Source organism: Athene noctua, chromosome 16, assembly GCF_965140245.1.
Source record: "Athene noctua chromosome 16, bAthNoc1.hap1.1, whole genome shotgun sequence".
Classification (NCBI taxonomy): Eukaryota; Metazoa; Chordata; class Aves; order Strigiformes; family Strigidae; genus Athene; species Athene noctua.
The window spans coordinates 3170380-3241024 of NC_134052.1; the positions used below are offsets into that span (position 1 = coordinate 3170380).

Here is a 70645-nt window from a genome sequence, read left to right on the forward strand (position 1 = left end):
CGGGCAGGCGGCAGTGGCATGCCCTCTGCTGATGAGCTGCCAGCCATGCAGGTCTGCTGTGCCAGGGTCCCCAGTGCCAGCCACGCAGGGTCCCCAGCACCAGGCATGCAGGGTCCTCAGCGCCAGACACGCAGGGTCCCCAGCACCAGGCATGCAGGGTCCCCAGTGCCAGCCACGCAGGGTCCCTAGTGCCAGCCATGCAGGGTCCCCAGTGCCAGCCACGCAGGGTCCCTAGTGCCAGCCATGCAGGGTCCCCAGTTCCAGCCACGTGGGGTCTGTGATGCCGGCATTGCAGGGCCCACAGTGCCAGCAATGCTGGGCACACAGTGCCAGTGATGTGGAGTCCGAGATGGCAGCAATGCAGGTCTGTGGTGGCAGTGGTGCAGTGTCTGAGGTACCAGCAATGCAGGCTGCAAAGTGCCAGTGATGCAGGATCCCAGGCATGAATTCACTGCAGCCAGGTTTCATGGTCTGGCCATGCTGGGTCTCATCCCAGCCATGGGGTCTGGGCACACGTGTCTCCACACTGTCCCCCTGGCACCATCTGCTTCTGCGCTGCCCAGGAGCAGTCAGGAGCTGAGCTGCACCGGGATGATCCTCCAGTACCCAACAGCAAGATAGGCATTATTTGCCTGCACAGGGAGGGCTGAAGCTGTTGCCCAGCCCTGTGCCCTGCTACCTCACTCGGACATGAAACCCAGGCAAGGGGTATGCGGGCACAGGAGCATGTCCCACACTCGGGCAGCTGAGAGCACAGCAGGGCTGCACCAGTGCTCGGTGGGACTGCGAGGGCTGATGACAGCACCCAGCAAAGCGACTCTGCTTTGCTCTTGCTTTGCTTCCTTCTGGCTTGCTCATGTCCTGCCCCACACCGTGTCTGTATGCTGGGAGCAGGATGGAGCCTGCTTTGTGTGTGAAGGATTTGGGGTGTTGCTGGGAGCCAGGCAGACCTGGGAGCCAAGGTACACGGCTGGAGCGGGGCTGGTGTGGAGCTGAGGTCGGTGCTGACACCAGAGGGTGGTGTGGTCTCACGCATCCCCGGCACCAAACCCTCGGAGCTGCTCAGGCTTCGGGCTGCCATTTGGCCCAGGGACTGGCCATTTGCTATAAAAACCTGTTGGACCTCACAGCACCATGGGCAGGGTGAAAGACTGGGAGTTGCCTCCAGATTCAGTGGGGACAGGCAGCAGCTTGTCCCACCCCAGCCATATCTTCACTGGGCTCCAGGCATTGCTCACCCGTGGCCTCAACTGTACCCTGCCCTGTGGCAGGGACACAACTTTTGGGGACCTGAGGGGGCCACTGACAAACACCCCATGCTGCCTCACACCCAGGCTCAGGCTCTGTACAGCCAGGCAGATGCTGAGAGATGGGGGCAGTTCCCTTCATTGCCCAGGACGTTACAAAACCACAGGAGCTGCCTCTTCACTGTAGCTGGTGTCCCCAGAGGCTGTGGCAGGCAGGGGACAGGCAAGGCTGGGAACAGGACAGCCACCACTGGAGACACATCACCACTCTGTCACATTTGTAGGAAGAGGACTTGGAGACAACTTTTATTTATTTTTTCATAGAGATTTTTAATGTTTATTTTTTAACAGACTTGATTTAAATTTTTGTTTTCTACAATAATTCAATGTAAAAATCCCAGTACAATATACAACAGTCTGAACATTTGGAATAAGAAATCCAGCTTGAGGAGACATGTAAATTCAGCTAGTTTCTAACACAGGTAGCAAATTCCCTCTGCCCTCCCCCAGATTTACCAGCCAGGAAGGCATGTGGACAGGAATGCTTTACAAATGTCACCCCACCCTATCCAGACACTGGCTGCTGTCCCTGCCTGTATTGCAGCAGGACGGTCCCTCAGGTACATCACCTTGGAAAGGGCAGGGTCCCCTCCGTGGGATGGCTGGGAGCCTCCAACGTTGCAAGGCAAAGTGCAGCCAAGCGAGGGTGGCTGGCCCTTGTTCGTGAGTGATGTGGGATGCTCTGAATAGACCCTGCACTCGGGTCCCTCAGGGCATGGGGCTCCCTCAGGATGGAGAGGAGACCTGTCCTCCCCTTGGCAGCAGTGCCTTGTGCCCTAGTGCAGCCATGTCATTGAAAGGGGATGGCCATGTCCCTACATGGTCTAGCCTGAGGAAAGGAAAACAAAGATGGTGCAAGGGTCCCTGGCTCTAGGGTCTGAGGGATAGCTCACAGGCAGGCTTTCAGGAAGCCACTTTGGCTTGCCCATGGTACTCAAGCAGCCTGGGGTGGTTCTGCTTGAACAGCCTGGAGTGGTCCTGCTCAAGCTACATGGGGTGGTTCTGCTTGAGCAACATGGGAAGGTTCTGCTCAAGCTACATTGGATGATCCTGCTCAAGCAGCCTGGAGAGGTCCTACTCGAGCAGCATGGGGTGTTGCTTCTCAAGCAGTGTGGGATGGTCCTGCTCAAGCAGCACGGGATGGTTCTGATGGAGCAGCATTAGGGTGGTCCTGCTCAAGCAACCTGGAGTGGTTCTGCTTGAGCAGCATGGAATGGTCCTGCTGGGGTAGCATGGGGTGGTCCTGCTTGAGCAGCATGGAGTGGTCCTGCTCAAGCAGGCTGATGTGATCCTGCTCAACAAGATGCACAGGGTGGCCTGCTTGAGCAGTGTGGGCTGGTCCTGCTCAGGCAGCATGGGATGGTCCTGCTTGAGCAGCATGGGGTGGTCTTGCTTGAGCACCATGAAGCAGCTGTAAGTGGCAGGGATAGTTCCTCATGTCCTGCAGCATCCCAAGCACTGCATTCAAAGCCATGTCTTTTTTGCCCCTTTTGGAAATCTTCTACTGCTCAGAGTTCTCCCAAAGATGTGTGTGCTTGAAGGGATCCCAAAGGCCTCTGGCCAAGCACCATGTTCCAAAATAATTATTGCTAATGCTAAATTAGGACGTTGGTGACTTTATCTAGCTGAGTTTTGAAACCTTCCAAGGGCAGAGATCCAACCACTTCCCCCGTGACCGGTTCCAGCTGCACCAGCTCAAGGGAGAAGTGTTTCCTGATGTCCAGCATGAATCTCCCTGCCTGCAAGCTGTGGCCATTACTATGGCACTGTGGCACTACTAAAGTGCCCCGAGTAGTGGGGATGGGGTGGAGGGCTGCTTCTCCATCTAACTTACCCCCACATCCCATCCCAAACAGTCAGGGCCCTTCCTGCTTGCATGAGGGGTGGCTGTGCTAGTGGCGACTTTCCTGGGCTGGTAAGGGATGCGATGAAAGGCAGGGGAAGGAGGAAGCAAAGGAGAAAATAACATCAGGACTCAGATGTGCTGGGAGTAAAAGATTGCAGGGATGATGGAGGAGAGGACGAATGGGAGAGGTCAGGCTGGGAGATGTGAGCTCAGGATAGAGTTGGAAGGGGAAAGAGAATGGACAGTGAAAGGGGGAGATGTGAGGTAAGGGAGGACGGCTGGAGGTCAGGAAGGGGTAAAGGGGAAATCTGAGGTAGGTGGGACACTTGGAGGATAAGGACAGATGGGGAGAGGTGGAGGAGTACGAGGAGAAACAGGGAGACTGTGGGAGGTGAATGACAAGGGATGGTGAGATAGCCAGAGGTCAAGTATGAGGACAGACAGAGCAAGAGGTGAAAGAGCATGAAAAAGGATGGGGAACAATGGGAGGTGGAGGTTCACAGGAACGATAGAGAGACTGAGGTGGAGAAAGAAGAGGTATGAGATGGAGGATGAGGGACAAGGTATGGGAGATGGTGGAAACAGGAAGGCAATGAGGTATGGGCAATAGTGGAAAGGGGAAGATGATGAAAAGAGAGGTTGGAGGAAGATGAGGAAGACTGGGAAGATGGTAGAAAGTGGAGGATGAGGAAGAACAGGCAAATAGGCAGTGTTAGGGCATGGGGAAGGATGGGGGACAGTGGGAGCTGGAGAATGAAGAAGGGCAAAAGGGAGGAGGACAAGGAGAGATGAGATGGCAGGTGGTGGAGAACAAGATGGGAGAGGGAGATGGAGATGAAGAAGAGGAGGGATGAGGAGACAGTGGGAGGTGGAGGAGGACGACAGGAGGGGTGAAGAGACATTTAGGGGGCAGAGGAAGACAAAGATTGGAGGGCAGTGGAAGAGGATGGATAAGGAGATGGGAAATGGAGAGGCACAAGGGGGATTGGAAATGTGGGGGTGGAGGAGGAGAAGGCAGGATTGGGTGATGTTGGAAGCTGGAGGGACAGGGCAGTAGTGGGAGGTGAGGGTGGGTTTGGGGATGGGGGAAGTGGAGGAGGATGAAGAGGATGAGGATATAGGAGAAGGTAGAAGAGGGTGAAGAAAGATGGGGAGATGAGAAGTGGACGTTGAAATGGTTTGGGGTGATGGTGGGAGCTAACGGAGGATAATCAGGGATAAAAAGATGGTAAGATGTAGAGGCCAGTGATGGTGGGAGCTGATAAGAGGATGAGAAGGAATGTTGAGATGTTGACATAAGGAGGAATATGAAAGGAAAAGAGAAACTGGAGGCAAAGCAGGATGAGGATGGATGGGACAGGGTGGAGGTGAAGGAAGACATGAGTAGATGGTGGGAGGTGGATGAGGATAAGGAGTGAGATGTGGTGGATGAAGGAGGAGCAGGTGAGAGGGGTGGAATGCCAGTGTGACAGGAAGACAGGAAGGTGGGATATGAAGGGCAATGGAGGAGCACATGAAGAAGTGAGAGGTGGTGGGTAATGGAAGAGCATAGGAAGGAGGGATGGGAGGTAGTGGGGGATGAAGGAGAAAAATAAGGAGGGATAGGATGTAATGTAGGGATGCAGGAGCACAGGAGCGCAGGAGAGGACACAGTGGGTAATGGAGGAGCAGGGCATGGCAGGGAGTGATGGGACAGAGTAGATGACAGCACACTCTGGAAGGAGTGTGGAAGGAGGGATGGGATGTGAAGGGGGTGGAGGAGAACAAGGAGGGATGGGAGGTGGTGACAGTGGAGCACAAGAAGGAATAGGACATGGTGGAGGATGCAGGAGCACAGGAAGGAGGGACAGGACATGGTGGCTGATGGAGGAGCACAGATAGGAAAGACGGGACCTGGTGGGTGATGGAGGAGGATGGGAGGGAAGTATGGGACACACTGGGTGACAGGAGCACAGGAAGGAGGGATGGGATGGGTGGACAACAGAGGAGCACCAGAAGAAGGGATGGGACATGAAAGATGGAGGTACACAGGAAAAGGGATGGGATATGGTGGGTGGTGGAGCATGGGAAGGAGGAATGGGGTTGGTGGGTGATGGAGGAGCACAGGAAGGAGGGCTGGGTTGGGTTGGGTGGGTGATGAAAGAGCAGAATAAAGAGGGATGGGACATGGTGGGCAATGAAAGCACATGAAGGAAGAAAGGAATGTGATTGAGGATGAAGGATAACAAGAAGGAAGGATGGGACATGGGGTCAAAGAGCAAGAATGAAAGGGATGGGACATGATGACAGCAGGAGCAAAAGAAGGAGACGTGGGTCATACTGGGTGATGGAGGACCTCAGGGAGGGACAGTTTAATGTAGTGAGTCTGGAGGAGGCTGGGACCTGCAGGTCATAAGGGGCACAAGGGCAAGAAGCCGCAGGCAGTGACGGGAAAGGGGATATGGGGTCCGTGTGCAGGCTGGGGTGAGCTGCTGAGCAGGAGGGGATGGGATGGGGAGGCATGAGAAACACCAGCATCACAGGGACAAGGCAGAGCCGAGAGGAGCCTGGTGTGAGGTGACAGCCCTGACAGCAAGGCCACGGAGGACCCCTGGGAGATGACATGGAGCCCAGTGGAATGACACAGTCAGGGTTGTGGGGGTGGTGTCGGGGGGAGACAGGCGGGTGAGGACAGGATGGGACACTGTGTCTACATTGGGCAGCTGGCAGGACAGCAGGGACAGAGGGTCAGGATCTAGATACATCTCCCCAACCATGGGTGCCCCAGCCACCCCACGCTCCCTCCGCAGCAGCACTGGTTCCCCAGACAGGACAGGCATCACGGTCCCCCCACCGCAGCACGGGAAGGCAGCACCGAGGGCGTGGGTGAGGGGTTGCAGGGCCTTTATTCATCACACAACAAGCAGGTACGGTACAGGGGAGCAGGACGGGGTGGGCAAGGGACCTGTCATCGGGGCAGAAGGTGCCCTTCATGCGACCTTGGCATGGGCTGGCGAGAGGAAGCAGGACAGGACAGGGGCAAGTGTGGCTTCACCCCGGGCCAGGCACTGGCGTGGGGGGAGGACAGGGACAGAGGCTGCGCAGGGGCTGGGGCTGGATCAGCCACCTCCACGCCTCAGGCAGGTTTTCCCCGTTGCCTTTGCAAATCCCTTGCTGGCCTTGGCTCAGCCCCAGCCCCGCAGGAAATGCCCAGCACCACTATTTACAGAGTAAGACAGAAATGACCAATATTACAAATAATTAAAAGGCAGTTGTAAAAATGAGAAACCACATTCCAAAAGTAGAGAGTCTTTTAAAAAAAAACAAACAAAACCAAAACCCCCATTATCAATGAAAATGCTAAAAACCACCCCAAAAGGATCTATGTACAGCAGGAGATTGCCCGTGGCAGCGCTGCGCCTGCCGGGGTGCAGGGACCCGACTTCTCCGTGGCAGGCAGGATGCTGCCAGGCCCCAGCTGCTGGTGAGGGTGGGCAGCGCCTGCCCCGCGCGTCCCACACCCGGGTGACGAGGGTCCCCGTGGGGCCGGACAGGCGCTGCAGGAGCAAAAGGCCATCGGTGCTGGGCCTGCGGGGCCCTGGCTGATGCTGGTGTGTCCGGAGACACAGGCAGTGAGTGGCCGTCGCGGAGATGCTGACGGAGGCTGCGACGTGGCAGTGATGCAGCCTGCTGCGGGCAGCGTGCGGCTGGACGGGAGGGGGCAGCAGCATCGGCAGCAGGAGCATTTTTTAACCGAAGCTGCAAGATGATAGCAATGCGCAGAGCCCCTGGAGCAGTGTACATAGCCCCAGAGCAACGCACAGAGCCCCTGGAGCATTGCATGTGGGACTCAGAGCAATGCAGAGGTCCTGGAGCAGTGTACAGACCCCACAGCAGTGTACAGAGCCCCAGAGCAATGCAAGGAACCCCCAGAGCAAGGTACACAGCCCCTGAGCAATGCACAGAGCCCCGGGAAGTGCGGGCACCTGCAGGCAGCTCCATCTGGGTGATTCCCTGCCTGGCCCCTGGCAGGCAGCTCGAAAATAGGTCAGGCAGCCACCTCAGAAACTGCTGTTCTCTCCTGGGGCTGCACAGAGGCACCAACGCTGCTCTGCGAGGGGCTGGGATGCAGCCCCCCAGCCCCAGGAGCTCTGCATTGCCGTGGGGGCTGTGGCTGCTGCTCCCCTCCCTCCCCAGATAAGGCTTTTTCAGATGGTGACCAAGGGACGTGTGGCACAGACCGCACACGGGCCACGCTGCAGTCTCCCAACCCACAATCTCTTAATCCAATTGGTGCATCTCCAATGTAGCTCATTTCGGTATTTTTAAAATGCACTTGGTTTTACATTGCAGGCTGTCCGGAGTTGGGCAGAGCCAAAAGTGGAAGGAAAAAAAGGAAAGAAAAAAAAAAAGAGAGAAATATGTATATTCAGCACTTGGATGAGCAAATAACTACAAGTGGCCCCAGGCAGGGAGCTGGGTGCAATGCAGGGGGGCACCACAGCCGTGGCCCCTCGGGATGGTGGCGGGAGGTACACAGACATGTCACACAGGTACACGCTGCCTCTCCCCACGCTGCGCACCCAGTGACCCCGGCTCTGCAGCTGGAGAGGCCAGGGGCACTGCCCGGACCCTCCCCAGCAGCACAGGACCTCGGCAGCCCCCTTCTGCCCCGAGTAGAAGGGTGCCCAGGGAGGGTCCCCACAGCCAGCCCAGCCTGGGTGACCGCAGGGACCCTCCCCTCCTTTCCGGCCGGGGAAGCACAAGCGGCCCCATGGCTGATGCAACCGCGCTGCAATCGGGGCTGGCAGGGATGTGCCGGAGCTCGGGCAGGGCGGGCAGCGCTGGCAGCAGCCGCGGGGGCCAGAGCCAACACCCTCCACCCGCGGGGGCCAACATGGCATTGCGCCCCCATCCATCGCATCCACACAGCATCCCTGCCACGCTTCGCCCCAGCCCTGCCCTACCTACACAACCAGCCTCCCCCGGCTGTTCTTTCCTTCTTGGGGCCCCAGCGAGCCCTCGGCATGACGGGGCCTCAGCTGAGATTCCCGGGGCAGTGGGCACCGGCGAGGACCCCCCAGCACCGGCAGCAGCTCCGAGGGAGCGGGTTTCTGCGCAGGTGAAGCAGCCACCCTGGCGGGCGTCCCCGCGTACCCTGGGGCTACCGGCAGCCTCCACCTCGGGCTCCACATCTGCTTCGTAAGCGTCCCCAGGGGCGAGGGGACGATTAGGAGACAGATGCGCCTGCGCTGCCTCCGAGAGGGGCCCCGCGGGGCGTCAGCGCGGGCGCTCTTCCGGCAGGAGAGTGGAAAGCAGGCACGCTGCGTCCCCCTGCCCCCCATCCTCACTCACTCGAGCCCCCCGGCTTCTCCTCCGCCCTGGGGGGGTCCGCGGGGTGCAGTTTGCACTTGGAGGGGGAATGGCGGACAGCAGAGCGGGATGGCCGGGCAAAGCAGGAGGTGAGGGACTGGGAGCTGCAGTCACAGGCCGTGTCCTGCAAAGATAGACAGGGCACAGGGGGGTTAGAGGGGTTGGCCACTCCATCCCCTGCCATGGCAGGACACCCCGGGGGACACCCTGCCTCGTTACCTCGCTGGCTATGGCCGAGATGAGGTCGGGGTCCCGCAGGGTTGTGTCTTTATTCCCCTGGCCGGGGGACGAGGGCTTGGGGTCCTCGCAGCTGCTCTGCTTGAGGACTTTCTTGTTCAAGACACGGGAGATATTTTCGGCCGGGTGGTGGGTGGCTGGGCTGGGGTGCTCGGCTCTCTTGCTGCCCTCCTCCCCGGTTACCACCTCTTTCTTCTCCAGGGGGGCGGTGGGGCTCTGTGCCCTCCCGCAGACGTTCCTGAAGAACTCCTGCACAAGGCCATACTTGGGTGCTTCGGGCTTAGCCCGGCTGCTCTCAGGGCAGCCTGGCTTCCAGATGGACTCGGTGCTGCCAGTGTGCTCCACCACGCTGAACAGGCTGGACAAGCCGTCGTTGATATTGCTGAGAACCGGGCTGTCGCGCGTGGTGGTGGAGCGGGCCCAGGCAGAGCCATTCTGCTTGCTCTGGTGCAGGTTCCAGAGGCTCCTGTCCTTGGAGGCATCCAGCTTGGAGGAAGACCTCCTCTGGAGCTTTGGAGAGCCATATTTTGGGGAGCAGCATGGCCGCTCGATCCTGGAGTGGACCTTATCCAGGGAGGAGGAGATCTGCTTGCTGCGCACGGACACGAGGGAGGAGCTGCGCGGGGACCAGCTCTTGCTGTGCACGCCGCTGCTGCGTGGCAGGTCGGTCTGCAGGCCAACACTCACCGTCTGGATGGTCTGTGTCCCCACATGGGCCAGCCCCACCGTCTGGCTGGACGTGCTTTTCACCTTCCTCTCCAGCGAGCTGGAGCGGATGGCCTGCCGCACGCAGTTGGTGATCTCCTTCATGTCGTCGCTCATGTTGCCGGAGATCTCCAGGTCGTGCAGCGACGGGGGGAAGCGGGGCACCGGTGGCACCGTGCTCTCCACCGTGCCACCGTCCAGCAGCTCCCGCTGCTGCTTGGAGAAGTTGCACAGCCACTGGCTGTAGGTGCTCTCAGCACTGGCTGACTCCTCCGGCTCCTTTGGCTTGGCCATGGTGAACAAGAAACCTGGTTCGATCATGATCTTCCCCTCCTTGTTGTGCACCAGAGGCGCCTCCAGCCGCCGCACCACTGGCGGGCTGTAGTAGATGCGGATCCCCGTCTTGTCGGGCGCCGTGTAGCTCCTCTGCATTTGCTTCTGGGCTGGGTCATGTCCAGAGAAGCTGCTTGCCCGTGAGTAGTCCCAGGAGGAGATGCCCAGCTTCTCCTTGGCCAGGCTGTCAGGGGCAGGTTGCTCAATATTCACATATGTACAGTTTGAGGGAGGAATGCCAGTGCTGTCCCGGATCCCGTTGGGCAGCAGCTGGGTGGCTGAGGATGCCTTTTTGCCTCGGGAATGGTCACACAGCCCCGGTGCAGTCTTTCCAGGGAGGTAGGGAGAACAGTCAAGCAAGCTTTCAAACTCTGACATGGAGGAAACGGACTTGGTCCTGTGAGAAAAGAGGATGGGGCTCACAAGGGGACAGGGCAACGGGTTGGGGGGCAGCTGGAAGCACCTCGCTCCCACTGCAATGGGACCCTCCTGGACACCCAGTCCTGTTCCTCATGGGAACCCTTGGCCTCCAGGATAACTCTGGACCATGTCTGCATCTCCCCCCAGCTGCCGGGGCTGCCAAGCCCAGGGATAGCCCTGCACAGCCTCCCCCGTACCCTGGGGACTATGCAGACACCAGCACACTCACCTTTTGAGGTTGGTTCCCTTGGCTTCTGCTTCAGAGATTGTCTCTTTGTCTGTGATTTTTTCATTGAGAGCCTAGGAGGACACAGAAGAAAGAACTGACGTCAGCAAGCACAGGATCAAAGTACACCGATGGGCTGGAGCAGGGGCTGCACCCTGCTCCTCTCCAGCGCCACCACCTTCCCCCATGCACCCATTCCCCGGGCTACATGGGGCTCACATCTATTTTAAATCAGCTTTTTATAACCCCACCAAAGCCCTTGGGGTTCAGCCACATTCTCCACTGCCATTCTCCCCAATCCCTGGTGCATCCCCTTGCAGCCTCATTTGCTCTTCAAGGGGCTGGTACTTGGGGTTCAAATGACCTCCCATCTAACCCTTAGCATAGACATGAGCCCAGCACCCCGAGAGCCCTCTGCCTTCTCTTGCCCACCTCTTTCCAGTTGCTGCCGTGCTTCTCCATTTCAGAATGCTTCAGTGCCCATGGGTTGGCTCCTTTCTGCAACTGGAGAACGTGTTGGTCATTCAACATGTGCAATACGAGCCCCTCTGCGCAAGCAAAAGCATTTGCCACTTGCCCCCAGTGCATTCCCTGAGAGCATTTTCACACTCTTGAGGCACATATGGGAGGCAAGTGGCAGATGCTGAAGGACACGTTCACGATGGGGGAACACCATACCTGGTTGATTTTGTTCTGCAGGTCCTTCGCTTGCTGCTCTGCCTGCTGCTGCTCCTCCTTGAAGCGGGCCAGCAGCTCCACTTTCTCCTGGTTCCAGTTCTTCTCGCTGATCTGCAGCTGCTTGGTGAGGTCCATGACAGCGCTGTAGGACTCGGCTAGGAGATGCTGGTGCTCCTCACGCTCCCTCTTCAACGCCACCTTCCAGTCTGGCAGCACGCGCTCCGTGAGCCCTTTGCCTGCCTTTGACTCCAGCTGCGGGGACACATTGGTGGCTGTGGGGGACCCATGGCTCCAGCGTGGTGCTGGACATATATCCCCAGCGAAGGGACAAGGCTGTGGGCATCCTGGTTCCCAGTGCAGGGCCCACGCTGCCTGGGTTGGGCTATAAGCATGTCCCCAAGGCCACGTTGCACAGCACAACTCGTCCATGGGCGCAGCCCAGCCGCAGCCAGCCCTGGCCTGCAGCCATGTCGTGCCAGACGGCCCGGCAGACGGTCACCCAGTGGGACACAGGCTGAATGTCCTGCCTGCTCGGCTGTGCTCTGCCTGCAATCCTGCCTGCTGGACCCGGCTCCTGGAGAGGTGCAACATCACTCGCAGGGCTGGCAGAGTGGATCCTGAGGATGCTGCTGCCACTGGCAGCCAGGAAGGCACCTGAAACTGGGGTGCTTCCCCGGTGGCAGCTCTGCTCTCTTCTGGAGAAGAGAGGAGGAAATTGGGAACCACCGCTGAGCTCTGCCTGGAGAAATCCCACTTGCTGGCAGCTGCTCTGGGGAGTGGAGTTGATGGATGGCCACGGGCTGCTGCCAGCACAGTGTGAGGGAGCAGAAAAACCTCATCGCTGTGCAGGCAGGACTGGGGGACTGATGGAACTGCTTCCACAGGCAGGAGCCTCCCTCAGTGCTGAGGCTGCCCTCCTTCCACCTCCTGCCCTTGCTGCAGCAGTATATCCCTCCTGCAGTATCCGCAGGTGTGCAGTGCCCTGACCCGCGCCGTGACCCAGGGGAGGAGAGGAGGGCTCTGATGCCGCTCCCAGATGCCTGTCCTGAGCCCCGGTACCATCCTGCCCATCCTAGACAAACCCAGCAGAGGAATAAAGAGCATCCTCTGCTGATCCACAGTCAGACTTTCGTGCCAGCCCGTTGCTATGGAAACTCGCCTGCCGGAGCGGCTGCTAATTGAGATTCCCACAGTGCCACCCTGCCTCCCAGCCCTGCCCAACAGCCAGCGCTTGGCACACGGCGCAGGCAGCCCCCCAGCCCCACATCCCCACCAGGCAAAGGGGAGCTCCGCCAGCCTGCAGGGTGCCTGGGGCTCCCACCTGGGCAATGTGGCACTTGAGCTCGGCACGCTCCATCTCCCAGGCAGCCTTAGCCTTGGTGAACTGCTGCTGCAGCTCGCTGGCACCGCGCCGCTCCTCCCGCAGCTCCGTGCACAACTCCTTCAGGGTCACCTTCATGTCCGCCAGCGTCTTGATGCACTCGTTGGGCTGCCAGGGGATTGGGGGTGAGCGGAGGGATCAGGAGTGACCAGAGGGAGCTGGGGCCCCGCGCCGGAGGGGACCCAACGGGGTGGGACCCCATGGGAGCTGCCATCTCTGCAACCCATTGCCACAGGCTGCCCAGTCTCGGGGTGAGGGACAGGGGGTACCACCAGGGCAGGGGACCAGCCCTGGGGGGAACATGCCAGCAAGGAGCACCCTCTCCCAGCCATGCACCCCTAGAGGAGCCACCATGCCAAGCCAAACAGCTGCAGAGGGGGCTGATCCTGCCCATTCCCTGTGCTTGTGGGGCCCCCACTCACCGTGTTGGGGGTCCAGGCATCACCAGCACATGTCTTGTTGTCTGCCTGCTGCTGTGGGGCAAGCTCCTCCTCTTCCAGCAGCAGGTACAGCTCCTTCATGCTATTCACCTGCAGGAGACACCACAGCTGGGGAAATGAGGGGACCCACAGCCCACGGCCAGGGATGGGGGACACCCGAGCAGCCCCGAGTGGAACATGTAGGCACAAGCAACAGCCCTGGGGATGCCTGACAGCGTGGTCCCCCCTCCACTGCAGCAGAGGTGGGAGCCCCTCAGCCCACAGTACCTCCAAAAAGTCCTCGCCCTCACTGTGCACCATCTTGCCCTGGCGCCAGAGCTTGAGGAACCACTTGAGCTTCATGAAGAGCAGGAGGAAGCTCTGCCTGAACTGCTGTGACTCCTGCACCAGCAGGTTCTTCTCCTGGCTCCAGAACTTCTGCTCCAGCCGCCTCTGCAGGTTCAGGCTCTGCAGCTCGAACTCCCGCCGCAGCAGTGCTTTCTGGTGGTCCTCCTTCAGCTGTGGAGAGATGTGTGGGCTCCAAGACAGGGGCTGGCGGCAGTGATGTGGTGCTTCCACCCTAGGGTCTGGGTTGAGCCTGGTGCCAGCTTATTTAACACCCCTGGGGAGCTGCAATGCCCTGGCAGCATGCTGGGGATGCTGGGGCCATCCAGGCATTGCCATGGGTGGAAGCCCTGCACGGCTGCACGCCCATGTGCAAGGAGAATTCTGCTCAGCCCCTGTGAACCTTGAAGATGGGACATGCTGTGTGTGGTCCCAGGTGACACCCGGGTCCTCAGGCGAGTCATCAGCCTGGTGGCACAGCCATGGGCGTGGGGACACGTTTGCCAGGGATCGGGGCTGCTGCCTACTCACCTGGCAGATCTTCTGTGAGAAGTTGTCCACCTCGTCCTTCCTCAGCTGCCTCTCCTGTGAGAGCTGCTCCTGCAGTCCCCGCAGGCTCTCGTTGGCCTCCGACAGCACCAGCTGCAGCTCCTTCATCTGCAATGGCCCGGGGAGGGTATGGGGACCGTGGGCTGCGCATGGCTGTGCCTCCCCGCGTCCCTCCCTGAGGGAGCTCTGCAGCTTCCCTTGTCCCTGGCTCTCAGGAGGGAGAGCCCCATCCTCACAGCCCTGTCCCCAACCCCACTGGCCAAGGGGACACAGCTCCCTGCCTGTGTCGTACCTCGGTGGCGTAGGAGTCATTCTCCTCAGGCCGGCAGGTTTTGTAGCTCCGGGGATGCGTGGGGTCCATGTCCTTGGTGTGGGGGATGCGGTAAGGATCGGCGTCCCTAAAATCAGGCTGCTGCATGCGTGGGCAAGTTAATGAGAACAAACCAAAAGAGCGGGAAGAAAAAAAAGCCAGAAAACAAAACAATGGGTCTCCGAAACAGTAAGGAACTACAAGACAACAAAAAGGATGAGGAGGAGAAGGAGCTTCATCACCATGGCGGGAGACAATGCAGAAACCAAAAGGAAACACAGGATGAGGAGACACGTGGCCTGGATTGTTTGGGGAAAGGGGAAAAAAGAGAGAAAGAGGGAAAAAATGTGCAAACACCAGTTACGGTGCCATGCAGTGACTGGGGGAGACTGGGACCTGGGGCTGGTGGGATCACATGCAGAAAAATAGGACTCTGAACAAGCGAGTGTGCTCCAGAAAGGGGCTTGTGCCCACAGCCCCAACCACCACTGACATCCCTGGTCCCTGGCATGACCTGGGCCCCCTGGAGAGGAGGGGGGTGGCAGGGTATGCGCTGCTTTCCACTGCTCCAAAGGTTCTCTCCATTGGATGCAGATTTGCCCTGGGACCTTTGCTCTCCAAATTACCCTGCCTGGGTACCACTGGGGACTGAGGCTTCTCACAACCGGGGTCCCTGCAATTTGGGCTGCTTTCAGGAGGCTGCAGGCTGCTCTTCTGCCACCCAGCTCATCTCCAATAAGAAGGAGTTTCCAAGCTGGGGATGCTTGGCCGAGCTGGGGGAGAGCAGCTGAATTGCTGGCCCCTGCTAAGGTGGGATCGCACCCAAGAGCCCCCGGCCATGGGCAGGGCAGCCTCGGCACGACCAGCCCATGCTGGGATGCGCCAGGATGCCCACAGCCTCCTGCCCTGGGCACACTCTGTTGGAGCAGAGTCCTACCTTGTCCCCAGTGCCACTGGCATGCAGCAAGGTGTTAGTGTGGGGTTTGCTCTGGAGAGGCAGGAGGGAGGTTACGTGGGGGATTGGGGTTTGTGCTGTTTAAAGCGGGCGGAAACAGGGCAGCAAATAAAGCGGCAGCTGCTGCGGGGGACGTGGGAAGAAGCCCATACCTGGAAGTCGGAGGCATGCTCCTTCTGCAGCCCTTCTTTGGTGGCGTCATGGCTGCTGGGGCTGGAGAAGGGGAAAGAGTCTGTGTGCTCCTTGAGGCCGCCAGTGAGGTGATCCACCTTCCTCGCGAAGCAGCCCAAGTCCTGCTGGAGTACGCCCAGCCGCATGAGGAGCACATTCATCAGCTTGGCATCGCTGGGGCTCTCGCCGCCACTACCCACCGCCTCGCCCAGCAGCCCCCCCGCGCACTCGTTGTCCAAGCAAGCCTTCAGCCCAGAGGTGAAGCCATTGGCATCCGAAATCAAGACATCGATCGCTTTGCTGACGAGCGCCGCCTGGTCTCGGATGCCCAGCAAGGTCTCCAGGTCCTTGGGCTTAAGCAGCTTGGCAGGACCATCAGGCACCTTCCCACCGCCAGGCACCCTGTCCTGACCGTCGGCTTCGCTGCTGCCCATCCCGTCCCTCCAGCCAGCGGTTGGGACGCACTGGGCCGAGTCACCGGCCTCGGCGTCGGTCTCCAGCATTGGCCGGGTGGTCTGGCAGGAGGCCAGGTCACAGCGCTGGAGGTTGGAGAGCAGCACGCGGTTCTCGTACTGCAGCTTCTTCACCTTGCCGCTCAGCTCGCTGATCTGCACCTTGGCCGTGGCCAGCTCTTCCTGCGAGGGCTCGCTGACCACTGAGCAGCTGTCCTCTGACAGCGTCACGTCCAGCTCGTGGTCTGACTTGTACTTGGTCAGCTCATTCAGGAGGAGCTTGTTCTGGTCCTCCAGCTCCAGCAGTGAGCGCCTCAGCAGCTCGGCCTCCTCCTCCACGAACTGCAGGTGCCGGCGCAGCTCCGCCACCGTGTCCCCTGCATCCCCGCAGCCCGAGATGCCTGCCAGGAACCGCACGTCCTGCCCGGGGAAGTCTCTGTCCCCCTGGCCCTTCATGTCGTCCATCTCCGCCCGCAGCCCACGGTTTTCCACCTCCAGCTCCACTATCCTCCGGCTGAGGATGTTGGCTTCCTCCTCCACCAGCTTGAGGTGGACCTTCAGCTCAGCCTCGCGGGAATGGGGAGAGTCGGCCAGCTCCTCCACAGAGAGGGAGCTGTCGAGGTCCCCGTACAGGGACCTGTACTTCAGCAGCTCCTCCTTCATGCCATCGTTCTCCTTGGCCAGTTTGGTCAGCTTCTTGCACATCAGAGCTGACTCCTCCTTGGCAAAATGCAGCTGGCACTTCAGGTCTGCACTGTCCTCCTGGGGACCGAGAGGGCACGGGCATTAGAAACGTGCTTCCAGCTGCCACGGTGGCTCTGAGCAAGCCCCGGGGACATGCTACCTACCCACCCATCCCTGTGAGCCCGGGGGAGCTACAGGCCCTGCTCACGAGGGGGAAAAATAATGAGATCCATCCTGAAGGCTTTCAGGGAGAGCCCAGAGACAGGGCAGGATGCCCAGAAGGAGACTCATGGCTCTGGCCCCAGGAAGGACATTGAGTGCTGCCGGGTATGCAGGGCCTGAGCCCAGCCCCGCTGCAGCCCAATCCGCCATGGGCAGGAGAGGGAGGGAAAGCTCTCAGACTCCACAGAGCAAAATAGAAGCCAGCAACAAGGTTTCCTCCTGAAAGCTGGCAAACGCTGAAACAACTAGTGCTGCTGCCTCTGCAACCCCCCCACCCGGGCTCTGCTCCTCCTGCTCAGCCCCAAACGCTCCATCACGGGGTGGAGAAGTGCTGATTTTGTCTGGAAACCTCCCAAAGTCCCAGCCCTTGCCCAGCACTGATCCTTGCTGCCACCACCTTGCCAGGGGACAGAAAACCCAGGCAAACCCCCCACATCAGCCTGCTGGTCACTTCCCAAGCCCCTTTGCTTCTTGGGGCTGTTTCTCCACGTGTTTTTTTTTTAAATTTAGCAGCTAGGTTCTCGGCTATTTGCCCAGGCAGACTGTTTCTCTGCTTTCAAAAGCTTTTTGGATGGAGGACCAGGATTTCCTGACGTCCAGCTCACAGTTTCCCGTGCCGTGGGGTCACTCGAGTGCTCCGAGCTCTGACTGCCAGGAGGGGACCTGCCAGGCTGTGACCTTGGCCCCATGACACCCGCTGGAGCCCTGGGTGGGTGCTGGAGGTGGTCGAGCCCTTTGGCTGGGTGGCTACTGGCCCCAGCAGCCCTCTGCCTGGCTGAACTCATCCCCTTTCCTGTTTCCTTGGCTGGTAAAAAACAACTGTCCCCCATTTTGTGTGCTCCTGGCCCCCCAGCTGTGCCCATGCTCACAAACCCCAAATCCTGCAGCAGCTATTTACTCTGCAAACTTCACAGGCTGCTCATATAGAGGCCAGGGGTGATGGGGGGAGGTCCCATGAGTTTGGGATGATGTTTTATACCCCAAACACCCTGCTGTGAGCACAGGAACCACCCTGCTGCTCTTCCATGCTCATGCACAGACACAGCCTCACTAAGGCCAATAAAGCTGTGACCCCCCTAATTAGCTGCAAAGATTAGGGGAGGGCTGGCGCAGGCAGCTCTCCCCGGCAGGGCAGACATGACCTCAGTTCCTGTTTTTCTAGGGAAAAAAAAAAGCAGCAGCCCGGTGTGTCCCATTGCCCCTTGGCATTGCTGGAGGGACACACATGTCCCCAAGACCACTTTGAGTGCTCCTGGGGTCTGGGGCAGAGCTCAGGATTGACTCTGTCCCCCCCCGGCTCCATTTTCGGTGAGTGCTGATTCTCGCCCACCGCAGCCGGGCAGGAAAGGGGCCCAGGAAGCCACTGATGAGTCATGAGCATCTGTGCCCGCAGGGCCACTGGGCCACAGCTGCTCCGGAGAGAGCACCGTGGGCAGAGGGGGGCAGGGGGCCACGTCCAGGGGCATTTGCACTCGAGGAAGCTCAGGGTTTGCTTTCCAGCACCGGCTCCTTCCCAGAGCATCGGTCCCACTGCAGAGCTGGGGCCGCATCCAGCCCCACGTCTCCAGGCTGAGGGGCCTTGGCTCCGCGGGGGTGTGGGAAGCAGATGGGGGAGTTTTACTGCAGCCCAGGCTGGGGTTTGTTTCCTGCCCCGGAAGGAGGCAGGGGAGGGGCTGTATTTCAGTTTTGGAAGGGGGTGACAAAGGGGTTCCCAGACAGCTCCCTCGGCTTGGGGTGCAGCCAGGTGTAGGTGCAAAGCCATGGCCTGCTCTTTGGGGAAATGGGAGGCAGGACTCTGGGACCATCAGCTGGCCTGAAAGGGCTCTCAAGGATGGAGTTAAAAGTAAATTATAAATAAAAAAACAAAAGGGAAAGTCTTTGAGGGCCTGGGGATCTCCATCGCATGACTGCACAGAGTGGGCTGTGCCAGCAATGACACAGGTCACCCAGAAACCCTCGGGGTGCCCAGGGTCCCCACTGTGAGAAGCTCTCAGCAGCATGTGGCAGGAGAGGCTTTACAGGGTCTCTCTCCCTGCCCCTGCTTTGGGGGAGCAGATCTACTTCCCAAAATAAACCTTTCAGGTCTTCCACCTTTGAAAGAGGATTTTTCCAGTATTAATACACTTGCATTCCTGCAACAGCAGCTCTGCCTCTCCGAGCCGTGGTAACAGCATTAGCAAGTCACAGCAGCTCAGCCCAACAGCAAGTGACAGCTGAAATCCTGCTGCCGCCGGCAAATCCCCCCTTGCCCGTGCTGCCCCAGCAGCCTGGCGTGGGGCAGGGACAGCCAGCCTCGAGCTGATCCCCACAGGGACCCTCAGCTCCCCAAACCCCACAGGGCTCCCGGGCCACCCTTGAGGACAGCCACTGGCACAGGCAGGAGGGACCCAGGCTGTAACAGCCACAACACAAGAGCAGAAGCAGCTTTGCAATGTAAAAGCCGAAGTCATTCAGCTCCTTACTGCAGTCTTGACACATGGAAAGGGTTAAAGACACATGGAAAGGGTTAAAGCCACCCGCTGGCCACTGATGCTCCATTGATAAATGAGACAAGGGAGGGGTTGAGGACAATGAGGATGGCCCAGCACATCAATCCCTCCCTTATGCAGGGTCTCTGAAAGGCAGAACAGCCCTGCAAGGGAGGGGACAGCACTGCCATGACCAGATTTACTTCTGGGCCAGGCATAGCCTTCAGCTAGCACCATGACCTGGGGTGCTGGTGGGTCACCATGGCATGCCCCGGACACGCTGGCGCTGATACCTGCACAGACGGTTTCTTCTCAGTCTTCCCGATGGAGCGAGACCCCCGCTTCTTCAGGGAATTCTGCAGAGAGAAGAGAGAGCTGTGACCCACAGTGATGGCACAGCACCCCTGCATGGACAGACAGACCCAGCAAGGGTGGGCATCGATGCTGACTTCTCCAGCCACCTGTGAACCCTACAAAAACACCAGAACCCCAGTGGGCTGAGGCCCTTTGCTTTGGGGGAGCTGGGCTGGCAAGCATTGTATCATGAGGTTTGGCTAGAAATTCCCCCTGCAGGCAAGTGAGCAGTGAGAGAGTAGGATCGAGCAGGAAATGAGCCGTGGAGAGGCTGAGTCACGGTCCTGTCAGGCTGGATGGAGCAGGGAATCCAACCCCCAGGCAAAGGGATGGCTCTCCGAGCATCCCAGTGTGGGAGCAGTAAAATGATGACGTTCCCCATTGCCTCTCCCCCAAGCAAGGGAAACATCCTGGTTGCTCAGCCATGGGGAGAGCTCCTCAGCAGGACGATGCTGGCTGTGCCCTTGGGGTCTCTGGGGACACAAGAGATGACCCCCAGGCTAGCGAGGACAGCTGGGAGACAGGGAGGCCAGACAGCCATAAGGGAGACTAGAAGGGGGTAAAAAAGCAGGTACCCAGAGCAGGGCCAGTTGTCTGGGAAGGGGAGCTGGGGGTTTCCCTCAGGAACACCCAGGCAGCCCCCCATGAGCTGATCCATGTGGCCGCCCTGGACCTATTTCCAAATTGGCGCTGAGGCCCAGCAGCCAAAGAAAGCAGCTGTGAAATGTAAGCTGCTGCCTGTGCCAAGGTGCCGGGCTCCAGGCTTTCCTATTAAGGCCACGACCATCGTGGGAGCTGCTGCTGCTGCAGAGCCTCTCCCGGGGGCTGGCTGTGCCACGTTGGCATCTCTCACCCCCACCGCACTGGGGACCGGGGCTGGCGAAGGGCATCACCCAGCCCCAGGCACAGCACCCTGGGCCAGACAGCAGCTGTCATCGCTCCACCCTGGGCACAGCCCTTGGGGTGGCCATGCCTAAGGGGCTCATCATGGCCAGGCTCGATGTAGCAGGCTCGGCATGGGGTACCTGGACCGGTCCCACTTTTCTCCTCCGCCCCAAGAGATGCCACAGAGGGGTAGAGCCAGAGGGGCAAACGCATGCGCCTTTGGGGATGTTCTGCCCATCCGGACAATTATCCAATTATGGGAGAAACCTCTTGGAAGGGAGAAATAATCATCCCTGAGGGGTGAGCCCAGCCCTGCACAGCCTCCGCTCCATGCAGTCGGCTTGGCTGCTAACAAGCTCTGCCATGCTCTGTGCCCTCCAGCGGGAGGGAGGAGGCGGAGGAGGGCTGTTAACTCACTGTTTGTCTAATTAGCGCTCTGCAATCAGAGAGTAACCCCAATGCCCTTGCTAGCCTGGGGACACGCCATCCCCAGGCTCAGGGAGCTGTGCTCCAAGCCTACCAGGCCTCCTGCCAACGGGCAGTGTCCCCTCTGGGCTCAGGCAGCTGCAGAGAGGGGCTGTATCCTGCCCCACACTCTTTTGCCAGGGCAAGGCAGCAGCTGGCACTCAGGTCTCCCTGCGCACTAACCACGCAACCATTTTCTCTGCCTGTTTTTCAAGCATGAGAGCTCAGCTCCCGCTGCTGCCATTTGTTATTCAGTGCGCACTCGCTGGCTGCAGGGAAACCCATTTCACGCCTGTTAGAGGAGGCTGTGCAGCAGAGGGACAAGACACCCCACCTGGGGTGACGCTGCTCCGTGCCACCCCATGAGAAGGTGGCTGCAGAGGGGACGGGTACAACTGCAGCTGTGTCCTGCTGCTTGCCAGGAGCTGGCCCCAGCGTTAACTGGAGCTGGCTGTGGACATGCCGAGCCGTGTGCTGGCTCCCTGCCCTGCCATGCAGGGGAGCATGGCTGGGGGCAGAGACAGCCCTCCGTGCACTGTGTCCCCGTCCTCAGTGGGAGCAGGGCCCGAGCTCTACCATGGCACGTCCCCCCCCCCCGTGCTGCCCTGACGGCTCAGTCAGTGATGCTTCCCGAGGCTCCCTGGGGACCAGAGACATCCTGGGTAGTAGGGAAGTGGGTTACAAGTGCTGCGATAGATCACAAACTCATGCTGTCACCAGGATGCCTTTCCTGTCACCGAGGATGACAGTGGTCCTGGCCAGGAGCTAGTCCCAAACCCAGCATGGCCCGGAGCACCCTGGACCTGTGCGTCTGGGTACACGCATGGCACACGGCTTCCACAGATGGGATTGTGCTCTGCAGCACCGCCGAGACACAGCCGGGACATCACGGCCACGCAGACCCACAGCTCAGCCCACTTCAAACTAGCAGCATGCGCTCAGGCTACGGCCAGCACCGAGCACTGTGACAGGGACCCCACACATCCCACAGAGCTTTCGCCAGCGGGAGTTGGGCACGGCCCAGGTGGCTGGGCTGAGCCAGTGGCTGAGAACACATAAAGCAGTTCTAGTGCAGGGGGGAGGTCCCATAGCCCCCCTGGGATGGGGTAGAGCCACGCTGCGCTCACAGGGTGGGATGAATCACGCCTCGCCAAGGGCAGGCACTGCTCGGGTTTCACAAGCATCTGCGGCATGGTTTGGGTTTCAGCAGTGCGAACAGGGATGGGGGATCCTGTGGTGCAAGGCCAGGACACCTGCTACGGGCAAAGCCTTGGGACGCCTCCTGATCCCCCCCTCACCTCTCGGAGCTTGTCCATCTCGTTCTGCACCACCTGCTTGGCCAGCTCTGTCTCAATGAGCCGCTGGCGCAGGTCCTCGTTCTCCTCCTCCAACCTGATTCTCTTCTTCTCCACTGCCTCCAGCTCATTGTGGAGCCGCACGGAGACGTCCTTGGCCACCTGGGGACACAACGGGGCTGTCATCAGGCTGGGTGCAGTGCATGTGGGCACAGTGCCTGGACACCTACCGTCCTCATGCAGAGATCACCAGGCTGTTAGAGGCCCTTTAGAGCAGACACCATACTGGGTGACACCCTGGCCCCTGTGTGTGTCCCCTCAATGGCTGCAAGACTGCCCAGTGTCCCCAGTCCCTGGCCAAACCCTGCCTTCCCCAGCTCTAACACAATGCTGCAGGATGCTTGTCACCTCTTCATACATTTTTCCCACACCATGAGGCTGGAAAAGCCCCCCCGAGGCTGGAAAAGCCAGTGAGCAGCACCAGAGCAGGCAGCCTCTCACTGCAGGCAGCAGCTGTGCCGGCTGGGAGAAAGGCGAGATGCTGCATCACATTACAGCAAAAAAGGCAGCTGCCCCCGGGGTGAAGAGTGTCTCTGTCCATCCTAGGCATGGCCTCGGAGCCCCCCTCTCCAGATCCTTGCATGGGAACAGCCCCTGGCATAAAGGGAGCTTAACAGCATGAAGCCTCAGCTCCTGCACCTGCACAAAAGGGAAAAATTGTCCCCAGTCCCCCTGGTCCCCTGCCCAGCCCCAGGGTATCAGTGCTGTGGAGGCAGCAGCAAGCCCCGCTGCAGGGCTGGGGGGCTCAGGCCATGGTGTTGGGCTGTGCTGTCTTTCCCAGGGAAAGGGAGAAGCTGGAGGGGGGCATTTTTCGCAGCAGCACCCCAAGCTGTGGCTGCCAGGCAGTTTGGGTAGGGGCCTGGGCTGCTGGCAAGGACAGACAGGGCAAGGTGGGTTCACAGCCCTGCACTTGTGGCACATCTCAGCTCCGGGACCAGCTGTTTTCTGCTCAAAAAACTTTAAGTTACTCCTCGAGCTGTTGCCCATCCCCTCTGAGCCATCCCTGGCTGCCACTGCACCCACTCCTGGCAGCCACCGTGTCAGCAAGAGCCCTCAGCAAACACTCACCGGCACTGGTGGCTCCTCGAGGGCCAGCGGCTGGCGGGGGGCCAGGCAATGTCACCCCACAGAAAACCCCTTGTCCCTGCCCCAGCCCGCCTGCCACAATGCCTGGGGCTCTGCAAGGTTTCCCTGAGGGCCGAGAGGAGCAGCTCCAAGGTCCCCAGGGTCCTGGCCGCCATACTCCCTCCCTGCCTACTCGTGTGGCTCCAGCCCATGGCAGTGGCCCCGTCCTGTCCCCATCGGTGCAGGATAAGGGAGCTTGATTCTGGGGCACACGGCCAGGCTGGAATCCAGCCTGCACAGGATGAACCTCACATATAGCACTGTGAGACTCCCATCCTCGGGCAATACTGGCCCACTCCACCCCCAGGATCACCCCAAAACACCTGTGAGCTGAAAGCCCTGCTCCCCACTTCTCCTATCACCACCACTAGTGGGGAATCGTGATGCCCCCATTAATGACCCCATAAACCGCACAACCCCACAGAGCTCCCTGCACCACAACCACCCACCTCACCAGCAACCCTGTCCACCAAAAACCACTTTGGGGGACCTGGGGACTGTCAGGAGGGGATGTCGTGCTCCCGGCCTCACCTTGACGTCCTGCTCGAGGCTGTGGATGAGCTCGCCGTCCACCTGGCCTGTCTGTGCCACGCGCAGGCTGCGGCGCTCGGCCTTGCGCAGCCGGTACTGCAGGATGCGGCAGGTCTTGCTGGCCTGGTCCAGCTGCTGCCGGAGCTCCTGCAGCTGGTAGACGTCCTCCTCCATGTAGACATCCCTCATCTCCAGCATCTCGGCACGCAGCTCCTCAATCTCATCCTGCAGGGAGACGAGCATTAGAGGGAACATACCCCCCAGGCTGCTTTTTGCTCTTCTCCCCCTGGGACACCTCCTTACCATAGCTCCCCTGCCCTCCTCCATCCCATGAGCCATTTTCACAGACTTCAAACCCCCTGGGTCAAGCCCCATCCTTGCAGGAAAAGGGCTCAGAGTCAGCTGGGCACCATCACCCACTGCTGAGCCAGCCGCCTGGGGAGGGGGGGACAGCCAACATGGGCGCCTATAAATATTTGCGGTAAAAGAAAGAGGAAGGTGGGGGAGGGAGTGGAGCTGCAGGAGCAGCACAGGCAGCAGCCGCGGCGAGAAAAATGTAGGTCGTCTTTGGAAAAGATGTGTCAGGGAGGCAGGCGAGGGAAGGAGGAGATGGCAGGCAAAGACAGGGGAGGCAACACAGGGACATGAGCAAGATGCCACCAGTGCTGGGGATCAGGGGCTGCCCCCTGTTTTGCCACCAAGCAGCAATTGTCGAGCTGGGTCCCCCCTTCTACCCCCTCCTGGTCTTATCAGCTCTCAGGGTGACAAATGTCCCTGCCCAGCAGAGCCTCTGGCATGGGGCTGCATCATCACTGTCACAGCAGGGCCAGGGGTGACATCCTGCTGGCACCAGCGCCAACACAAAGCCTCCTCCACAACTGCTGTGGGATCCCCTGCAACAGCCACAGCCCCAGGGCCACTTCTCCATCCAGCACAGAGCTACGGCACCGGTGATGCTCAGAGACCGTCCCCTCTAGTCCCTGGGGACCCACACAGGCGGCGCTGCCCAAAGCTCTTTTCACATCCCCACAAGCATAATCTCAACTCAAATCTTCCAAGCAAATGCTCCAGCCGTTGCACCGGCTGTTCTCCTCCTCAACAAGACCTGGTGGACCTGGCACGCTCCTGGGAGGGGATCAAGCAGCTGTTTTCCTGCCAACCCCCCCCCCCACCAAACACCTTCCATCGCTGCCAAATGCAACTGCCACTTGAGAGGTGAGGGGCTCATGCTGCTGCCTTGCACGGCGGCACAGCCCAGGGAGGGACGAGATGAGGACCGGGCACAGGCAGTGGGGAGGCACACCCCCCATTCACTCCAGGCAGAAGGGGACAGGATCCCTCTGCCCCCGACACCGCCCGTGACAGTGACCCACAGCCTGGGACAGCAGCACCGTGCCGGCTCTGCCAGGCGCTGGCACACTCACCGCCACACTCGCCCGGCCCGGACAAAGCCCCAGCTGCAAGAATTCCCCCGAAAGGCGAAGCTGAGCCCGGGGAGGGGGGGCGGCAGCTGTGGGGACAAGTCACAGTCGCTCACTGTTGGCTTTAAACACTACATGACAAATAAGGAACGTCAATTAGACAATTCCGGATTATCTCCCAGCCCAGGCTGCTGGAGCCTGGTGGCACCACAGCCACCAGTGTCCTGCTGCCCTCCGCTGCTCTGCTTCATGCTGGGGGGTCCCGAGCACAAGAGCTGGGCAGAAACAGCCCCGAGACACCGAGACGGGCAGCGGGGCGTCACAGGGACACCCGGCTGAGCTGCTCCAGGGACAGCCAGAGACTGTCCTGTGAAGAGGCATCACTGCAGGCACATTTCAGAAACACCCCCCAACATCTCAGTTATGAAACCCCCAGGGATGAACTGCACGTGCTGCTGGCCAGCCCCAGCATCATCTGTGATGCACCACAGGGTGATGAACCCGATGGAAACCCACTGCCAGCACTGCCCACCCCACACGGCAGTGCCACGGCCATGGGGACACCAGCAAAACTCCTGCAAGCCAAACCAGCCCGGGGAGCTGGTTTATGGGATCTAGTCCTTGGGAGCTTTCATGGGAAAAAATGCATTATGCATTGCAGGTGAGCAGGCACTCTGCAACGGGGTGGTGGAAAACAACTTTTCACCACCAAATTCGTATGAATCATGGCTTGAATAGAATTGCAAAGAAATAAAGGGATGCCTGCATCCTGCTCCAGCACTCACCACACCGGCTCCCGTTTGCCATGTGGCTTACCCAGGCAGCAGCCAGGCAGGGCAGGGAGCCGGGACCTTGGAAAAAAACCAACCAAACCTTACATTTGCTGGAAGGAAGCCTGGGCTTGCCATGCTAAGAGCTCCTGCTTGTTTATACCTTGGGTTGTAGCAACCCTTAGTTTAAGGGGAGGCTGTGTCCAGCACGAGCTGCTGCCTGGACAAAGCCTGGTGGCACTGCCCTGAGCTGCTCCTTCGCAGGGTGCTCCCCCGGGGAGCAGGACTAGGGGAGGGTTGCAGCAGGGCTGGCACTGGGGGGAGGGCCGAGAAAGTGGTGCCTCCCTTCGCTCCAGTGGCAGGAATCCACCGCACCCTGTAAGGCCAATAAACCCTTTGAGTGGCCACAGCCTGGAAGCTGTCGTCTCTCCGAGCTTGCCCCTTGGAGGCAAGCCGTGCCGCTAAGACATAGTAACTGGATTAGGATCAGAGAGCAAAAAAAATGCCAGCAAACTGGAAGAGAGCTTAGGGTGGCAAACCTGACTGCCTCCGTGGCCAGGCTGCGGGCAGAAGAGCCCCGCGGTGCATGGAGGCCCTCTGAGCACTTCGGGGGCCCGTGACGGCCACTGAGCCTCACCCTTTGCATCTGCACCTTTTCTGGAGTTGATGCCCATCTTTGCAAATTCAAAGCAAAAAAGATCCAGTTAGATAAAGGGGAGAGCAGAGCCAGGAACGGAGAGAAACATCCTAGAAACTTCCCAAATTCGGGGCTGGTGTTGTGAGCACGAAGCACCATAAGCAACACTAAATAACAGGTGAAACAGAGATAAGGTGGGCAACACTGAGGGTGAGATAAATGACTTCCTTCCACCATGACCATACCCATGGGCTGCTCTCCACCTCCATCCTCTAGGATTTTCTTTTCATCTGCTGCTGCATCCCTGCTCACCCCATTCCTGTAACAGCAAAGTTTTCATGGGTTTTTATGCCAGAACTCACTTCTCTTGGAAAAGACACTGGGGATCTGCAGTGCACAGAGACTTTGCAATGCACAAGGGACAACAACGTGCACAAGAAAATACCCCACTTGTGTTTGGAGGAGCCAGGCTATGCCTGATGGAGGAACCTGAGAGACAACATACACCTTCAAGCTTCACCGAGCAAACCTCAGAGACATTGTCTCTCCCTGGGGAGATTATTAAAAGAAACAAAGAAGCAGTAAGGTGGGATGCAAACTGCCTGGTTCCAGCTTAGAAAAAAACCCCATCCATTTTCTGAGCAGGAGAAGGTAACAGCTACAGCGGTGTCCATACATCTGCTTGCAGGACATCAGCTCCTCCAGTAAGGGCAAGACCTGGAAGGGGCTGAGTTCTAGAGTGATGGCTCTGAGCAATGGCATGGCAGGAGGGGGACCAGTGGAGATGGCAGAGCACACCTCAAAATGCAGATGAGATCCCTCACAGATTGTAGCAGCAGAGTTAAACCCTTGGACCTCCTGCCCAAGGGGAGTTAAACACTGGCTTAGGCACCTCCAAGAACGCAGCAAGCTCAGACCAGACCAGGGGACTCGCGCTGTGCAACGCTGGCAGCTCCTCAGCAGGATCCACTATCTTTTAGAAGCAGAAAGCACCAGTGGATACAAAACAGGATCATGCAAATAATGACATGGCTGGCTGTTGTGCTGCTGACAGCACATACACCCTCAGCTTTGGCAGCCCCAGGCTCTGGGGCGCAGCCAAGCAGCAGCCGCCTGCCCGCGGGGGACAGGCAGCTCTCCGGGGCACACAGCCCTGCCTGCATTCACAGCCTCCATCCGCACCCCCAAACCTCAGCACAAGATGCTAAGGAGGAGAAAGGGTGGAAGCTGCCTGTAGGTTTTGCATCGATGCCTTTGTGCGGAGCTCGGGGCCGCGCTGGCAGCGGGTGTGCCTGCGGGAGAGCCTGCAATCCCCCCGTGCAAAACCAGGGATTACCATCCAGGAGCAACAAGCACCGCTTCCTCTGAGATTACAGGACAAAAGCAGCAGCTTTCAATTAACTCTGAGCCCCCGCCAGACAGAAGAGGGAATTATGCTAGAATTTGCTAGGGAAAAAATAAAATCAGAGGGGATTTCTAAAAGAAATTGCCCCAGGTGCCTAGGCATGTTCCCTGCCAGCAAGGGGATCCCAGCAAATGCAGCTCACCCTGAGCCCAGGCTGGGGTGCAATGGGTCGAAGGATGGGTAAGGCACACCTGTGTGCTACACACGGGGGCTTCCTTGGGTGCATTAACAGCAGCTCTAGCCCAGCTCCGACAGTAAACATCAGCCATCCTTCCCTCCATGTCATGCTGGAGCTCGGTGCAGCAGCCTGCGCACTGAGTGCTGCCCCTGGCCAAGCACACCAGCTCCTGCTTGGCAGAGAGCACGGCACGTCAGCGAGGGAAAAATCAACATTTCTCAGCTTTACACCTGCCCCCATAAATTAACAGGCAAACAGCTGGGGGCTCTTTGCAGCCCAACCAATGTCGTGCAGCAATCCCAAAAGGCAAGAGGCTGCAAAGGCCCAGGGTGGCTGCTGGTGGGGTGACACACGGCAGAGCTCTGTGCCCCAGCTCTGCCTGTGGTTACCGGACCCCCAGGCACGGTCCCTGCCCATGGCTGGGCAGGATCTGAGCAGCAGCAGAGCTGGGACCCAGTGCCAACCAGGATGCCCCAACGCAACCCCCAGGTCCCCTACAGAGCCCCCGGTGCCCCTGCAGGATGCTCTCAGCGAGCCCTCACTGGTGGCATGCACCAGTCCCCAGCTGCCTTGGAGGAAACGAGGCACCCACCCACCCTACGGGTTTCTCCACAGAGCTGGGAAACATACACAAACCCCGAGGGACGCAGGGCAACACGGGGCAGGCAGGACTGCGCTGCCAGCGTTACGTGGCTCCCACCTAAGCCCCTTCCCATGGAGAGGAGAGGGTTTGCAGGCATCCCCTCCCCTCACTCCAAACCCTCTCCCGTGCCCACTCTTTGTCTGCCTGTCCCTCCACAGCTGCTGCCGTATCGCATCTCACATTTTCCAGCCCGCTGAGCAGGGCCAGGAGCTGCTCTCCATCGCACGGCTCAGCAACAGCGAGACGGGGTGAGGACACCCGAGATGCCTCCTCCCCTGCGGGGTTGCCAACCCGCACGTGAGAAACAACCCTTTTTGGGGAAATGCTTGAAATAGCCCATAAATGGGGGGTCACAGCAGGTGCACACACCCAAGAGCAGGGACAAGAGGAGACACCAGCCTACCCGGTACACCCAGAGCAGGAGGAGGAAGGCAGAGCCTTGCACAAATCTGTGTTGCAAAGAGAAATGGGTGAAGCGTACTTAAATATGTACATTTTATTATGGCAGCTGAGGAAAGATGCAACGTGAGTTGGCACTGCTACAGAGGGCTGCGATGTGCTCTGCTGGGAAGCTCCAAATTCCAGCGTGCATCACACAGGCGTAGTAGCACCACGCACGTCTGGCCCATGCCAAAACGCTGCCAGAACCCTCCCACCCACAAAACCCCTCGTTTCTCTTTAAAAACACACCAGGTTTTAGATGGCTCTGATGAATAAATAAAAAAATCCACATTCATTTGCAGCAGTTTGGGTGAGTCCTAGGAAATAAGTCACCTCTGATAAGTCTGATTCATCCATACCCAAGGGAGGGGAGTTGCCAAGGCCAGGGGCCACCTCCACAGGGTCCCTGCATGCTGCTCTCTGACCTGGGCTGCATGGCAGGGTGGGTGATGCTGACCACTTAGGTTAGGGCTTTATTTTTGTTGTAAGGCCCCAAATACCCAAATTTTTAGCGGAGATGACACAAGCCAACACACTGCTGCAGCCCAGCACAGCCTTCCACTCCCTGCTGGAGAAACAGGGCAAATCTTCCATCTTTTTTTGGAGCACAAGGGGTGTGTGTGTCTGGCTGTGGCTTCTGCCCAGCTGGATCCAGGGTACCACTCCCTTGAGCCTCCTGCTCAAGTGTCGGGAGAAGCAAGCTGCAACACCAAAACATGGCTATAAGCAGGATGCACGTGCCAGGGAGGTGTGAGCAGAGGGACTCGTGCACTGCCATGAATGCACATAGAGGACGTTGTGGCGATGAAGGGAGGATGCCACCAGCAACCCCATGGCGCTTCTTGGTGCACGCCTCTGGCAGCTCTCCACTCTCCCTGCTGCTCCTGGTCAGGGGATTTCGGTTGCCACCCCTCATGGCAGGTAAAATACTCACACCCCACACGCCTGCAGCTTGTCGGGAAGATCACGTGGAAATGGAGGAACCAATTGCTCAGTCTGCAGGAACAGCAGCGTTTGCACACGTGTTCTTGGAAACCAGAGGGGCCTCATCTGTATTTTTCCAGCTCTCAGTAAATCAAAGCCCTTAAGCTCTTGCTGCTAATTCTGGCAGGAGTTTGGGACACCAGCTGTGAACCAGGGCTTTGCTAATGGACAAAGGGCCTGATCAAGCATCTTTGAGCGCATCACCCAACACCTAGCTCCCACCTCGTAGCTATGAACCTGACGTATTTACAAACTTTGGCACCAGTGGTTGAGAGCTGGCCTGATTTCCAACCTGTGACATCCAAAGAGCAGCCAGCGAGACACTGTACCTACCCCTGAGCCCCCCAGCAGGTGACTGCACAAGCATCTCATCCACAGCTCCACCCTGAAGAAGAACAGAGGGTGCAAAATGCCTGCAGTCCACTGGGACATGGCGCCTGGTGGGTGTCTGTGCCCACCCCGCAGCAGGCAGTGCATGCCAAGGTGCATCAGGTCGATGTGTAACCGGAGGCAGAATGCTCTGTGCCCCTGAACCCATGCAGCACATCTGCCCTGACTTCACCACGCACCCTAAACCTGGCAGCCACACTGTACACCCGGAAAAAGGCCTCGGGGAGCACGGGAAGCAGTGGAAAGATGGAAGGTGGAAAATCTCCCCAGGGTCTGGCAGTGTCAGCAGGCACAGAGGGCAGTGGTGAGCTCCCCATCCTGTGCCAGGCCGAGCTCTGCCCAGCTGTGTGGGGTCAGGCCGTACCATACTGTGTCCCAGGATGCCAAACCAGGTTGAGCCAACCCGTCATGCTCAACATGCCAAGCTGGGCTAAGCACAGCTGTGCCACGCTGAGCTGTGCCTTGCCTACCCATGCCAAGCTGGGGCCATGTTAGGCTTGGCCATGCTGCACCCGTCTATGCCATGCCAGGGCTGGCCATGCCCAGCTGGCCCACACTGCGCCAACACGCGCCCTGTGCCAAAGCATGCCACGTTATGCTGAGCCAAGCAGCGCCCAGCCATGCCACACCATGCTGGACCATGCCCAGCTGGGCCTTGCTGTGCTGAGACAGGCCAGGTCTTGGGCCCAGCCAGGACATGCTGTGCCAAGCTGAGCTTTGCTCTATGTCCAGTTGGGCCATGCCAGGCTTAGGCAAGCCGTGCCATACATTCAGCCATGGCACACTATGCTGAGCTTAGCCAAGCCCAGCCATAGCATGCCAGTCCATCCCCAGCTGGGCCATGCTACGCTGAGCTGAGCCCAGCTAAACTGTACCAGGCCATGTTCAGTGATGCTGTGCTGGGCTGAGCCATGCCAATCCCTGCATGCATCCATGCCATGCTGTGCTGCCCAGCTGAGCCAGGCCAGGCTACGCTCAGTGATATCATGGTAGGCTGAGCCGAGTTGAGCTGTGCCCTGCGCACAGCCATGCCCAGGGATGCTGCGCTGTGCCACGCTGTACCTGGGGGTGCTATTGCCCTGGGATGCTGTGCCATACTGAGCCACTCCATGCCCAGGGATGCCACACCGTGCCACACCACGCCCTGGAATGCTGCGTTGTGTGCAGGGATGCCGAGCCCTACTGACCCAAGGCCTGGGATGCCACGCTCTGTCACGTTATTGCCCAGGGACGCTGTGTCACGCTGAGCCATGCCCAGGGATGCCACACCGTGACAACCCTTGCCCTGGGATGCTAAGCCATGCTGACCCAGGGCCTGGGATGCTGTATTGTGCCCAGGGATGCTAAGCCATGCTGACCCTTGCCCTGGGATGCCACACCGTGCCATGCTACAGCCAGGGATGCTGTGCCGTGCCGAGCCATGCCATGCCAGGGACGGTGAACGACTCTACAGCCAGGGATGCTGAGCCTTGCCAACACATGTGCTGGGTGCCACACTGTGCCCCGCTACTGCCCCGGGATGCGGTGCCACGCGGAGCCGTGCCCGGGGACGCCACGCCGCTGTGCCCACCTTGAGATAGTCGTTCTCAGAGCGCAGGTCCTCCAGCTCACGGAGCAGCCCGTCGGTGCTGGCGTCCAGCAGCTCCTCGGTGAGGTCGGAGAAGGCGAGCGAGGTGCTGAGCTGCAGGCGGCTGCTGGCCATGGAGGCGGCCGAGGGCTCCTCGGGCAGCGGCGAGGCCTCCCCGGCCGAGGGCGGCGGCGGCGGGGCGCTGCCCGGGGACTCGCCGTCGCTGCCGCTGAGCCCCAGCTCCAGCGAGAGCAGCTTCGCCTCCTCCGAGGCGCTGCAGTCCGACACCTCGGAGCTGCTATCGGTCAGGCTGGCCGCCGGCCCCGCCCCGGGCACCGCTCCCGGCCCCGGTCCCGGTCCCGGCCCCGGCCCCGGTCCGGGTCCCGGCCGCCGCGCCCCGGCCGCCGCCGTCTCCGCCCCGCGGCACCGCCCCTTCGCCCGCGCCGCGCCGCGCCCCGCCGGCCCCTTCCCGCCGGCCCGGGCCGCCGCCGCCGCCGCCCGCTTCTCGGGGCGCCCCTCCTTGCCGCCGCCCGCCCGCCGCGGGTGCGGGTGCGGGTGCGAGTGCGGGCCGCCCGCCGCCAGCCGCGGGGCCGCGCCTGGGTGTCCCCCGCCGCCGCCGCGCCGGCTCTTGGCCAGCGACCAGCCGGGCACCTCCTTGGGGCGGGCGGGCGACGGCGCCCGCTGCGGCTTCTTCTTCTTCTCCGGGAGCGGCGGCGGCGGCGGCGGCACGGGGGGGCCCTGCTCCGCCGGCGCGGCCTCCATGTCCCGCTGCGCTGCGCTGGGCTCGGCCCCGGCTGCGGCTGCGGCTGCGGCCCCGGCTCCGCCCGCCCCGCCGCCGGGCGGGGACGCGCGCGGGCGGCGAACAAAAGGCGGCGGGGGGGGGCGGGGGGGGAGCGGAGCGGAGGAGGGGGGGGGCGGCCGTGCTGGCGGCAACAGCGACCCCTCCGCCCGCTCAGCGCCGCGCCGCACCCCCCCGGCCCGCGCTGCGGGACCCCGGGGCAGCCCCGACCGGGGGGCACCCCCGTGGGTAAGGGGACCCCCGGGCATCTTCCGCGGCGCGGGGCCGGGGCGAGTCGCCTGGGGAGCGCAGGTTCCCCCCAGCGCGCCCCTGGGGACAGGGGTCCCCTCGTGTGTCCCCGGCGGTGCAGGGCGCTGGGGCACCCCTGGAGGGGAAGGGTCCCCCAAGGCAGGTTGGGGGAAGGGGGTCCCCAGGGTGTCCTCGGCAGTGCAGGTCCCCCGGGGGCAGCCTCGGCGGTGAGGGTCCGCTGTGGGTTAAGGGTCCCTGGGCCGCCCCCGCGGGAGGGGGTCCCCCAGGGCACCACTGTAAGGGCAGGGCGTCCTCGGAGGCAGGGTCCCCCATGTACCCCGTGGGTGGGTGGGAGGTCCCCGGGGCCCCTCTTGTGAGGATCCCAAGGCACCCCCATGGGTGGGGGTCCCCTGGAGCACCCCGCTATGCTGCCCAGTGCCGGCTCCAGCTGCTGGGGCACGCACAGCCCCGCACGGTGCCTCTGGAGGGGGGAAGCTGTCAGCCACCAGTGCCTGGGTGAGTGTGCTCCCACCCACCCGCCCGCGTCCCTCATACGTTAACAACCGGGCCCCAAACCCGCTGCCAGCATCCGAAAGCTGCATTTGAAAAATGCTCCTCCGTGCCTGCCCCCACGGCAGCACGGCTGGCTGCGGCCTCGCGGCGGGAAGCCGAGCTCCCCCGCCCGTGCAGGGCCCCCGTACCCCCGCGCTGCTCAGATCCGGCTTTACATGGTGGGCAACGCAACCCCAAGGCAACGGCTTCTTTTCCCCAGGGGCAAAAACCTGAGCCTGGCCGAGGTGCAGAGCCCACCGCACGTCTCAGTCGGCTTTTGCCGGAGATAAACACACCTGGGGTGCATTAGGGCATTGCTTGACACCCCTCTGCTCAACACACAGCCCCTGCCCTCCCTGGGGGAGCCTCCCCAGGCACTGGGCACCCTCTGGTTTAGGCTCTGCCCTAAACGAGCCGTGCACCCGACACAGGAAAATCAGGATTGTACAACAAACCCAGGCTTTCATTGCAGCTCCATGCTGCTCATGGCCTGAGCAAGCACTATAAATCGGATGGATGCCTCTGGCCACGGCTTGTTAAGCCTCTCCTGCAGCTTTGCAAATCCCTAGGTGGTGGTTCCAGTCGGTCAACAACTGATGGGTAGAATAAGGGACCCCAGAAGGGTGAGGGGGGCTCAGTGCCCTGGCCCCACATTGCAGCACAGCCACTGCACTGGGGACAAAGACCCCCCGGGCACTCCTGCCCCACCTAGGCTGAATCGCAGCCATGGATGCTCCATTTTCCAGGCTCTGGCATATCACCTGATTCCACGCCTTGTGGGGAAGCAGGCTGAGCTGTCACCGGTGCCATCCCACAGCCCAGGCACGAGGGATGGACAGAGGGCGGCACGGAGCTGCCTTTCCTTACGTGCTGCAGAGCAACACGTGCCCAGAGCTAACGGGAAGGCTGGTCTCCTCACGGGCCTCGCAGCATCATTAGCAAATTATGATTCAGTCCTGCTGCATGACTGCACATGCCCCTGCACGGGACGTCAGGCCCTGACCGATGAGTGCTGCGCTTATTAATGAAGATCATTATTTTTCCTCCGAGCAGTGGTTAATTGCATAAGACAAGGCACGCTGGGGGCTGCCCTCATGGAGCCACAAAGCCGCAGGGGAATAAGAGATGAAGGTAGCATGTCCCCAGCCTTGCCCTTGGGGGCAGCCCCCAGGATGCCATAAGGCACATGATGTGCCCCCAAAACTGCTCAGGGCTGGGCACTGAGTAAAATGTCTTTCCTGGAGAGCAGCCGCCTTCAGGGAAGCCCACTTCCCGGGTTCTGGCTGGTCTCTCACACAGTGCCTGGGGACTCATCCCTGTGCTCCCAGCCTGGCTCTGGCTTGTCCCCACTCCTGTCCAGGTGGCTTCAGGTTGCTACACCCCATGGTGGACATGAATCTCATCACAGTAGGGCGGGCATTCAGCAGTGCATGTGCATCCCATGCCAGGCGTGTTGTATCTCAGCACCTTTGCAGCACAGCTCACTGGCAACAGGCTTTGGAGACAGGCGAGGACTGAGCCAGCCCTGTTCTGGGACCGCTGCCTGGGGGACAACTGCTCAAAGGCAGAAACAGGTTTGGGGTGGAAGTGGGAGGGATGTTAACAGACCTCACAATATCCCCCGGGGCTGGAGGCAACACAGGCAGCCAGGTTTAGAGACGAGCCAGTGTTGCCCTGGGCCAGGCGTCCCTTGGCAAGGCCACCGAGATGCACTGGGGGACACAGAGCCCTCCATGGCCAGGGCCATGCCAACTGATCTCATTGATGGTCTGTTGTAGTGGCTGGTCTTGAACTAGTTGCTCCCAGGAGAATTATTCAATAAATTTGAATTAAATGCGGGCGGGCGGCTTTCTGAAGCCTCTGAAAGAAAAGCAATGAGCTTAACCAGCCCCCTGGGCCCTTGGGAGGTCTGGCCGGCAGCCAGCCGGAGCCAGGATTCGGCGCATCCCTGAGCAGCGAGAGGGAAAGGTCTGCTCATCGGCCTCTGCGCCGCTGGAGACAGGGCTTGGGCAAGACAGGAGTCCCCCCTGCCCTCCCGGGGCCACCAGGGCCTGAGGGACACAGGAGAGGTGGCCAGAGGGGACATCGCCCCGCTGCACCGCACCTGGTGGCTCCTGGCATAGGGACACTGACCCTGCAGATCCCAGCTACCACCTCCTGGGCCACCACCTCAAAGGGGCTGCGCTAGGGTCGACCCCACCATGCTTGGTGTGGACAAGGGCAGAAGCACCTCAGGGGGACATATCCCTGAAGAACTGTCCTGAATGCAAAGGGCAGAGCCCAGGTGAGCACCGGGAAGCAGCAGCAGGTCTTCACACCTGAAGACCTTTCTGGGTCAGGCCCTGGGCCCTGCACACTGTCTGCTGCTTCTCCTCTGGCTCTCAGTGGCAGCGTTGGCTTCACTCCAGAGCTCTGATGAGGCTGTCAGGTGCATTTTGGGTTAAGATGCTAAAAGCTGTATAGCAAAGAGCTACAAAGCAAAGAGCAGCGAGGCCTGGAGTGTGGCAGGAGGCAGAGCCTGAGCCCTCAGCCTCCAAGGGTGCAGCAGGACCCAGTGAACCTTCATGCTGGCCCAAACCATATTGACCAAAGCTGACAAAACCCCACAGATTGATGATCCCATAATTTCTTAAGGATAAAAGATTTAGAAATGCTTGTAATGCTTAGCCAATATTCAACATCCCCATTGTTCAAACCACATTTGAACAGGATATTAAGCATTTCATGTATATATAGACACACACACTATTTGAATGACAAATATTCTGATTGCGTTATTTTTAAGCACCTGCATGCATTACTTAGTGTAAGTGCCATGCTTCCCCCTCCCAAGCACTGCTCTCACTGATGGGGTTTTTGCTGCCGGGGAGGGTCCTGAATAGGGACAAGGATGGGGACATGCAGCCAAGAGCACAGCCAGCATCCCAGGAGAGGCTATGGGAGCAGAGGGACAGTGTGTGGCCTGCTATGCCATGTTCACACCTGGGGGAATCACTTTGCTTTCCAGCTGTAGCACATCTGCTTGCAGGGCTGCTTGACATGATGTTGCATCAAAGACAGCCTGCGGCAACCATAGCAACGGGGCTGCCTTCATTTTCCACCTTTCCCAGTAGAAACGATACAGATTTCTCCCAAATTTGCTGCTGCCTGAGAGATGCCAGCAAAAAACCTCTGGCCAGGAAGGAGAGAGGGGCTGATCTGCGCCTGGGGAAGGTACCCAGGTTGAGGCTCTGCGGCCCCATGTCAGGTGAGGACTATGCTGTCCAGCCCAGAGAGCAGCGACGCAGGGTCCAGGCACTCCCACCTCCAGCAGCCTGAGCCTCTGCAGAGCCCTGAGCCGCATCCCATCCAGCATCAGCAGGGTGGGAAGCACTGCCTGCCTGTCCCAAGAGCTTGGATCCCGCAAGGGGAAGGAGGAGGAGCAAGTAAGAGCCAAGCACCCGAACATCTCCAGGGTCAGTGGCAACCTGTAAGCAGACAGCAGTGCCAGCACAGGGTTGCACAACAAGGCATGATGGTGTTGCCTACCAAAATGACTGCTAGGCTTTGGAGATGGGGACCCTGAGTCCAGGAATGGGGATTTAGGGAGTCAGAGGGACCTTCCCAGATGCTGAGGGCAACCTGGGGTCAGAGCAGCACCCGATTTCCACACTAGCACAAACTAGCATCTCACTGACCTGCATTAAGGCGTTAAAAAAATGCAAGGATGAATAAAACACAAGACCCACCCTGGACTGCCCTTCCCTGGTCAGAAGCTGCTCCCACTCCCACACCACGCAGTGCTGGGGTTGCTGCAGCTGTGGCACATTGGCCCATGCTAGCTGAGCCTGGCCACAAGCCCCACAGCCTCTCCCTGAGCCAATCCCACCTTCCAGCATTGTGGACTTTGCAGCTCATGCTCTCCTGTCATCACTGGTGATGCCGATGGTTCCTCACCCTGTCCTTGGTGCAGGTCCCAGAGCTGTGCAGAGAACCGCCAGCCCTCCCGCCCCTTAAGGCCTGGTCCAGTGGGGCTCTGGGATGTTCTGCTGCTGCTTAGAGCTCCCCCTCTCTCCGCAGCAGGGCTTCCGGGGGGGGGGCGCTTGCTCTTGGGGTACCAGGACACCGCACTCAGGTCCAGGCTGCACTCCCCTTGCACATCTTTTCTCTCCTGCACACGGAGCAATCTGGCTCTGCAACCGCAGCAGTGCAGGAGAACCAGGTCTTGGGCCAGATACAGGCAGCACACTGATCCCCCCTGCCTGGCTGTCCCCAACACTGGTGACCCTGCAGTGTGGCAGGATGGGGGTGTTCATGAGGAGCAACAGGGAGACATTAGCTCCAGAAGCCCACTACAGCGCTCAACACATCTCACCCATGTTGAGCCCGCAGGCGCCCGGGAAGCGCCCCTGCGCTGCGACCCAGGACCCCAGCAGGCTCTCCCGGCCTGGAGATGGTACCGTGGTCCGGGAATGGCCATGGGATTTAGGGATCAGTGGCTCTCCAAGACTCCAAGGGATGTCCCAGGCTGCCTGCTCCCCCAGTTCAACTTCACAGGAGCTGCTCTGTTTGGGACAGGGGCAAGGACATCACCACGGGCCAGGGGGGGGTGTGTCCCCCCCCCCCGGCCCCGCACCCCAAAAGCTCAAAGCAAAGCATCCGCAAGCACAGAATTCTGCAGTAAACACCCAAATCGGTGTTTTCGGCCCCGTTTCTCGCCGGGCCGGCAGAGCTGCGGGGCTGCATTGCCATCTGGTGACCACGGGAGACAGCGCAGCTGCCCCGGAGCGGCCGGGGGCGGGCGGCTCCCCCCGCGGAACGGGCCCTGCAACCGGCCCCCGGGACGACACTGCCCGGTGCTCTGCAGAGACGGGAGTGCTGGTACGGCATTATACATGCAAACGTTAGCATGTCTGTATTTATTCATAAATGTGATGCAAAGTTGCTCCAGTCTTCAGGCAGTTTTTTAATTCTTATTTCACATCCCCATGCCTTCAGCGCCTTTGTGCCGTTCCCCGGGAGCGGCGGGGGGCAGAGACCACAGCTCTGCTAAAGCGCTGCCCAGAGCCCCAGCATCCCACCTGGGGCACTACCAGCAACATGTCACCAAGACAAAAACTCTTCCTTTTGCTCCCACCTCACTGATGGGAATGCAGTAGGGAAGCTGTGACACTGCAAAGGCTAGGATGGTATTTATAGGATGCTACTTATTCATTTATTACTTTTTCCTGGATACCCAGCAGAATATTTTAGCAATATTATGAGTATAAAACCCAGTCAGGGCAGCCCAAAGGCTGAGCTGAGTACACAGGTGTGGGCACACCTCCCCTGCAGCCACAAAAGACAACTGAGGATGTTCAACCATGGGTCTAAGCTGGGGAGGGAGGAAGGACAGCAACTCTGGTTCAGCCAAAGGCTCAAGCATACATAAGGAAAAGCCTAAACAAATTCTTCCCTTTTCCTAACTTGGCCACTGAGAAACTATCACCTCCTGCTATATGAAAGTTTTCAGAATTGGGCAGTTATATTGATGTGCTGACCACAAATTGTCTTTTAAGAAGTCTCTGGTACTTCTATCTAGCTTTTAAAAAAATAGATTTAGTAGAAAGGAAAAAAAATAAACCCAGCAAAGCCTGAAGCCATAGCAGTGTGCAGAGCTTGAAGCTTTGACCCAAGTGCAAGGCCAGCTATATTTGTGCTTACCCTTTAGAGAAGGCTTTGTAGCCAGAAGCCCAGGGCAGGCCTTGAACAGTGAGAAAAAAAGAGAATTAATGAAGCCTTTGACAGTTTTTCCAGGGAAGGTCTCCTAAGCAAGGCTGAAACTCCACTTTGTAACTTTAAAATCAGGTAATATCAGGCCAACATCTGGTATCAGGATAGAGAGAGCAAGCGAACACAAAGGGGAAAAATCACCCATGTTTAATTTTCTCTTTTGCACCTCCTGATATGATTTAGTCAATATTCTCTATCAGCTGAGCTAGAAGGAGTGCACCATGTGGGCTTAACTCATCGAAGCAGCATCTCTGCTTAATCAGCTACTACCAGCGTGCCCCAAGTGCTCTAATAAGCCTGAACCCCTGATGGCCCTTACCTGAACCCCACTCACACCCTGCCCCCTGGTCCTGGAGCTCCACTTAAGCTCAGACCAAGGCCCCTCTAAGTTCTTGGCTGTAGCACTTCCCGGGACAGTCTCTCTCTTGTAGCTTCTCAAAGACCATGCTCTTGGGATCTTTTGCTGCAGTCCTGATCCCCTAGAAGACAGTAAGTGTGAAGCCTGTTGCAATGACTCTGCAATCTGGTAGCTGGCTTGTGAACAGACACCTTTGCACACAAAGGAAATGTTTGTGACCACTAAGTGTGGCTGCCAGCCCCAAGCAGGTGCAGGCCTGTATTATTTCTGTTAGGGGTAGAAAGCCCCAGAGGAGAGCTGCAGTGCAAGCAGCATTTTTCCCAGTAGGTTGTATAGCCCTTGATGGAAAACTTCCAGTGGTTGCCATGTTGCTGCTCCCGTGTTTAGTGATCCCCAGGACATGCTGGGCTCTGCACCCTGTGGCTCTGGCATGTGGCTGTGATGCATTTCCTTGGGAAGCACATCCTGGTTGCTTTAGCTTGGGCAACCAGAAATCTTCTCCAGCATGACCTTCCTCTAGGGGAAATCTGGATACAAATTTGAAGGGCTTGGAAGAAAAGCAAGTGGTTCTGCGTGTTTGTCTGTGCCTAGGGCCTGTTGTGTTAATGTTCGCTGGTTGCTCACACCTTCCTGTGTGAAGCTGTTTGCTCAGGCAGCTGTTGCTGGTCAGGCTTACTGAAGAAAATTTCTGTCCTCTTGTGGGAAGGGAAAAGGGCTGGGAATGAAGACGGGGGCAGCAGGTTCCTGCAAGGAAGAAGAGTTGGGGGTGGGTGTCCACATGTGAGAAAGAAGACTGACTGTATGTGAAAAGCAAACCAACAACTTTAAATTAGTTTTAAATTTTAAGAACAGTAAGATGATCTCTTTAATCAAGTGAGGGAGCCTTTCACCATTCCATCCCCTATGCCCTAGACTTACCATTTCCTCCTCATCTTTCAAATCTGTTTCATGTGCCGTTTAAAGACTACTTCTCATTAGCAGCGTGGAGCTCAGGCTGCACAATCCAGAGGAGAGCCGGTGCAGAGACCGAGTTCAAGGGGATTTAGTTCAGTCAAAAGAGAATAGCCCACTTAGAAAATTCCCCCAAATTCAAGTTTTGAAGAGCCTCAGTATCCCAAACTGCTTACATTCAGAGTATGAGGAAGGCTCCATCTTTAGCAACTTGACTTGTGCCTCCTCTCCCTCTCCTCTGTAGTAGCTGGGTACTGTAGGAGCAGAGTTAGAAATGCTGCCGTCCCTGGGGCTGCACCTCTTTGGCCTGTGATCTCAGCTTCTCTCTCCCAAGCTCAGAAGCTTTATGTCAGGTCAGTATTAAATAGGGGAGTTAGGATTTCTTTAGAGGAGTGCCTCTTCAGAAATAAAATTTACACAGCCATCACTTTTTCTTGAGAGCTTGAACAAAATGTTGGGTTTTTTTTTTTAAGAGTTAAGCATCGTAAAGCCTTCAGAACATGCAGTATCAGTAAAATTAAACCAACTTTTAAGTAGTGGATGCTGTGAAGAAGAATCATATTGAATAATAAACAAATATTTAATATAAGGTAGATTCCCAGTTCACTTATAGCCTAAACCCTAGACTGCCTGTCTCAGCTATGTTACTCTATCCTGCCCACCTGGCACCCTTTCTGTGCAGTGTGGGAAATGTGGTGGTGATGCTGGTGGATGTGGTGGTGATGCTGGTGGCAGAAGAGAGTAAGGTGCTTTCAGTGCTCTCTGTACTGAAGATGGAAAATAAAGCCCCTGTCATGAATTGGCCAGTGCACAAAAGCACAGCTACCACCTTTGGATGGAATTGGAGTTGCTTGGCTCTGAGCAGCAGCCCTAATTACTGCTCATTAATAGAAAACCTATTTCAGATTAATTGCTGAGAGTTTGTGCTTCTGGAATAGAGGGTCTGATCTCTAATCTTGCCTCTTCTATAAAGCTCTAAGTTCTACAGTCTAGGTAGAAATTCTGGTCTCCTGCCCTGTCCCAGCAGACCTTGAAATGTGATTGAGGCTTTTCCATGTCGGGCTTGAATTCCCAAGGTCTGGATGCTGATAGCAAATCCTTTCTGTCTTTGCCTCATAGCTGCTTTTCTCAAAAAACAAAGCACAAGCCAGGCTTGATTATACTATAGGTTTGAGGTGTGGAAGCACTGGGGAGCTGATGGGCTCATAGTATGATCCACAGGTTAATAAATGCTGGAGAAAGTCCATAGGGTGGACCCTCGGGATGTTTTGGGAACTTTAAGCTTGCAGCTGACTCCCTGTCAGGGCGGGCAGGCCAGCCTGTCCTGGGTGGGAGAGAGCACAGAATGCTCATGGCTGAAAAGAAAATGTGTGCAAATCAGGCTCCAGGGCATGAAATAATACAACTTTACTGCAATGGCTGGTTCATTTCAGGGGATGGACAAAGCAGCAGGGTGAACCCTGGTTTCTGCCCTGCTGAGCTCCACAGGACTGGAGTTGCAGTGGTTGTGAGACACTGCAACGTAAAGAGCACCTAGTGAAGAAGGTGAGGATGGATAAAACTACCACAAACTCCTTGGTCTGCTGTCTCCCTCCTCAGAGAGGTGTTTGCTCTGCTACTTGTGTCTGATACTGGCTGTGGGGCAGCGGGCACAGTGCTTCCCCATCACCAAGATCACTCACTCGCTCCGTTTGAAAAAATAAATCAGCCTGGATGTATCAGCAGGATACCTCAAAGCTTAATAGCTGCCTGACACACCACATTTTCAATGTGCTGGTATAAACCGAGCACATAATAATCCTTTGGGGCTGGTATCTAAAGGAACTGGGAGCACTGAACTCCTACAGTTGCAAGCTGGAGGCTAAATTCTAGTTTTGGTACACGTGTGGGAGATACAGCCAAACATCTGGGTCTCCTGCCGTGGTGTGCAGACTGCTGCTTACCAAACGGGATTCCCAGCACGGGGCTGAGGGCGACGTGCTGCTGAGTTGTGTTGGTATGAGGCATTAGCTACTGATATGTAGAGCTAATTTGATATGCTTTATGTCAAATGTTTGTAGCAGATAGCAGCTGTTTGCTACTCCTACTATTTTCTCACTGCAGTGCTGGCTAAGAAGGCTGATATTTTCATTAAAAAGGAAGCAGAAGCTGTTCCTATGGGGAGGAGAATTGGTGTGGATGCCCCTCAGGTGATGTTTTTCTGGAAGGTGTCTCTGTGCCCCATGGCAGGACCCAGCTGGTGGCCTGTAGCACCTAAGCTGGGGAGCACTGTGTCCTCTGTTTTTCCCTGTATCCCAGAAAATCACCTGCAGCTGCAGAGAGGCTCGTAAGGCAGGCAAAGTCATGTTTTTCCCATAAACCTAGGTAGAAAATAAGTTAAATGGAATTAAACTGGTTTTAATTTTGTTTGTTTGTTTATTTCTGAGGGGTCGTAATTCCACCCTCCAACATATTCTTCAGAAAACCTTGGGAGGAAGGATGGGCCCTGAGTCGGAACCTGGCACAGCTTTTGGGCCTTGCCTGCACCTACTGGGTCTGGACCTTCTCTTCCTTGACATACAGCAGTCTTCTTGCGGGAAACCTTATAAATGGGGGAAATCACTCAAGCAATAGCCGATCCACTTCAATCATGACCTCCAAGCAACGGGACCACAAATATAAATATCTCTGAGATGATAAAAACTTTCTCTGGTCTAGAATTCTCGTATAACCTTGAGACAGACTTTTGGGTCTATTGTAAGATCTCCTAGACTACCCAAAGAGAGGTTTTATGAAACTCTTTATGGCTTTGGGGAGACTTTTCAGGGATATTTGATTGGCGCCAGAGGAAGGTAGTTGCAGCTGTGGAGCTGGAGGCTTTGCCGACTGTTGGACATGGCCATGTGACACGGGGGCTTGTGTGGGCTCTTCCTCCCACTGATCACATCCCGAGACCTGAGCAGGCAGCACCTGAAGGTCTTTTCTGGAGAGAATTGCAATAGGGCACTTTATGGACAGGCTAACAGTTGCTGCACTTCTGCTCCTGCTCTGAGCCTTGACCCTTCCCAGCAGGTTAAAGGGCAAGGCTTTTGCAAAGCAATGCAGGATGCTTTGCTTCCTCCTGGAAAAATAAACTCACGGTGAGGCAGTGCCATGGTGGGGGGCTCCCTGTCACTCCTTGCTGGTTTAGCTGCACTCTAGTGCAAGCTCTGCAAAGCTGCAGCTCTGATCCTGCTGTGCCATGGCAGCTCCCTGAAGGGATCTGAAGCTGTGGGAAGAGTGGCAGGACTCTTGGAAGTAGATTTAATCCAAGTTGGTGGTTTTGCTGGTGGGTTTTTTCAAACTGCAATCTCCCACGAGATGGTGCTGTGGGACAGGGGACACTGTCACTGAGACATGACTACGGGCCCCTTGCTTCGGCTTTATGGCACTGGGTATAACAGAAAATTAATTTGTGGCTTCAGTAGAGGAACTGAGGATGTCTCACAGTGTATTTGCAAAGGTCTCTTCGGGGAGAACAGATGGGGAGTGAACAGCATCGGCTGCAGCTGGGAGAGGCCCCTCTGTAGGAAAACCCAATCAAAGGGAAAGTAGTCACCAAATCCCATTAAAAAAAATACAAATGACAACTTGTGCTGAGTCCCTTTTCAGTCAGAATATAATGCTGCTAATGCTCAAAATCTTTATGGGCAGAAGGGAAGCACACCTTATGTGTAAGTAAAGCCAAGAACATATTGCTACTATATACGGTATCTTAATATTTTAATATTTATTAGACAAGATAGGTTGTTACAGAAAAAGAAATAATGCAATTAAAATGTTTATACATGCACTTTTTTCTACCACTTTTTTTTTTTGGGGGGGGGGGGGGTGTGTATGCTCATCCCTGCTCCCCTGGCTCAAGGTTGGTGGCTTCATTCTGGTAGCAACGGGGGATGTTACAGCAAGTTGTCAGCACCTGAGTCCTTTGGTAAGAACACAGTGTTCTTGGGGGTGATTTTGGTTTGCTTGCTCTAGGGTCCTCTTGGGGTAATTTTTTTATATTTGCTAACATGCCTTTACACCTTTGCTTTTTCTTTATTGAGCAAAAAGGCCTTTACACCATTGCTTCTCTCTTCATGGTTTGCAGATGTGTTACATCTAAATTTATCATGTGCAGTGGCCTTTTCATAGGTTTGGTTCTGCTTCTGTGTTACCACACCTAAACCCAACTTTGCCCAGCCCCAGGTCTGTATTTCTTTACGTGACCATTGCTTTATAGCTGTGGGGTCCCCAGTGCCAGCCTGTGCCCCAGCTCTGATCACCCCACACCTGCATTCCCCTGTGCTGCATCCCATGTCTTTATTTCAGTCCTGAGGTTTTTCAGGCTTGGTACAAAGCTATGGCCTGCCACTGGCGATGGCAGTACTGTATTACAGGGTATGTGGTTACTCTGGCCATGTAGGCACTGGAGAGCAGGTGTGGGATTTCTGTCCCACAGCCCTTTTGGTGCCTTTTACCTCCAGTTATGATCCTTCATGCACAGGAGGGCTGTTTGGGGCATTTTTGATGCCAAGCTCCTGATCTTTGAGAGATCTTGTTAGGGGGAAGAATATTTTTTCAGAACATGTTCTGTCAAATAAGTTCTTCATTAATAATGATACCTTTGATCAGTGTCATGGAAAATGTGGACAGTTCTTGGAAGATTTGGTATTTTACAAAGAAACTGAAAGAAAGTGAATAAATGAACAAATATTTGCCACAGGAATCCTTTCTTTTCAAGCAAGCACCTGCGTTATTTCATCTGAAACCAGATATTATGGAAAATACTAGATTTTTCCTCGAAGTGATTCAATGCCAGTTAATACTGGACTGAGAGAAGCTAAATAATTTAGTCAGAAATTCCTACTGCTGTGTGTTTACTATCCAAACATGCTGAGAGCCAAAGGATGAACTGAGATATCCATGAATACAGAGATCCACTCAACTTCCAGTACACACACTGGGTCCAGCTGAGCCACTGCCAGTTTGCCTGGGTCCTTAAAACCTTCACTTGTAGCAGCTGCTGGGTTTTGTTTCCACCGTGGGGGTGGTGTGGGATTTGTCCATCCGGGGTGTAGGTAGGTGATGAACAGAGGTGTGTGCTCTCACCCAGTGGTGCTTCTGTCTCTGTACCCCAGGACAGCCCAGACAGCAATTTGGTTTCACTGGTTTGTATCAGTGCAATTGGTTCATTCAGTTAGTTGAATTTGTCTTTTTCTGTTTGTTTGGGGTTTTTTGGGGTTTTTTTGTTTTTTCCTGAGGAATAGGTTGGCCAGGTAACAAGCATGACACAAATTGCAATCTGTTTCTATAACACGTCAAAAGCAAAATAATCCTGGTTTGGGGTTTTTCTTATGCTACCTGCTGATCAGCAAGGCTCTTCATTACTGTCCAAACAAAGATTTCAGGCTTTGCTTCTACAGTGGTAAGAAAGATGATGAGTTGTATTTTTCACCAAGGTATTGTTTCCTTTTATTAATTTATCTAGCCCAGTCACCCAGGTGTGATCTTCCCTCAGATCTTTAACAAACTTTTTGTGATATTACACGTCTGCTCTAAGACTACAGTGACTTGTTACTTGCTGTTGGTGGGCTCTTGTTCTTGGCTTGGGGTTGTTTGGCAACAGCAGGACCTGGGGCCAGGGCTGCAATGCGGTATTGCCTGCTCTGACCCTCTGTAGCAATGACACCCACCCTTGACTCACATTCTGCCTTACGTGGGAACAGCCTCTTCTGCAAAGAGACAGTCAACTCCTGATTTTGTGCTGATGACTCATACCTCTGCCTGATCGCTCCTGTCCTGTCTCCTTCTGTCCATACAGAAGTCTCAGTCTGTCTCTTCAACACCTTCTGGAGATGCAACCATCAGCTCAATCTTCACGTGGCTGAGACCTCAGTCTCTTCCTTATGGGCTTCCCTCTGTCTTCCTCCTTGATCAGCTGTCAATACCATGGTTATCATTCAGGTCAGCTCCCTGTTGCTGTCTTTGACTCAGATTTCCCTCTGGGTCCTGGTGCTGAAGCTACTTCTACATTTTGCAGACTTTCTGCCTAATGCTTCTATAATTTAATCCTTCTGATCCATCTATGCAGGTAAGGTGTCTGTCAAAGCCTATCTAGGGCTCATATGTTTTTTCTGGTGCTACCAGGTATACACAGTGCAGGGGGAGCTACTAAAAGACTTTCACAGCTACAGTGGGTCTGGATATTGACCAACATATTGCAGGTTTGCTGGAGGTTTTCTTTGTGCATAGGTGGTTTGTGGATACCCTTAAGCCAACCCCAACTGCTTGTCTTGCTGGGCTTCCAGAGTAATAGATAACTTGGAAAAGTGTCATGAATCCTGTTTTCTTCCCCTCACCAAGATTTTTTTTCATTCACATGAAAAAAAATAACCCACAACTAGGTAAACCCAGACATGCCAGAACCTTGGGACTGTGACTTCATCTCAACTACTGCCCTGTCCCTGCCTCAGCAAATACAGCTCTGCTCTATTCTGCTCAGTTAAAACATTTCTCTGGGAATCTTGTTTTTACCAGTGGGCTGTGACACCTCTCCTCTGCCTGCACCCCTGTTGGTACCCTTCCCTGTGACAGCACTGACGTGCCAGCAAAGCTGTTGTCTGGCTCTTCAAATGTGTTCCTTCCCTGATGCCAATCTACCCTCTTGACAAGCATCTTTGTGGCTTCTCCTAAGTAGTCTCCCACAGCTGCACAAACTGCCTGTAAAGACTTGCTAAATTCCTCAGGATGGCCCTTTACTTTCTTTAACATCTGTTTTGAACCTTCAAATCATGACACTGGATAGAATACGGACATGGGATTTTTGCCCATGAGGCTGCTTGGCATAGTCTCCCCAATTCCCTTATTGCTTCTCTTGTCTTACTGAAGGCAGCAGTAGATCACAGGGGGAATGAGTGATCTGCAGGAGGACAAACTAGCTCCATGCCCTTTGCCTCTCGCTGTTCCCAGCCCAGGGCCTGGAGGTCTCCTGCCAATTCTCTCTGTCATCCCATCAGCTTTGCATGTGATACCTTCACCAACTAAGGAAGAGACTTTTTACTCCATACACCGAGTACCTAGAACAACTGAGTCACAGGCCAGGTTTTACAGACATTAGTGCAAATAATTGCTAATTGCATCCCGGAGGAAAGTGTCTGTGTCCTATCTTTCCTCAAGCAAAAGTCTCTCAGATCAGCATGCAAAAAGAAATCACTGTGCTGGACAGGGGTGGTGGTGGCCCAGATCTCTCTGGCATGCTTTGTCTGTGCATCTAATAGTCTTTGTTTATTAGTGCTAAGTCACGATGCCTTCGGTCACCACAAACGCAAAGCAGAACAGTTCAGGCTATGGAAACTGGGTCAAATTACTAAGGAGTAATACAAAAGACTAGTGTGTGAGCCTGGGAGGATGGAACCAAAAGGCCAAGGCACAACATGATGAGAGAACTAGGAAGGATATAGAGGATAAGAAGCTACTGCACAAGTGTGTTGGATTCAAGAGGAAGATGGGAAAGTGTTGCTCTGGTCCTCAGTGAAGAGGGAAGATTGTGGGTGATCAATGCCCAGCACATTAGAGTGTTTCATGTTGAATTGCTTCAGCTTCAACTAAAATGAGCAGCTGCCACCAGGCAGCCAATACAGAAGAAAGAAAGAAAAAGAATGTGGATTGTTGTTCTCAAATCATCTAGGTGCAGTGAAAATTCACTGTAGGGTATGTGGAGAAAAGCCTGGAGCAAAGTCAGAGCTGTTCGCTACTATATTTGAGACCTTATGAAGAATGGATAATGTCTCCTGGCAGAGATAAAATAATTCTCTTCCAAATGGGGTTAAGGAAGCTCCATGTGCAGACCAGCAGTTTAATTTTATCTGCCAGGAAAATACTGGAACAAATAATGAAACTGTTAGCACATAATGAGGAGGTCAGAAGCATCCCGTGGGCTTTGTCTAGAACAAATGGCTTTCAAAACATTTTGATTTTTATCCTGTGACAGTATAATCCAGTTTTATGATCAAAAGAAAAGCAGTGGATATCATATAACTTGACATTAATAAAGCTTTTGATTTTCTCCAATTATATTTTCATAATCAAGGTAGAGGAACCTCATTAGAAGAAAATTTTCATTTGGTGGTTGCAAAACTGGTAGGAAAGCCATGCTAGAAAGTTGTTGCTTATCAAAACAGAAGACTTTGCAAAAAGTGGGGTTCTACAAATTTTTATCCTGGGTTTACTGTCAATCAGTATTTTATTAATGATCTTGAGGATGACATGGAGATTGTTCTTATTAAAATTTGCAAATGAGGTCAAACAGAAGGTCTCAGCTGCAAATATATCAGAGAAGGATTAGGGTTTTAAACTGTTCTGAACAAAGCAGTGAGGAATAAAATGCTGTCCATGCCCACTATTCATGGGACAAGTTGTTTTGCCAATTATCAGGCCTAGCATGAAGGACACAGCCAGCATAAAGATGAACCAATAATCAAATTGTATTTGGTACAAAAGGGTCAGTACATGGGTGAGCGCTGGGGGTACAAACAAGTCAGTCAGATTATACATAATTGACATCAATCCCACTGACCCCAACAACGACACCACACGACCAACAACAGGTGGAATAAATGGTGACATGCAGTCTCCCATAGAAGGGACGGGAGACAACCGAGTCAACAAGCCAAACACATCAGACCAAGGAAGCCACATACTGAATCTCTACACAGCCCGCGTTTACAAAGGCCAGACCTGACTGGAGCCCAGTCCCAGGGAGGCGGGAGGTCCTTCCCCAACAGGGAACTCTGCACAGGGCATCCCCCTCACACACAGACACTGCCCCTCCTGCAAGGGGTCCCAGCTTTTATCCCTAAGGGGGACACCTGACCTTGGGTTACTTAATGCAGGACCCCTGGGGCTCCTTTACCCAATGGCTCTGTCTGCCAGGCCGGCTGCACCCTGGAGGGAAGCCTAAAGGGAAACTCACCCCCCTTTGGGAAGGGCTGTGGGAATCACCCATATGTCAACCTTAATTTGGGGGTTGGGGTTGAAACCCCAGAATTTCACTCAGCCCCTTGACATATGGGTGGACCACAGCCCTCACACGATCTCTAAGTGCGACATCTTTGTCTTGTATCTGGCTACAGACACTGCCACAGTCAGCTGTTTCTTCATATTCTTCACTGCTGTGGTCTTTTTCATTGGAAGATCAGTGTGACTGTGGATCTGAAGCTGACATCTGCTCAGCACAGTTCTCCACATGGGGTCATCAGTCCTCCCACATCCAATGTACCAGAGCTTGGCCAATATTTTGATATGGATGACAGTACCTATTGTCTCTTGAAGGGTACAGGTCAGAACACTGCTGCCATTCGTGGTTCTCCCCCAGAACAACCGAACTGCTCCCGGAGGGCCCACCGTGAGCAAAGGCGGGATCCCGTTGAGGATCCAGAGGGGGTGCTGTAGGCTGAACAGTTTCTGACCAGTGTGCTTGATAATTCTGCACTTTTCTGTGGGCTTTCTCTAACCTTCTCTGTTTGTACAACCTCTGTAATTCACTGGTGTCAAGACCATCAGTTTTAGCGAGAGGTACACCATCTTTCAATAAAGCTTTAAACAGTTGTCCTTGAGACAGCCAATGTCCGGTATTTTTACCACATCGGGTGTCTCGGTTCTGTGTATACTCCCAGGGGCCCTGTTGACATCGGAATTCTCAATAGCCCTGATGCTCCTGGGGAGTCCATTCTCCAAGGTCACCTAGCTGATGCATTTTCTCAAGTACATCTCTAATGGAATTTCCTGTTTCACTCAGTAAGAGTTACAAGAACATTCTTACAAGCCAGTGGAGCAGTTCTAATGATTGCATTTCTCATAGGCACAGACAATCGAAGTTGCATCAATACATCCACATAGCCTAGCCAGTTTCATTCCATCTTCCTTCAACTGCTGTATACCATCCCGCAGAGTATACCATGGCCGGTCAGAACCTGGCCAGGAATTCTCTAGGGGGTATTTTGCCTTGCACCCCCCAGCGGCTAAAGCCAAAAGATCAGTATTGTCATCATTAGTCTGAAACACTTCCTGCACCAGAGGGTCTGAACTCAGAGTTACAAACTTTCTGCAGTCAAAATTATCCAGGCTAACCCCTGATGCTCCCTGATCATATAAAATGTACCATCCAAGCAAGCAGGGGCTCTCCTGGTCTCTGACTGAACCATGCAAGGATATCACCGATTTCTTGCTGTGTGAAATCTTCCATTGTAGGTCTGTTTACTGGGGGCTCACCCTCAGAAAATTCCACCTTCCTCCTGATGACTGGTCTCACATCTGCAGAGTCATCTGAAGCACCAGCCCCATCAGACTCCGCAGGGTACCAGATATCATCATCCGAGTCATCAGGGTTACGGTGTACATCCACCTGTACAACCTCTGAGTGGACCTTCTTATGACTACATTGTCCCCGTCTCTTCCCACGTTTACACTGGGCAACTAGTACTGTATCCTTCTCAGGTACAGTTTGAGAAGTCTAGTTTATCAGTAAGGAGCTTGTTTACAGATTCTAACGTCATAATCTGAGCTTGCATACGGGAACATTCAGCCAGTAAGTGATTTTTTGCTGGTGCTGTTGCTTATATGCTGTTAACAGGATCCATCTCCTTCTCCTGAAGGTTACAGCATCCTGTGCCTTACTGGAGAATTTTTGAATATTTTCTAATACATCCCGGTTCAGCCTCTGCCAACTGCTTCTCCCACTGTTCACATGGTCCCCAAATTTAATCCATTTGAGGACCAGCGAACTATACACAGGATCGTCCCAACCGGGAACTTCAGACAGGGCCATCCTTATCACCAATTTTGTTTTGCCAATTATCAGGCCTAGTATAAAGGACACAGCCAGCATAAAGATGAACCACTAGCCAAATTGTATTTGATACAAAAGGGTCAGTACATGGGTGAGCACTGGGGGTACAAACAAGTCAGTCAGATTATACATAATTGACATCAATCCCACTGACCCCAACAACGACACCACACAACCAACAATGGGTGGAATAAATGGTGACATGCAGTCTCCCATAGAAGGGACAGGAGACAACCGAGTCAACAAGCCAAACACATCAGACCAAGGAAGCCACATACTGAATCTCTACACAGCCCGCGTTTACAAAGGCCAGACCTGACTGGAGCCCAGTCCCAGGGAGGCGGGAGGTCCTTCCCCAACAGGGAACTCTGCACAGGGCATCCACCTCACACACAGACACTGCCCCTCCTGCAGGTGGTCCCAGCTTTTATCCCTAAGGGGGACACCTGACCTTGGGTTACTTAATGCAGGACCCCTGGGGCTCCTTTACCCAATGGCTCTGTCTGCCAGGCCGGCTGCACCCTGGAGGGAAGCCTAAAGGCAAACTCACCCCTCTTTGGGAAGGGCTGTGGGAATCACCCACACGTCAACCTTAATGTGGGGCTTGGGGTTGAAACCCCAGAATTTCAGAAGTAGTTGTGGTTTTAATTTTCCTCTATTTGGACCACTGAGTGCAACTTTCCAACAGGAAGGATAACCAAATACTGTCATCGCTTGTCTGAGCAGTGTGAAAGCTTCAGCACAAGCATGAACAGGAAGTTAAGGTATGGTTTGTGTAATGGTGTCCTTCACCAGTGTAGAGGGTTGGACTGTTGAGGTCTCTTTGCTCCTTGTTTCTGGTCTGTAAGGTGGGAGAGGGTTGCTCGGCTGCTGTCTGTCATCACTACAAACAGTCGGGAACCAGCCCTGTATTGTAGATGCTGGAAGGCCATCATGTGCATGTTCCCCTTCCACTGAGTTTCATACCTTTCCTTGTTTTATAGAGCAGCTTCTATTGACTTGCAGACCACCAGTGTATTCAAAACACTGCTTTTGCTGTTTCTTCAATTTTCTTTGGTTAAGGGGGTGAATGTGGGAATTCATAATGTGTCTTATCAGCTACAGAAGTTAATAATGTGGATCTTGTGTAATTTGGACCACTACCAAAGAATGAATCAATGATGCATAGGTCTTTTAAGTTCACTAAATTCTCAGAAGTATCTGTATCTGGAATAGCATTGTCTTGTAATTTCCACTTGTATTTCTTTTTCTGGACTGATACAGCTCATAATATTTTTTTTTCGTTTCCAGTTTTGAACTTGAAAAAGGCATCAAAATGAGAAACTGAAATTGGTAAACAGTGATTTTAATTTTGGATTTAATATAGAGAATGAAATTTGCTGTGCATGGAAACTTGCTAGTCTGAAGCAGTTAAATTGCCTTTTTCTTCAGAACACGTGACATTAGATTGCATCAAAATGTGTTCTTAAGTAGAAACGGATTGAGATCTGACATCCCCCAACTTTGGGTTCAATCAGCAGCTGTGTTAGAATTCTGCAGTAGGAAGCACTCCTTCCTAGAGCCAAGCAAAACCCATGGGGCTTTCACAAAACCCTGGGTTAAGTGGGATTTTGGGACCTGAAGCTGACCTGGATCTTCATTTTGCATCTCAGTTTTTTTCTAAGGAGAAAACTCTGTGAAGGGAACCTATAGGCAATGAACATATTGTGCTACATGGTAATAAGATTGAGTTTCATCAATATTCAGTACTAGTACATGCTGGGTGGTGTTAGGGATTGAGCAGATATTGCTAGCACCAGCTGTTGCTTTATGGCAGTTTTTCATGCTTAACAGTAGGAGACTAAACTATAGCATCATGCAAAATGGAAAGCTATCATGAGCTGTGAGCAGCACAGTAAAATTCATGCAAATCACCCTTTGCTCATTAATGGGTGTTTGAACCGAGGAAGAGCAGCTTGGTGGTCTGGGGCTGTGAGGAACACGGTTGTTTCCCTGCACTGTCAGAGTTTCTGTACAACCTTGAGCAAGACTCTAAGGCATATTTATTTTAAGATGTTGAGGTTCACAGAAGCCTTTACTTTAAGGCTGACTAATGCATTATAATGTCTTCTAAAACTCTGGCCCTTAGGCTTCTTGAAGATGAATCATCTGACTAAAAGCATCTGTCCATGTCTTATTCCCTCACACTATGGGAGGGTCTTTAGTTCTCTGGGCTTTTAGCTGGTGGCACACAGTTCCCCAGGGCCTTGTCACAGTATTAACCAGTTGCACCAAGGAAAAGTGTTCTTTGGGTAGGTACAAGCAACCTGCCCAACTTGCCTTCCATGCCTCTGCATGCATTCTTTTTTATCAATTCTCAATCCTCTCCTTTTCAAAATGACCTTGTAGGTCATTTTTTGCAGGTACTTTGAAAAAAGATCTTGCAGGTTTCCTTGACGTACAAGACCCAAAAGACCTTCAACAGGGTCTCAGGGATGAAGAGTGCTGAAGGTGGAGGCTTTACTTCTGCAGTGAAGCCCAGCCAGAGACCTTGTGGCTAGCACAGAGGCTGTCCTGGGGCCACCACCAGCATGCCACAGCCAGCACCAGAAAAGGTAGGTCCAATGCCACCGGGATATTCCATAATTGTGTGGACTATTTCTTTAGTGACCTTGGCCAAGCCATCCAGCTCCTCCAGGTCTCAGTATCTTTTTATGTAAAGTAACAGTTCTCATTTTTCCACTCGCTGTCTGCCTTGAGTAGTCAAATTGAGATGTCCAGTTCTGGGATGTTCTTTACTTCTTTCCGTGATTGATCTATTACATGGGGAAACTCAAAACTTGGTGGTAGTCAGTGCAGTTTAGAGCTACTGGGGATAAAGTGCTGGGACTAATATCTGGAGAAGAGGGGGTTTGGTCCTTTAAAATGCAAGCACAACTGATAATCCTCTTTCAGATTTGTATTTAGAAAGTATATATGGTAACCTCATTAAATGCTCTTTTGACTAAGAGTAGATGATGCTCTGAACCTACTTTGGTTATAAGTCTGTAGCATGTGGTCAGAAATCTCATTCTTGAATTATTAAGACGTATTCCCCCCAAACACCCTATTGTTATTGTTAATGGCAGCTTCTTGCCATGTTACAGAATTTAAATTTATGGAAATATTTTTTGAGAGCAGGTCTCCATGTTGAATGCCTTTAGGCTAATTGAACTGAAGCATCAAATTACAATTAAATCAGAGCTCAAAAATGGTTGTAATTAGGTCTCTTTAAGGGTTATTATTACTCTTTGTAAATCAAGATATAAGTGTACTTCTAGTATAATTTTATATTTTTTTATTTTCCTTTACCAAAAGACTAACTTGAAAGTAGTTGGATTTTATTTCTGATTTGTGCGGGTAAGGGAGGTGGCATCAAACAGCAATTTACATACTCTCTGGTCAAATGACAAGATGGTGCATCTGCAGGAATGGGATCGTACTGGGTTATGTGCTATTTGCCAGGGGAGGAAGCAATTTCCCGTGGTGACTAAAGGCCTCCATTCCCCTACCAAGGTCAGCAGAAGCATTCGCTGCCTTTGGCTACATCATAATTGCATTAATAAAGACTGCAGCTCCCAGGGGCAAAGGCTGCAATTAGAAGCAGTATCAGAGGTTTCATCACTGTCTCTGCAGCATTCCCCTGCAAGCAGATAGGCTCTGAATTTATTGATGCCATTTCCTGCCTCTGAATAAGCAGCTCCCACTGTGCTTTTGCCACCTGGCAAATCTCTCTACAGTTGGAAATAGGTGCGGGATTGCTAAAGTGGCAATCAGACCTGCTCCCTACACTCCTCTGCTGAGGGGAAATGGCAGGAGCCATTCCTATACCAGGCAGGTACCCACTCCAGCAATGAAAACCAGATGATTTGGAGATCAGCTGGTTCTTATCAGGAAAGGGGTCATCATGATCACTGTGTTTTGGTTGACTATGTGGTGCGTCTTGGTGTAACTTCTGACTGCTCTGCCTACCTTGGCTGCTCTTTCAAGTTTAGGATTGGCCAGGAATGACGATATCTGTACCAGGCTATCGTGCAAGGGGCCTCTGTGCCTCCACGGCACCTACTGAGGTGACAATCTCTCAGCGATCCTGAGCTGGGTTGACTGCAAATGGCTCTTCATTTTATTGCAAAATTGTTGAATACAATGTTTGAAGAACCTTTGTCCACAATTTTGACTGAGATTTTATAAATGTGCATCTGTGTATACGCACACACATATAGCTGCATATACACATACGGAGAATGAGAGGCACAAGCCCAAATGAGCGCTGACGCTGGGACTGTTGGTGACCTGACAGAAGCTCTACCAAGGCTCCTGTCATGCATCTAACAGGCAAGCTCTCCAGGGGAGCTTCTGCCTGGCAGAGTGAGGCAGAGCTGCTGCTGAGCTTTTCTTTTCTGAAAAGTCACTGCTAGGTCCTACTGCCTGCTTAGTAGGTTATTAATTTTCTCCAAAAGGTGAAGGTACTGGGAAAGTCTTAAATAGCTTCTTGGCCTCCTCATTGCACTTTGTGGAGTTGTTGCTCTTCAGCATTTCAACTTAAGTAAGACTCTTTTTAAAGGAAAAGGATAGGATTATAGTATGGTAGTTTACTCTCCTTGTAGGAAGTGTGGGTAGAGGTTTGAGTGAAGCAACGTGCAGGAGAACTGATGGGCTCACATGTCCATTAGCAGTCTCCTTCTAGCCTCCAATGAGCAGGGGCACAGGGTGGACATGTAGGAGACTTAGACTTGACCCACAGCTGGAGTAAACCAGCCAGGTCCTGTGTTGGCTTCAGTAGAACAGAAGATGGAAAACCTATACAATACCAGGAATATATATTAATATCCAAGAGTATCAAGCACCTTGGTTAGTCTGTAATGCTGTTTCATTCTATGTCATACTCCACAAAACTAGGAAAATGCTACCGTTTCTTCCCCCTTCCACATGACTCACCAACCTGCTGAAACACTGCTCCTCTCTCCCTTTTCCCCTTGCCACGCTGAAGAATTTTAAATGAAAAAAAAAAAAAAAAATCATAAAACACCATCTGGTTCCCACAAACATGATCAGATCTTGGGCCATTTCCTCAGCATAAACTGGCATGGTTCCATCCTCCACAGCAAATCAACTCATCTTGCTCTAGCTTTGGGTTTGGTCCCATATGGTCAGTGTCCAAATTATTTATATTATTTATACTACAATTGTGCCTCAGGTCCATGACATTTTTGTGCTAGCTACTGTGCAGAATCAAACAAAACCAGTCCCTGCCCTACGGGCTAATACATGTTATTACCAATGATACTCGATACCTGGCTGTATTTTTTAAGTAATGGCCCAGGAGCTTCATACATTTTCTCTAGTCAATCCACTGTGGCTCATAGCTTTTCTGCAGCATTTGACCATTTTCTTCCAATCCCAAGTGGAGTCACGTGCTTATATGAAAATCATTGCTTTTAAAGGAAACTGAAGTTTATATCACCATAATTTTTGTTAAGAAAACTTAACCTCCTAAAGATTCAAACCTCAGTGGGCCCTGAAAACCAAATAGATTTCTTATATGATTAAGGTTAAGAAGACATTGACTTTGTCAACCTCGGGCTGAGATGAGAATTGGGACTAATAATCACAATTCTATTCCAAGAGGGTCTAGTAATTCATAATGGAGTTATACACAATTTTTAAACTGTCTGTTTTCTTATTTACCTGGTAATTGAAAATAAGAATTAAATAATGTTCATAAAATGAAATATCTGGAGCTTCCTTCCCTGCAATAGTCAATGAATAAGCAATTGGAAATGATTTCTCACTAACCCACTTCAGCACTCAAGCTGTGGTGTGTCTGTTCTTTCAAGATGTCGGTAGTAAAGTCATCTGGACCAGTGGAAATGAAATGTGAAAGAGTTTCTACTCTTTTGATGGAAGCCTGGGGCCTGCTGGTGGCTACTGCCACACCCATGGTTGCCCGTTATGGGTCAGTATAACTGAACACAGCAAGAACGAAAGGAGCTGTTTTAGCAACCGTGTTAGAAAATGATATTTTCACTGTGCAGCTACTGCTGAAGAATCTTCCTGACCATATCCAGGACTCACAACCAGGGCTGCCTTCTACATATGGAAGCTGGAAGATATTAATGGGTAGTACTCACAATAAGGAAGAGGCCAAAGCCAAGTAGAAGCTGCTCTAGAGCTATGAAAATTCTTCATGGGCAGTTTGGTATGAAAAAGTTAAGAGAAGGGCAGAAGAGAGCGTAACTGGAAGAAAAGCTTCTCTAAAATTTTTTGTTTTGGTGGAATGATCAAATTTACTGGAGTCAAACTGAGGGTTCCCAGCCTCTGTAAGCAGCAAAATAACTTCAAATCAAATAATCTTTGATTTTTAAGCAAACACTAATAATAATGGATCAACGTTAGAAAGTCAATTACAGTTCAGTTAAGCCATGACCTTTAAAACCTCCCAGAATTGTTCTGCTCTTTTCTCCAGTGACACAACAGAGCTCCCAGGTGTGCTTGGACAGAATGGGAAGCTGTCTTTACTTCCAAAAACTGCACTTATCTCTTAAAAAACAGAAAAATACCGTCCTAAGTATCTTTTTTTTTTTTTTTTTCCCTCCTTCTGAAAGAGGAAAGAATTCCTTAGCAGCTGCAGAACTGTCAAGAAAAAAAGTAATGAAAAATACACACGCCCATCTGAAACTTAGCGTTTTGACAGGCTCTTCTACTATTCCCCACAGGTACGTAAGTGACAGCCACTTATGCCTTTAGAAATGAAACACAGACCTCTACATCATATAGGTTACAGTAATCCAGAAAGACTCTTAAAAAGAAAGAAAATTAGTAACTTAATGACCATAACTCTGCTGTATAATCTCAATTTCTACTTTTTCACCCTCATTAGATTTCTTTAATTCCATGTTTCAAGCCATGTTTCATAGGTTGTTACCAAAACTTTTTAATGAGGGTCACATCTCTCCTTCCTGGTGGAATGCAAAAGTACCTCCTGGGGAAGCCATGGAGTGTGTGGAGTTTAAAGGGGCATCAGAAGATTGCTATCAGGATATCCCCAACAAACTCAGAAATCAGCAACGTGAAACGGTCTTTGTAGACTTAGGCAATTCTTTTCCTCCTCAAATATATTAGAAATCAGTCTTATAACTCACATACCAAGGAGCCAAAATAGAAGGAGAGAACCTAGTGAAGACCCCAAATTAAAAAAAAATTGTAATGGCTTTGTGGGAACCTTGAATCTTCCAAACACACATTGAAGAGTTTTAATGGTGCAACAGAAAGCACAAAACTTTGATTATTTTTTTTTTTGTGCTATTGAAATATTAGACAATGACCTCTGTTGCATGAACCACATGTAGGACAGCTTAAGGGGTGGTGGGAGGAATGGGGCACCTGCAGCTGCCCCCAGCACTCCTGGTGCCAGCCTGAAGTGCAGTGTTCACATCAACTTTGTCCTGGTGAACCATGAAACTGCTTTATCTCTCTAAGTTTTGAGTCTTAAGGAAGAATTTTGTGACTGTTTTTAGAAGACTCCAGGGTTAGGTGACTGTGTACCTTGGGGAGGACTGATACGTATGGCACTTCTGTAGGTAGCTGCATTTACAACTACAGCCAGCAAGTGCAATGATGTTTTCACTAATCCAGATGCTGAATTTTATGCACTTGTTGGGGGTAGATATGGGCACAGAAAAGCAGTAGCATTTTACAGTGGAATTACTTTGTAGTTAGTCTCAGTAAACATTTATTTCTCAGCCTGTAATGTCCCAGGCTTGATTTTCCAGGAGTGATGAAATCTTCCTCCCTGCAGCCTACACTGGGTATGATGGAGGCATAGTTTTGTGTGTGGGTAGAGCTGGTCTTGGTGACCATCTCTGCCTTTCGTGATAAAGGGAAGAGAGGAAAGATGTGTCTCTAACTAAGAAAGTGTTAATCCATTAATATCCTTTTAATTATGCTGCTGCCAATCAGGATGTGAGTGAGCATGTCTGTGCACCTTGACCACACCAATATACTGATGAACCCAGGATGCTTTTTATGTAGCAGAAAAAGAAGCTTCTGGAAGGTGTATCTACTGAGGCTTTTCAATTACTGCTGCCCTTTTTGTGCTTTGTTCATTTTGCATTAATTTAGATGAGTTCAGGGATATCAGGTTAGCTAGGATGATAAATAAATTAACCTTTATTAATTAGACTATTTAGGACTGATTCATTTATTTTGTTTCAGTATTTGTGATTCACCAGTAATATATTCTGCTCTGTCTCTCTGCCTCACGATCTGTTGAATTTCAGTTTATTGTTGCATCTGTTTGGGATCTTTTAGTATGGGAGAGTGCTATGATTTAAAGATTATAAACACATATAAACAATGTAGGAATAAACTGAGAGGCTTGGCATATTATCTTGGGCTCCATGCCATGCTAACAATGACTATTAAGACTATTTGGTCTAGAGTTGTCTCATATCTCTCTGCTTTGGAGAAGAGATGGTGGTAACAGACAGCTGTCTGTGTCTGGCCATGCCGATATACTTCGAGCATGATGGCATCCTTGATGCCACTGTGGGTCCTGACATATCAGGCTCAATGATTCCTTACTGCCAAAACTAGAGAATACTCCCTGCTGAAGCACCAATAGCACAGGATATAACACACAGTCACCTTTCAGTGACCAAATTTTGAAATTCTGGTTTTGGTTTGATAGATGCACATCATGCAGTTTGTTGGTTGGACACACCTGACACTGAGCAGGACATTCCTGCCTCTCAGTTTTGAAGAACTGGACTGAGGGTAGTCTGAACTATATTATAATTCTGGTAAGACGACTACAGATCTTATGTCCTCTGTCTGGACACCAAACACTCCAGCAGATAGAAAAAAAGCACAAGGCTACCATTACAGATCTCACCTCACCTTACCCAGTCTTGGTGGCTAGTAAAAGCAAGAACATGTGGTGACCATGAAGCAGTGGGGTTCAAGATCCTTAGGGCAGTGAGGAGGGTGCACAGCAAGCTCACTACCCTGGACTTCAGGAGAGAGGACTCTGGCCTCTTGAGGGATCTGCTTGGCAGAGTGGCATGGTGTGAGAGACGAGAAACCAGGCCTGTGAGAAACTAAGACAAACAACCTGGGAAAGCAAAAGTTGAGGCTGATTGAAGAAATGCCTCAAACACTCGCAAGACAAAACTCTGAGTCTCAGGGTGCATGCTGTAGAGGCCAAAGCTGATAACGCTGCCCGATGTAGCTGGGGGAGAGAGCCCTGTGGAGACAGGACGGCTCTGCCCTGGGGCACCTGGGCAAATTTCAAGGGCCATGTGTCCGGTGAATGAACTTTGCTTCATTATCCACAAAATGCATATTAAAGTTGACACCCCTCAATATGCTAACGAGGGCTGTCATGATCATGCTAATGACATCATCCCATGAAACACCTTACCCCTCCCTGTACATGGGATACGTAGCTATGTGGGTCGACCTAGGGGACGGACCCAAGGAAAATGGGTATAAATCAAAGGGGGGAAGAAAGGACTCGCCCCTCTCTCTCTGCCCCCCCCCGACCGTCTGGAGAAAGCAGTGAAGGGAAGAAGACGGATGCCAGCGAAGAAGACGGCCGCCTCCTGGAACCCTCGCCGGCGGGATCAGCGCAGGAACCCAGACCGGTGATCTGTATCCCCCCATTCCCTCTATCTCCCTCTTTTCCTTTTTCTATTAAGAAATGCAAAGCATATTATATTGCTCACCACAACTTGCTCTGTACTTAGCCAATTATCATGTGTTCAATTAGTACATTGTAGGTAGTTAATAAATGCTTGAACTTGGAGACTTGTTGTCCGCTCCAATTGGGGGTTTGCGAATCTGAGTCACTTGTCCCCCTCGTCGGAGCGGGACGTGACACATGGGATAAAGTGCTGAAGGGAAGAGGGGCCCAAGAAAGGTGGTTAATATTTAAGGATCACCTCCTCTGAGCTCAGGAGTGATGCATCCCAGTAAAGAGGAAGTCGGGTAAGAATGCAAGGAGACCTGCATGGATGAACAAGGAGCTTCTGGACAAGCTCAAACACAAAAAAGATGCCTACAGAGGCTGGAAGCAGGGACAGGTAGTCTGGGAGGGGTACAGAGGAACCTTCCGAGCAGCCAGGGATCAGGTTAGGAAAAATAAAGCCCTGATAGAATTAGATCTGGCCAGGGATGTCAAGGGCAACAAGAAAAGCATCTATAGGTATGTTGGTGATAAAAGGAAAACTAGGGAAAATGTGTGCCCTCTCCGGAAGGAAATGGGAGACCTGGTTACCTGGGATGTGGACCAGCAAGTGCTCCAGCCACACTGCTCAAGTCACAGAAGGCAAAGAGAGAGACCGGGAGTATGAAGAACTGCCCACCGTAGAAGAAGATCTAAGGAACCTGAAGGTGCACAAGTCCATGGGACCTGATGAGATGCATCCATGAGTCCTGAGGGAACTTGCAGATGAATTGGCTCAGACACTATCTGTCATATTTGAGAAGTTGTGGCAGTCTGGAGAAGTTCCACACTGACTGGAAAAGGAGAAGCATAACACCCATTTTTAAAAAGGGAAAAAAGACCTGGGAACTACAGGCCAGCCAGTCTCACTTCTGTGCCTGCCAAGATCATGGAGTGGGTCCTCGTGGAAACTCTGCTAGGGCATGTGGAAAATAAGGAGGTGATTGGTGACAGCCAACAGGGCTTCACTAAGGGCAAATGGTGCCTGACAGATGTGATGGCCTTCTATGATGGGGTCACAGTGCTGGTGGATAAGGGGAGAGCAACAAACCTCATCTTGTGCAGTTTTGACACTTTCCCACACAACATCCTTGTCTCTGAATTGGAGAGACATGGATTTGATGGATGGAGCACTCGGTGGATGAGGAACTGGCTGGATGGTCACAAAGAGTTGCAGTCAGCAGCTCCATGTCCAGGTGGAGAGCAGTGACGAGTGGCGTCCTCAGGGGTCGGGGTTGGGACCGGCGCTGTTTAACATCTTGGTTGGTGACACGGACAGTGGGATCGAGGCACCCGCAGCAAGTTCACCGATGACACCGAGCTGTGTGGTGGGGTGACACGCTGGAGGGAAGGGATGTGCCATCCAGAGGGACCTGGACAGGCTGGAGAGGTGGGACGGGCAAACCTCATGGAGTTCAACAAGGCCAAGGGCAAGGTCCTGCCCATGGGCTGGGGCAATCCCAAGCACAAACACAGGCTGGGGGATGAGTGGATGGAGAGCAGCTCTGAGGAGGGACATTAGTGGATGGAAAACTGCCTGCGAGCCAGCAATGTGCGCTCGCAGCCCAGAAATCCACCCGTGTCCTGGGCTGCATCCAGAGCAGTGTGGCCAGCAGGGTGAGGGAGGGGATTCTCCCCCTCTGCTCTGGTCTTGTGAGACACCCCCCAACCCCCCTGCAGTGCTGGGTCCAGCTCTGGGGGCACCAACATCAGAAGGACACGGACCTTCTTGAGTGGGTGCAGAGGAGGCCATGAAAGGACAGAACAAGGGGTAGTGGTTTTGAACTGAAAGAGGGGAGATTTAGATTAGATGTAAGGAAGAATTCTTCCCTGTGAGGGTGGTGAGGCCCTGGCACAGGTTGCCCAGAGAAGCTGTGGCTGCCCCCTCCCTGGAAGGGTTCAAGGCCAGGTTGGACGGGGCTTTGGGCAACCTGGGCTAGTGGAAGGTGTCCCTGCTCATGGGAACACATGATCTTTAAAGCCCCTTACAAACTAAACCATTCTATGATTCTATGAATATGAGGATTTGATAGTTATATTTATGCTTCTCTCAACTCTAAGTTGTGCTCTTTTAATTTTCCCTCTTGATGAGACAAAAGAATAGCAGAAGTTAATGTGTTTCTAAGACAGTACTTGCCCATGCCCTGAAATACTTCATTTAATTTAATTTAAAGTAGGAAAGCTACTCAGGAGAGGAATTTATGGAAAGAAAAAGAAGCAGTTCTGGGAACCACAACTTGCTCTCCGCAGGGCAGAGGAATTTCCAGGGATTTTTTTGCATGCATGTCCCTTCTGAAGTGAGGAGGTTCCTGACTTACACAGAGACTCATTAATTCTCAGGAGTCTGACTTCTCAGTGCTGGCCGTGCTCCTGAGCCCATCACAGTCTAACCCTGCAGGTGCTCGCTCTGATCTCCCTGGAGGCAGTGCCCGCCATCCCCGTGGGGGTGGCGCAGGGGGTGCACCTCTCCCGTAAGCTGAAGTGGCCTGGAGTGGCCTGCACGCAAGCAAGTCATCAAAGACATGGCGTTGGAGTATAAAGGGAAAATTCATGCTGTAGGAATCCACAGAACCTTAAAACCCCAGATGAGCTGCTGCTCTGAGAGCTGAAACTACCGTGTCCCCGTGGTGGCTCCCTGACGAGGACACCAAACCAGCACCGACAGCGGCGTTCACCCAGACAGGCTCTGCTGCCTATTTATCTTCCTGCTGGGGTAGAACCTATCATTACACAGAGGTCCTTTATCACAGACAGTGAAGCAGTGTCTTCAGCATGGGATCAGGTTTATGCTTTGACAGGCCCTAATAAAGCCATTTTTCTTTCACAGCCTCAACCAGGCAGGTCTGCTCTGGATGCTGATCAACAATTTAACTTTACTTGGATGTCTTGGAACAATCTTGACTCTTTCAAGGCTGAGTGGAAAAATGTTCCCAGCATGTCTAAGGGAAGACCTCAAAGATTTGTCTACAGTTCTTATGGCTGGTACATCCCACTGTGCATTTGATTCACATGTTTAAATTCTGAGCAGATAGCAGTTAGCCTTCACCAGAATACTTTTTTGCAACCCCATCAGTGTATCAGAGAGCAATATTAATGCTTTAAAGTGCAAGTCCCAGACACCTCAGATCTGCTAGCGGGAGGTAGCAGGCTAAAGTATCTGGTGGTAAATAAGCTTAGCAGTTTCTTTGTAGAAAGTAAGAAAAGGGCCATGTTGGAATAAAACAACAAAATGTTTGTGCATCCATTTGCCTTTGTAAATTTGCTAGAAAAGGACATACATGGTTTACACATAGCACTTTTCGCTTGTATTTTGCGTGCCTCTGGTTTTCTGGTTTGCTTATATCAGTGTTTGTTTAATAGATGTTTATTATCTCCCCACAAAACCTACCTCTAGTTCTTTAGGCAGCAATGAGCAGCATCATAAAACCACAACCCAAATAGACATTCAGACTTTGCGTGTGGTTTCCCTGTCTTAATGGCCGTCTTTAGACATTCCTCTAAATAAACAGAAATAAAATATCACAAGCTACATTTATATAGGAAGAGACTGGGCATACAGTGAAAATTTCATAATATGCTACTGGGATGGGCATACCTGTTCTCTCTGAAAGTGGCTGGAATTAATTCCATTTCGGTAGCGATAGCTGCTGAGTTTTAGCTCAAACAATGACTCTATCTCAAGCTTTGAAGCCTTCTTTTCTTATTAAAATATATCAGTAGGATACAGCTAGAGTGAAGTTCTCAGAAGCCTAACCTTGGAAACGGATAGCTTTCTTTCCTGGAGAACACAATGAATTCACAGTTGTTTTCTTTTAAATGGATAACCTAAAAATAAATAAAAAAACCCACCCAACTTGACTCTAAACAGTATTTTAAATTGCTTGTAGAACGTCAAGGTTGCCTATTGTCAAGATAGGCTGGTGAGACATGAGCTTGTATCAGTCACATTTCATAGTTTTGTGTGTTGAGTAGGTGAGAGAGGAAAGAAATACATAAAATGGAGATAGTTTTGGCAGATTAGTTAATAGGACCAATAACTTCCCTCCACCCACTCATCGCCTCCCTTCAGGCTCTGCAGGCAGAAGTCACAAAAGCAAGAATATTTCTTTTTCTGCCTGCCCTTTACAACTTACCTTGAGCTGTGAAGCTATCTGGATTTGTAAGACAGAGAACAGATCCTCATCAGAGCTCATGTTATTTTTATGGGCAAACAATTAATGCCACATATGATTTGAAAACAAAGGTGATAGTTACAAACATATTTTGTAACACTTACAGCAGCCTTTGCTTCATGCCACAGACTCAAATAGCGGAGATTGCTCCTCTCCCGAAACAGCTGAAACATGCCAAAGGTGTTTTAGCAGGAATCTTGAGGAGGAACCACTACTATATTTTTTCACCTTGACAGTGAGTGGCCTCTGCTGTGTATACCTTGCAGTTAAAAGGGAGAGACTTTGTATGACGTTTATGTCCTCAAACTTAAAGCACTACCACACGTCACTGTTAACCATTCTTCCACTGCAGCTACTTATGGATTCAAGTAAAGTTTTCTGATGAAGAACTTCAGCCAGCTGAACAGAGACACAAACATATGTTCCAATGCAAAAGAGCCCTCTGTTCTGCAGCTCCTTTCGCCCTCACCAGAAGTATGGGCTACAGAAAGGAAGAATGAGATTTTCATATGCTGATTTCTAGTATCATTAAAATATAATGCTTGCCTGTCCTTTATCAACAAGCTTGTTCATCTCTGAGGTTCAGCTTGCCATGCCTAATCATGTGCTGTATCAGCTGTCCTCTGAGGCCACCGAAGGAGGGCGAATATTAAGACCAGGCAGTCAGCATTAGCTAACCACATTCACTTGGATCGCTACTATGGCTGCCTGTGCCACAAAGGATGTTACTGCGGTGCTTTTGAGGGTGATGCTGGAGAGTAACATCAGGAGCATTGTGAAATGCCCTCTAAGAGCACTTTCTGGACTTGCTGCTCTCTGACTTGCTAATCTGGTTTCAGTGCATTGCTCCTAGCTTGGATGGAGCTGCTTTGATTTTTATCTGCTAAAGTCAGATTAAACTCCAGCACTGATTTTGCCTCCCTCATTTGACTTATCTATCCCAAAGTTTCAGAAGAACCAGGCCCATTCTTGCAGACAGGCATAGATGTGTAATTCCAGAGGAATTTCCATCAGTGTAACAAATCAGCACTGAGAAAAGAGACCAGAGTAGATAATACTAGACTCTGAGTTTGTAAAGATTCTGGATTTTTAAAGTTACTTGTCATCTGCAGGTGCATGAAAGCAATACATTTTTATTTCTTATTTCATCCTTTTTAAAGAGGTCACAATTGCCTTATTCCTACCTCTATACTTGCCTTCGTTCTTGTGCTGTTTGAAGTCAGGTCCAGTCTAGGAACTCGTCTGCCAATTTGCAAAACTGAAGCTGGTGTCAGCAGCACTAAGTGACCCCTGTGCTGGAGCTGCCAGGTGCTGCATCAGTTCCATCCCCAGCACTTGTCCGTGTAACCTCTATGCAGGTACCTTGAGCATATTCTGTTTGGTATTGCGTACGTTTATGAGACTTCACCTAGAGCACAGGCCTTGAATTGTGTCTGCTATAAAATGCTTTGAGTTCACTTCTGACCTGACCATCCTGAAGCTCATGGAGTTCCCTTAGCATGAGTTTGGACGAAAACGTTTCATGCGCATGTGGTATCTCACCATAAATTGAATCAGAGGCAAATGACCCAGAAAAATAAGGCAAATAGTGATGTCTGTATTCACCTAGTTTTGCATCCTACAAAAATGAGTGGAGAGTGAATGGAGCCCCAGCCCCTGTTTATTTCAAAGTGGGTAGAGACCCCAGTTAGTTCATCTCTGCCCATACAGATGTCAGTGATTAAAAATATCTGATAACCACCAGATTGGTGCACCAAATCTCATACATTTCTGACCATGACATCTTGCAGAGGGACCTGTCATCTAAGAAATTCCTCTGAAAAGCTTTTTCAGCATTAATCTCTGTCTCACACATAACGGCTTCCAGTCTCCAACACCACATACCTTAAGTAAGACTTAGATTTCAGATTATTCTCCTACCATAACCATTACTTATACTTTCCTCTGGCCTCTGCTGAGATGCAGTGTCTGTATCACGTGATGACATAGAAGTAATTTATTTTACTAAACTCATCCATTTGTGGCTACACAAAGCAAATCAAAAGCTTAAACTTTTCAGACCGCAGGCAGATGTGATTTGCAAAGCTGTGCATTCACCTAGCATCAGCACTCCAGAGAGAAAATCTGGAGAGCACCCCATAGATAAAATCAGCCAAGAAGCATCTACCAGGCTGGAATATTGGAACAGCAAGATAAAGGAAAAGAAAGGGTTCAAAACATATTCACTGTCATATAGATATGCATTGTGAATTTGCAATGAGTGCGTAGTAGTGGGATTACTTTAGTTTATACACATCAAGATTTCCAGCTCTGCATTTTCTCCCTGCAGTCGGTACTGATACACCCAGCAACACTCATGTCTTCTCTCTCTCCTGTTTGCCTCCATCAAGGCAAAAGGCCTCCTGTGCTGTGGTGAGTTGGTGGCATCACTACAGAAATGTCTGGCTGGACACCAGGAGCTGCACACAGGCAAGCAGCCATGAGTCAGGAAGCAAATATCATCTCGCAGGGCACTATCCTTCACTTCTTCACTGGCAGGTGAGTCAAGCAAAAAGCCCTGGCTAGCAAAACAAATGCTTTCTGGGGAGTAACACATTGTGCAGGTCTGTCTTGGTACAAAGTGATATTGATCCTGCATTAAGGCATTTAAGAATGGCTGCAATACAAAGAAATAAATGTCACACTCATAAATAAGAGTTGAACTAATTCAAATTACCCCTGCAAGATAATTGGAAACTGTTACAGCTCTGGATCCACATACTCCCTCGTTTAAATATATAATTTGGCAAGCAGATAGCCCCTTTCCTGTTTATCTGTATTTTCTCCCAACATTTCAAGGGGCATATCAGTAATACTGGATGGAAATGAGAAAGATGGTTATAGCATGAATTGTGCTTTCTTACAATGCACCCAGAAAAAACTCTTTCCTCATTCCATATCAATAAAAAAAGCTAAAGATAGAGGGCAGAGAAACAGAGCCTTAAGCTTTTAGGAACAATCGTTCTAAACTTGCTATCCCATATTGCTTTTTTAATTAAAAATTTATCCTCCAAATTACTTCTGATTTACATCTGAATTTGGCTTTCATTTACTTTTCAGACTGGCCTCTATCTTAGCAGGTACAGCAGCATGGCAGGGCGGGGAGGGGAGGGTCGTGCGATCAGCATGTGTCTTCCCTGTTTACCTACATCCTTTCATCTCACTCCTCTGCTGCATATGCTTAGCATCTGGCTGCTAACCAAACACGTTTGACTACTGTCTACAAATATCGTGACTCCAAATATAAAATATTCTGTGACTCACATTAATTACAAAAAGAACAAAAAAGAGATGGGTTTTAATAAACTGGAAGTTTTTCTGGGAAGATGAAGCGATCTATCTGATTGCTATGAGCCAACTAAAGAAAAAAATAAATCCACAGAGGAAAAGAGAAGTCTCAATTACAGTATAAAAGACTGTGTGCCATGTATTTTAGATAATAGATTTAAAATTATACAGAGTCAGCCGCAGTGATGGCAAAACAGCTGTGGTCGTAGCCTCAGCCACCACAGAGCTGTAATCAGAGGGGTTTAAGAAAGAGATGTGAAGATGCTTGTCTGACAGCTGTGTGCTGCTGAGGCACCTTCAGCCCACCCCGATGCGCTGAAGCGTTACAGCATCCTCATTATGTTTGCTGCTGGGGATCGCTGAGCACCATTTCAAGGAGCCACAGAGTACAGTACTCTCTGATCATATCCCACCTTGCCTCGCTCTGTGCCCTTTATCAAACCTGAGAATAAGCTCAATTTATTTGCTGGCATTTGGCAGCCTAGATATTAACCCATTTTAAATTTATTTTGTGTACCCACATTTCTTAAAGGTTGGGGTATCATGTCGAATTACTGCAGCTGCCCTTCCTTCTGCGCTCCCAGGTTGGAAATGGTGAATTTTTTCCGGCACCCAAACCCACATCCTCTCCCAGGACTGGCTAGGCTACTTGTTCACAGGGAAGTCTGAAACTCCCATAGAAAAGCTGCTCAGTGTTTGGCACATAGAGAAGGTCGCACTTGATGAGATAAGAAATGTTATTTTCAAGCTTATAGTCAAGTATTGCAAATAATTACAAAATAGAGTTCTATATTTATGTAGCTTAGTGTTATTTTAACTTGCATTGATCAATGCTTGCTTCCAATCTAATGCATGAAAAATTCTATCAAGGATAACGTTTATTCAGTGCGAATCTCAGTTAGAAATAGATCCTCAGGTGATACATCCATGATGAGCCATTTTTTAAAGAGGGTATTATACGTCTCTGAAAGCCTTTCGGGATGGAGAGGGAAAAAAGTACTTTGAGACAATAGCAAGCTGATACAATAGCTGCACATGAGAAAGGCAGGCTCATGGTGCAGCCTTTGCAATACAAGCTGAGCATCGCAGTGCTTTTATGAAATGCAAACAATTTAGATGAAATGAGAAGAAGAACTAAGAGAAACCATGAACAGGCCCAGTAAAGACCAATTAAAATGAGATGGATGCAAATCTTTTCAGGAACTTGGAAGGAAAATAGGCCTAAACTGTTCCATCACTGCTGCTGCTTGCAGAGTGGTTTGCTTTCAGATTGACAGCTGGGACAGGTAGCTGGAGTGTTGATCTCTTCTAAAAAATTCATGGTTTTGTTGTCTCTCTGGGACTGTTTAACAGATCTACAAGGCTGGATGAAGCAGAGACACATCTTCCAAATCAGTTATTTGGTCAGGCTTCCTCTACAAACACTGGCAGTCCTTGGTTAATTGTTCCTATCCAAGAAGGTAACAGCTGCGGGGTGTCTTTCACCCTTCTTAAAAACTACAGTCAAAATACAGCATGGGTAAGTGGTTCACTTTAAAAGGTCATGCTAGTTTGTCTCATCTGTATCATAACACATGAGCCTCTCTGCTTGAGCTAGGAGCTACTTTTGCAAGTGAAAGCAGTAAAATGTGCATCCAAATGCTACACGACTCAAAATACCACCTGTGAATGACAGTGCTACACAGAGCAGTGACACAGCTGATGTGCA

At 52.9% G+C, this 70645-nt stretch overlaps 1 protein-coding gene across 2 annotated transcripts; it reads right to left on the reverse strand.

Moving 5' to 3' along the window:
* Window positions 1-4348: 4348 nt before the first annotated feature.
* MTCL2 (microtubule crosslinking factor 2) lies at window positions 4349-32541 on the reverse strand. 2 transcript variants are annotated; one of them, XM_074920622.1, is made up of 16 exons: window positions 32215-32541; window positions 23776-24000; window positions 22063-22221; window positions 19354-19416; window positions 15216-16448; window positions 14091-14210; window positions 13781-13906; window positions 13193-13423; window positions 12908-13015; window positions 12426-12593; window positions 11105-11356; window positions 10859-10930; window positions 10430-10500; window positions 8725-10177; window positions 8488-8629; window positions 4349-7486 (listed from the first exon to the last, which is right to left on the reverse strand). In XM_074920622.1, exons 1-16 carry the CDS (start codon window positions 32344-32346, stop codon window positions 7458-7460), a joined length of 4584 nt encoding a protein of 1527 aa, XP_074776723.1. In that variant the 5' UTR covers window positions 32347-32541; the 3' UTR covers window positions 4349-7457. The 2 variants fall into 2 exon arrangements, with proteins under 2 accessions (XP_074776723.1, XP_074776722.1); XM_074920621.1 differs by having other exon boundaries at window positions 14091-14207; window positions 32215-32459.
* Window positions 32542-70645: the final 38104 nt, after the last annotated feature.

Coding starts and splice junctions, on each gene's coding strand:
- MTCL2 (XM_074920622.1), bottom strand. CDS start 32,346: ATGGCCAGCAGCCGCCTGCAGCTCAGCACCTCGCTCGCCTTCTCCGAC. Junction 24,001..32,214: donor CTGAGAACGACTATCTCAAG/GTGGGCACAGCG, acceptor GTCTCCCTGCAG/GATGAGATTGAGGAGCTGCG. Junction 14,211..15,215: donor AGCATGCCTCCGACTTCCAG/GTATGGGCTTCT, acceptor CCACGCATGCAG/CAGCCTGATTTTAGGGACGC.